Genomic DNA, 72089 nt, shown 5'->3' on the forward strand with positions numbered 1-72089 from the left:
GGAGGCAGAGAGGGTAGAAGTCCAAGAAATGTGATAAAGGGAAGAAAAAGAGAGATGAAATAGTAGCTGAGGGTTGAGAAAAGACATTTTTATGATTTGGACCTTTGTATTGATAAATGGGTGGGGTGGGTGTGGGGCTGGAATAAAGGATGGCTCAACAGCTCGCAGAGGAAATGGAAAAACGTAGAATTGAAAACTACATAAAGGGAGATTTGCCTTTAGTAGGGGAAATTGTACTTCTTTTCCCAAGACAGGACATAGAAGAGGAGCATTTATCCTTCACCATTATGGGAACAACCATGTGTTCACATAGTCTGTATTTGGGCCACACTCACAGTGACAAAATATCACATTAGGTGATCAGAAACAAGACTAAGGGCAAACAAGGCTGTTGCAGGGAGGTAGACATTCTGTTGAGTGGCTTTCATGTCATTTGCCAGGAAGTGAACTGTCCATTCCCTGCCCCACCCTTTACCTCCTTTCTTTCTGCCTTTGCACAGAAGTTGATGGTGTTCTGTAAGGACAGCCTGGGGAATTGATGGGCCCCTCAAAAGGAGGGCTGCTTTGATTTCTGCTCAACCCTGATCTCTTGGGTCATCTCTCTCTCTCTCTCTCTCTCTCTCTCTCTCTCTCTCTTTTTGGTCAGGGGAAAGGCTGTGTCTCTTTTTGTGGATTCCCAGTTCATGGTGTGCCTGGATAAGGAAGAAAGGCTGTCCCTGTACTTTCGACTGTGCAGTGCTTGGCTGCATGTCCCAGTTCAGATTCCAACACACCCTATATTCAAGAGGAAGCTTTCAAGCCTGAACTTTGGGCAACAGAGAATGAAAGCATTTTCCTTCTGAACTGTCTGTGCTTTACAAACACCTCAAGGGAAGTACTTCTAATACTGGGGCCCTAATAAAGAACATAAGAAAAAAAAATTATTTTACCTTTCTGACCCTTTGTCCTTCTCCTGCACTCACCCAACAAATCCTAAACCCTAGATCAATCCAATATCTGACTAGACATTGTTATCATTTTGCTTTAAACATGTGCTACTATGTCTAGGTGTGTTCCTTATAAGATACCTGTGGTTGCATTTTGTTTTGTTTTTAATCCAATCTGAGAATACCTGTTAAAAAATTTTAAAAAATGTTTTATTTATTTATTTATTTATTTATTTATTTATTTATTTATTTTTTCAACGTTTATTTATTTTCTTTGGGACAGACAGAGACAGAGCATGAACGGGGGAGGGGCAGAGAGAGAGGGAGACACAGAATCGGAAACAGGCTCCAGGCTCTGAGCCATCAGCCCAGAGCCTGACGCGGGGCTCGAACTCACGGACCGCGAGATCGTGACCTGGCTGAAGTCGGACGCTTAACCGACTGTGCCACCCAGGCGCCCCCAAAATGTTTTATTTATTTTTGAGAGAGAGAGAGAGACAGAGTACGTGTGGGGGAGGGGCAAAGAGAGGAGATACAGAATCCGAAGCAGGCTCCAGGCTCCAAGCTGTCAGTGCAGAGCCCAACTCAGGGCTCGAACTCATGAACCACGGGTTCATGACCTGAGGCAGTCTGATGCTTAACACACTGAGCCATACAGGTGCCCTGAGAATACCTATTTAAAAAAAAATTTTTTTTAATGTTTATTATTGAGAGACAGAGAGAGACAGAGCATGAAGGTGGGAGGGGCAGAGAGAGGGGGAGACACAGAACCCGAAGCAGGCTCCGGGCTCTGAGCTGTCAGCACAGAGCTCGACATGGGGCTTGAACTCACAAACTACAAGATCATGACCTGAGCTGAAGTCAGACACATAACCAACTGAGCCACCCAGGCACCCCAAGAATACCTTTTTTTTTTTTTTTTTTTTTTTTTTTTTTTTTTTTTTTTTTATATGACTGTATTTATTTTTGGGACAGAGAAAGACAGAGCATGAACGGGGGAGGGGCAGAGAGAGAGGGAGACACAGAATCGGAAACAGGCTCCAGGCTCTGAGCCATCAGCCCAGAGCCCGACGCGGGGCTCGAACTCCCGGACCGGGAGATCGTGACCTGGCTGAAGTCGGACGCTTAACCGACTGCGCCACCCAGGCGCCCCAAGAATACCTATTTTTAAATTGGGGAGTGTAACTTGTTTATGTTTACTGTGATTACTGACCTATTTGAGCATATTTATATCACCTTTTGGGGAGATTTTATAATACTTTTTCCCCCCACTTTTTTAGCATCAATTAATTTTTCTTTAGAAGAATCTATATATATCTATTTTCTTTAGAAGAAATATATATTTCGCATTTTTTAATGGTTACTTTTACATTTTTAACACATCTACGTTAACTCAACGAGGTCTAGCATTAATAAACATTTCTATTTTCTCTCAGAACAATATAATATAGCATGTTTAAAATCTGACAACCCCATCCCTTATTTCATGTATTGGTTTCTAGAATTTTAGTTCAACTTTGTTTTTATTTCCTGCGAAACGATAACTTTACAACTTGATACATTTTCACAAAGGGAATTAACTCATGTCACAACCCCCCAGATCAAGAAAGAGAATATTACTAGAAATCTAGTAGCCCTATTTGTGCCTCTTCTCAGTCACTACCCCTCTGAAAAGTAATCACTATCCTAATTTCTATCATCATTAGTTTCATTTGTTTTAAATTTTACACGGACTCTTGGCTTCTTTCTTTGAATATTATTTTTATGAGATTCATCCATGTTATCGGGTGTGGTAGTAGTTTGTTCCCATTGCTGTAAAATATTCCATCGTATGAATACACATATCTTATTTGTCTAGTCTTCTGTTGATGGACATTTAGGTTGTCTTTAGTTTGTCTAGTCCACTATGGGGGCAACTGGGTGGTTTGGTTGGTTAGGGGCCCAGCTCTTGAATTCTGCTCAGGTCATGATCTCACGGTTGGCGAGATCAAGCCCTGCGCTGGGCTCCATCCTGACAGCGCAGAGCCTGCTTGGGATTTTCTCTCCCTCTCTCTCTGCCCTTCCCCCCTTCTCAAAATAAATTTAAAAAACTTAAAAAACACACAAATAGTTCACTATGAACATCTTGTATATTTCTTTTACATCTGTTTCTGGCTACATGCTCTGAGTATATGTTCATAGGTGCCCATTTCTGCTGCACACGAGGAGAGATGTCATCAAATATGCAATTCATACTTTCACCAATAATATGTGAGACTTCTAGTTGCTTCACTTTCTCACCAATACTTGGTACTGTTAGTCTTCTAAATTTTAGCCATTCTGGAGTCTGTGTAATTTATTTTCATTTATTAGTTATTTCTTGATGATTAATGAGGCTGATCACCTTTTCTTTCGTTTATTGATCATTTGGATATATGTTAAAATTCTTTCTGAGGTTTGTACCTGATTATGAGCTCATTTCTAGGTCAGATTTGCTTTTTCACTGTGGAGCCCTATGTGATTTAGGTCGTGAATGTGCACTCTAGAGTGTCTTGTGGATGTGTGTTACTGAGATGTTCTGTACTTGATTCCGGTGGGACTCTGTTCGACTTTTGGCTTGGGATTCTAGCACGTGTGGGTAGTACGAATTTGAACCTCTCACCCGGAAGGGGAATATGCTTGGTGTATCAATTTCTTATAAGGAGAGTTTTTCTGTTTGCATCCCAAGATTGAGATAAACAGCACGTTTTATCGCTCCTTCGGAACGCTAGCCAGAGATTTTCTAGATTAGCACTGTCTAAAAGGACATCCAGTGATGATGGAAGTGTTCTATATTCCATGCCTTCCAACATGTTAGCCACTGGCCATAGGCAGTTATTAAGTACTTGAAATGTGTGACCTAGGAATTAAAATTTGAATATTTATTTATTTATTTTTAAATGTTTGTTTATTTTTTAGAGAAAGAGGCACAAAGAGAGGGAGATGGAGAATCTGAAGCAGGCTCTGCACTGTCAGTGCACAGCCTGACTCAGGGCTTGAAACCATGAACTGTGAGATCATGACCTGAACTGAAGTCAGACACTTAACCAACTGAGCCCCCCAGGCACCCCAAGTTTTATTTAATTTAAATTTAATAGTCGCATTCAGTTAATAGCTACCATACTCGATAGTGTGATTCTAGACCAATTTTCATAGACTGAGCCACCCATTAAGGATCTTGGATATATGCAGTGTCTCTGTCAACTCCCCTCCGTGTGTGGGCTTTAGACCATGTCTCCTGTCCTCACTCTGCCGAACCTGGTCCCAGCATTTACGCTCTGAACGCTTGGACTGTAGTGGCATCAGTTGGAGTTGTCTTTACTTTCCTTCTCTGACTAAGCACAACTATGTACAGTATTACGTATTTTTGCAACATTGTATTTGAGTGTTCATAATGGAGAAGGGATAAATGTTAACTCAGTCTGAAGCTCTGGTTCTCATGTAACTTCTCAAGCTATTTATCTTCTGTTACCATCACCCTATGGAAACTTTCACTGCTAATAGCACTCCACAGCATTATATTTAATGGTTTAATCCTATCCTACATGCCCTGAGGAAAGCTTTGGCTTTGTTAACCACTGATTTCTTAAAGCAATCTCTTCTCTGGCTTCTCCCAAAGCACCACAGTTTTCTTTATACCTGTATTGGTTCTCCTTTTCAGGCTCCTAGGATTTCTCTTCTTCTACTTTCTAAATTGAAATATAACTGACATACAGTGTTGTCTTAGTTTCAGGTGTATAAGATAATGATTCAACAATTTTATACATTACTCAGTGTAGGACTTCTCTTCTTATGCTTACCTCCTTCCTATTACCTAGAGGAATCAGTCCCCAGTCTTACTTCTTTTCTTGTCTTTTCTTTCTTTCTTTCTTTCTTTCTTTCTTTCTTTCTTTCTTTCTTTCTTTCTTCTTTCTTTCTTTCTTTCTCTTTCCTATACACATCTTCCCATGATGACTTCTTTCAAATTTATGGCTTCAATAATATTTTATAAGCTTATGACTCCCAAATTTATTGCCATTTTTGAAATATTAGCTGCTGTATCTCAGTTTTTCCTTTTCCCCACTGATTTACCACTCATCCTTGCAAAAACAAAAACAAATCCAAAATGTAGTAGATTTTTCTAGGCTCACAAGGCCCAAGAGGAAGTGACAAGACTCCAGTGAAGACGTAGCTGCACAGTGTATATAGGCAGACATGACTGGGACCTTTGACTCAGCGTTCCCCTGATTTGTCACCAATATAATTGTAAGGGCTTATAGAATTATGGGAGCCTGGCATTACGAGGAATCGTAGAGATCTTCTTTGGTTTATTTTTCAGGTGAGTAGTAAGTGGCACCCAGGTCATCCAGAGATGCTCTACCTGAAGTTATCTTAGGACCAATGAAGTGCTACTCCTTCCCTCAGTTTGAGTAAGTTTAACTTAAGGAAACTAGGAGAAATCCCTGTTTCTAGATGGCGTAATAACCGGTAGGAAGTTCAGCAGATTCTAGTTATATCAGTTGTTACAAATGGTATTGTGTAACAATCTTATGTTACAAATAAAATGGCAGAAAACATACTTAAAAATATACACTTATATACTTAAAAATCCTCAATATTTTCTTTTAGTAATCATTTAAGTGTGTGTGTGTGTGTGTGTGTGTGTGTGTGTGCATGCGTGTGTGTGTGTGTGTGTGTGTGTGTGTGTGTGAAAGTTACTACAAAGAGAAACTTTGAAATTTCTTTTCTCTAATCACGTGTCTACTTCAGCCAATGTTTACGGCGGCAACATTATTCCTCATTATTCCTCCTCTTTTCCTGTTTCCTCCAAGGGTCATGTGAAAAACTGTATATAATTCAAAAGAGATATTTCTATAGTGAGAAAAAAACCCTCATATTTAAATCAATTCAAGCCTCTTCCTGACATCTAGGCTGTATCTAGGACACATCTGGACATTGAAAACATCCAAATTTGACTGAGTTTTCCAATTTTCAGCAGAACATTTGGTAAATAAAAGAATAAGAAACTTATAATAACATTTTAAAAAAGGCAACGGCATTTCAGTGGGGCTTATTTCCCTATAGTACAGCCTTTATCTCTCGTCCTTTGTCAGACTTGCCCCACATTGGTGGAGAAGGCTCACATTCACAGGGTGTGGTTTTTGAGGTTGCCACATGGCCTTGCCATGACTTAAAATATCTCTCTCTGGCTGCCACATGGCCTAGGGAAGCACCAAACACAAGACTCATTGACCTCAGAACTTGGTGCCTTATGACTGAAGGCTTTTCTAAGTTTCTATTTCTAAGTATCTGGAGCACTTCAAGCCTTAAACCATCATCTTGATCGTCTCTTCCTCCCTTTAGTAAAGCTGAGGGTAAAAATTAATTTTGGGCACAGAAGGTGAATGCTGATGTTCCTTGTTCCCCTGCGAACACTAATCCTTACTCTCCAGAAGAAAGTATCCTGTCTTCAGCCTAATCCTTTGGAAATTATTTGAATAAGAGGTAGGAGAAACCCATGGGGAAGCTATTCTGGGGAAGCTATTCTACATATAGTCCCAGTCCTTGGGGTACCTGCAGTGTACAATTCAGGTCCAATTCTCTACTGTGTGGATGCATAGAGGGCAATTTACTTCAAGTTATTAAATGATATGTGTTTAAAATTTTGGAAGAACAATCATCTTGAAGGAAAAGGCAAAGAACATTCTTTCTTAAATTTTTTTTTTCAACGTTTATTTATTTTTGGGACAGAGAGAGACAGAGCATGAACGGGGGAGGGGCAGAGAGAGAGGGAGACACAGAATCGGAAACAGGCTCCAGGCTCTGAGCCATCAGCCCAGAGCCTGACGCGGGCCTCGAACTCACGGACCACGAGATCGTGACCTGGCTGAAGTCGGACGCTTAACCGACTGCACCACCCAGGCGCCCCAAGGCAAAGAACATTCTTAAGGGAAAGGAATTGTTTTTTCTCTATATGGAAATGAAAAATGAGATAAATTGGTTTAAAAAGAGAAAAATAAATATATTGCAAGGGAAACTTTTTTCATCAAACATTTTTGAGTGCCTATTATATGCCAGAGATAGTTCTAGGCTCTAGAGATATAATAGTCAGGGGACTATACAGACATCTACTTTGGCCTCACGGACTACCTGCTGCAATGGAAGTGTGTGGCAGGAGATGTATCCTAGTGTGTGTGTGTGTGAAGAGGGGTCAGAGGAGATTTCTCTCAAGACCTGAAGCCAAGACCTGAAAGGAGTTAGATGGACAAAGTCTCCAATTTAGTTTGGTTTCATTTTCAACAATCCTGTTACAAAACAAAACAAAACAAAACTTCAGTTCAAATTTATTTTTTTCTACCCTTCATGGTTGCCTGATGGAGATACAATTTTGATTTCAATAGGAGAAATTGGATTGCTACCTCTCTCTCTTCCCCTTTCAGGGATATATATTATTTCTTACATCTCACTGTACTGTATCATTAACTGTTTTACAGGTTGGTCTCCCCTTCTGAATTGTGAGTCTCTTAGGGTCAGGGACTATGTCTTAATAGTCTCTGTTTGGGCACAAAACAGTTCTATGATGAGCAAATAAAGAAATTAAGGGGCACCTGTTTGGCTCCATCGGTTAAGCAGCTGATTCTTGATTTCGGCTTGGGGCATGATTTCACGGTTTGTGAGTTCAAGCCCTGTGTCCGGCTCTACGCTGACAGCATGAAGCCTGCTTGGGCTTCACTCTCTTTCTCCCTCTCTCTCTGCCTTTCCCCCCACTCATGCTCACTCTCTCTCAAAAATAAATAAACACTAAAAAAAGCAATCAAGATGGATGAATAAAAAAACAGGTGTGGTTGCAGCATCATTTTGCATGGAAAAAAAATATATCAACATGTCCTTTGTCCTATCCAATTTATTCACCCCTCAACAAATTTACTGACCATCTCTATGTGCAGGCCCTATGTTTGTCATAGGAACGTGAGCAAAACAGATATGGTGTTGGTTCTTGTGGGGTGTACGGTCTGACGGAGGAAAACAGCCTTCATATACATTCTCACTCAAGTATCTAATTCCTAACTCTACCAAAGGGGACAAAGTAGGTAGAAATACTGAAATAAAAGATTTTAGCACAAAATAGCAGGAAAATTTAAAGTGTTGTTAGAGTTTTGGATATCTGTAAGAAATGTAACTCCTATTTTCTTCCTCTCTCCCCTTCTATATTCCTGTAATAACGAAGTTTGTAAACTCAAGATGCATAATTTCTATATAGGGAAAAGGGCATACATTAATACTTATTCTAGATATTTCCGCTGCTTGGCTTGGTTCTGTTGCTAATGGCAAAAACCAACTTTTGGTAAACACCAGTCTGACTTTCCCTGAAGTTGTTTCCCAATGGTCTTGATATTTAGTGAGTCAGAACCTTGTTTTGCATGGAAGTTTTGGAGCTCAAAAAATTACCAACCTCTAAATCAGGGTGTACATTCTTCCATATTGAGCTTATGAAAGGATAAATAGTTACAGAGATAGACAAGAAGAGCAGTAGTCATTTGTACTGCTCTCCAAATGTCAGGAAGACTACTCTTAGAAGCTTAAGAAATAATTATACATGACACAGCATATTTTTATTTCTGGCTTCAGATCTAAGAAAATAACTTAAAATAACTTCAGTATTAGAAGGTGAACATTGGAGGAGCAGAGTGACCTCTTTAATATAGTAGGACAACACGCTACTATTAAGTTGATGTTTCATAGCTCCTTGTGAAAATTGTGGATATGAATTAGGGGAAAAAATCAGCATTCTTTTCTTTTCAGTTTTTTTCTAGTTTGCCTTTTTTTCTTCCCTTTTCTCCCCCTGAATGCTATCATGTAGACCTCCGAGTTGTGTTGCTAATATTAATACTGCTTGCACATATGCTTTTGCCAGTGAATAGATATGGAGCTGAAAAGGCACATGTAGTGGTATGATAATACTGGAGAATATTTTTCACAGGTATTTTATTTCTCCCGTAAAGGCAACTGATAATAATTTGAAAAGGAAAGGCTTATTTGATACTGTTGTTTAATATTGTACTATTCTTTTTTAAATGTTTATTTATTTTTGGGAGAGAGAGAGAAAGAGAGTGAGCGAGCAGGGGAAGAGCAGAGAAAGAGGGGGACCGAGGATCTGAAGCAGGCTCTGCATTGACAGCAGCGAGCCCAATGTAGGGCTCGAACTCATGAACTGCGAGATCATGACCTGAGTCAAAGTTGGATGCCCAACTGATTGGACACTCAACCAGGTGCCCCAATATTATACTACTCTTGATGAAAATACAAACTTTAGTTTAGCCTGGTATCGAATTACTTAGGATTTTAATAAAAATATGAGAGTTGAATTGGTAGAATAAGGATAGCCAATTCAGAAAGATGGAATAAAAGAAAAACATAAAAGCGTGAAACACCACTGACAGCACCACAGCTAAAGCAGTCCACTTCCCCAAACCCATAAGCCCTGTGTTCACCTTGTCAGCCACAGAGAACAGACAATCAAGGATTGTGTAACAGAAGCAGAGAGTAGAATGGGGGTTACCAGGGTGGGGAGGTGGGGGAAGTGGGGAGATGTTGGTCAAAGGGTACAAAGTTGCAGTTATGTGGGATGACTAAGTCTAGAGATGCAATGTATAACATTATGACTATAGTTAATAATACTATATTGGATACTGAAATTTTGATATGAGAATAGATTTCAGGTGCTCTGGAAACACACAAAGAAGGTGGATGATATGTTAATTAGCTTGACAGAAGCGATAATTTCACTATGTGTATGTATGTCAACTCATTATGCTGTACACCTTAAATGTATACAATTTTTATTTAAAAATGTATATATATATAGGATGCACTTCATATGTGCTAAATCATGCAGTTTCAACAGTGTGATAACTTTCCCAAGGAGGTGACAACTGGTTCTTGTGTGTGTGTGTGTGTGTGTGTGTAGAATAGTAGTCTTTAGAGGATAAGCATATGCACAGTATATAAAAAGACATAAAGTATATCTATGATACTAATTCTCATATGGTAGGGAGTAAATAGAAAAAATGTCTAAAAATGTTCCGTAGGGGGAGGATGATAATGAGAATAAATGGTTGAGAAATTGCCCTTAATGTTATCTTCATGATGTGTAGAGGAGATAATTTACTTCTATGTGAAACTACTTAAAGAATTTGATATTTATGTTAGCGCATTAACTAGGAAACGGCCACGATGGGATGAAGCCTGAATGGTAGCATGTTTAATAAATGATGGAAGAGCCTGAGGCAAACTGATAGGCTTCTCAATAGCCTTATTATAAATCTAACAAACCTGGGCTCAAATATACTCTGTTTTGGAAATAATGAAGTGGTAGGAAGTAAATCCCCTTTTGCTTATTTGTAGAATCTTATGGACAGAATCTATAGTTTCCACGTGTACTTGTACAGTAGACATTGTCTTATCTGACCTCCACTAAATTTACTTGCCAGATTAACAGAGGTTCTCCATACTCTCTGTAATAATCTCTGGCTGAGGTCCATGGCCCAGGATAAAAGGCTACTCACTATTATATCCCACACTTCTGTTCTCCCCAGCTGATTATATGCTCACTAAGAGTCAGCTTGGTTCATTCCCAAACCTGCTAATACCATTTGTGTTTATTACTATATTTAGTTTCTATTTAATGAAATAGCAGGTAAGCCTATGAAAGCAAAAAGAAAGAGGATTATTGTTTGCACAAACACCAAGTTGAATACTTTAGAAAGAGCCAATAAAGGGAGTCTCAAATTTAAATTGAGAACAGTCAAAGTGGTTGTGTGCTTGATCCCAGCCATGTTCAAGCACAAGTACAGAAAATGTAGAGCTTTGGATTGAATTAGACTTGGGGTTTTTCCAGAGGAATATAAAGGAGGGAGAGAAGGCAGGTCTAGGGAGTTAGTGAGTTAGTGAGTATAGGAATGGATCTTGTCTTTAAGCTGGATAAGGAGGAAAAGGAGAACACAGAGGGAGGAGAAAAAGGATGGCAGTCCTGGTCGACTGGAGGGGTTTGAGGTAATGGAATCATCCGAAATATTGGAGATTGTAATTGATTGGAGAATATAATGCTTGAAGTTGAGATCACGAGGGATACAGTCAACGGTAATGACAAGATAGGATTGGTGGATGAAGTGTTGTAGAGGGCAACTCAATAGGAGTGAATAAAAAGGTTATGGGACATCACATTATATTGGAAGGATGTTGAAATCACCAAGAATGACTTCAGGAATAAGGCTGGGGAGAGACAGTGAAATGGCTCGAGCAATAAAGAAGAAACATGCAATTCAGTAAGCGGCAAGTCAATAAGTGCCAGAGGTGCTCAGAGAACAGAGAACACCGTGGTCTGCTATGCTGGGCAAAGTGTTGTGGAGCAATGGGGTTAACCTGGGTGTTGACGGTTGAAAAGTCAGGTTGGGGTAGACAGAGAGGACCGGAAGGTCTTTCAGGTGTGGGTCATAGAATGAGCAAAGGACAAATGGCGGGAAAGAGCCTGGTGTATTTTTGAGGTCAGTGAGTTTACCGGGTGTGGTGGCTTCGGACTCAGAAAGTTTGGAATGCCGGACTGAGGATTTTTGTTTTTGTGCTTTTTGCTTTTTCTGCAGAAAAGTAATTATTGGTTGGCTATTGTCTTCTCTCTGAGTTCTGATCTTGACGGATGCTATCTTGTGAGCCAGAATTCATTCTTGCATTGAAGTTTAAGGTGGTGAGAAATTGCCTACGCTTGTAAACACAGGTGAATAGGCAAACATATTGAAACATAAAAGGGCAAATGGAAATAAGTTAGAGAGTTAGAAAACAAAAATTGAGCCTATGCCCAAGTTTACGTAGAGGCTACATTTGCAGAAGCTTGTGCCTTGTAAACCTCAGATTCTTTATCTTTGAACCCTGATCTTAGAGTTCTTTATCTTACAATGTCACTTCTTCACTTTTGTGATTTTTTTCCATAGAACTAAAAGTAAACTAAGTTAATTCTACCACCCCCACTTCCCTTTGACTTTCCATTCACTATTTTTATGAAGCACAATAACAATCTACTGATTTGAGAGGAGATATTATACCATACAGAGAATGTGTATGTGGAGACCGTCTGACCAGGGTCTTCTCTTCCTTTAGCTAGAACAACATTTAAAGCTAAGTTATCAGAAAGTTTCTAGGTGATATAAAATCAGAATAAGGTAATTTTTTTTAGTGACATCAGGCTACGCAATGCCCAATGATTTCTGTTACTCTTCATCACTTATTCCAATCGGGGTCCTGGGGGCAAAGAGATCGTGTACTCAAAGGTTTCGTTGAAGAGACTTTAACGAAGGGATTCTTTACAGGGGTGCAGGCAGCATAAAGGGTACTAACAAAGATGATGAGGCACCCAGGGAACTAGCAATGTTGGGGTTCTGTTACTGTTCCTAGGCCTGAAGGGACACAGAGAGCAAGTGGTATTAGAGAACCCAGCACAAGTGTAGCCACAGGAAGGGTGGCCAACAAGAGCTGTGGCCACAAGCAGAGGATTGCAGCCCCTGCCCAAACGTCACCAGTTGGGGAAAGAGCAGACAGAATAAACACTCTGGTCTCACTTTCCGCACCCTCAGGCTTCTCCAATATCTGGAACCCAAGTGGAATCCAGAAGGCAAGGGAGTTCAGATGATGCAGCCAAAGTGGCTAGCCTCTCAAGGTCCAGCAAAGAAGAGAAAAGTCAAGACTAGCTCTGGAGAGGAAAAAAGAAGAACAACCAGCACTCTACTCTTTCAACTCTTCAATTCTCCAGAGTTTCATGTGTTTTCAGTTTCTCCCAAGAGCAACACTTTAAGATTCTGAAAAATTAGGGGCACCTGAGTGGCTTAGTCGGTTGAGCATCGGGCTCTTGACTTCAGCTCAGGTCATGATCTCACAGTTTGTGAATTCGAGCCCCGCATTGGGCTCTGCGCTGACAGTGCAGAGCCTGCTTGGGATTCTCTCTCTCTCTCTTTCTGTCCCGTCCCTGCTTGCATACTTTCTGTAAATAAATAAACTAAAAAAAAAGATTCTGAAAAATTAAAAATATGAAAAAATTATTTTTGTCATTAAACTAGGTTTAGGGTTTTAAAGAGGGATCAGTAAATAGAACATATTAGGAAATAGTCCAAGTGAATGGCAGGTGGAAGCCAAAATACCATGTTTGTGATTGCTTAAGTTATGTTGGAGGGAACAGCTTAGTGTGAGGACCCGTGAATCTACCAAGTGAGCCCAAAATTCATTGGTCTTCTCTGGCACCAAACCCTGTGGGGGAAAACCTGTTTCTGGAGGAAAGCAGAGAATGCCAGCTTCGTGTGGGCAATCTGCCTCCCTTTCCCAAAGGAAGAAGAGGAGGAAAGAGTAGGTCTACCCACCAGGGCAGCTGGAGGCTTCAAGTCCAGCATGTGCCCTTTTTTTTTTTTTCAACCTTTTTTTTAAATTTATTTTTGGGACAGAGAGAGACAGAGCATGAACGGGGGAGGGGCAGAGAGAGAGGGAGACACAGAATCGGAAACAGGCTCCAGGCTCCGAGCCATCAGCCCAGAGCCTGACGCGGGGCTCGAACTCATGGACCGCGAGATTGTGACCTGGCTGAAGTCGGACGCTTAACCGACTGCGCCACCCAGGCGCCCCTCAGCATGTGCCTCTTGAGGCCAGCTCCTTCTCAAGAGGAAGATGGATGAGACTAGGCTGCACATGCCTACTTATTGTCCCCAAATTTACCAGGCAGAGAATTTTCTCCACTGCCTGCCAGCAGGGTGAGTTAAGAATGTTGGAGGGAACTGCCTTTTGTTGACCACATTTTCTCATTAACCAGTTCATTCAACTTACACACAACTTTCAGGAACTGGGCACCCTAGAGATGCTGAGAATGCAAAGATGAATAGGATGTGATTTATCCCTGGATGGTAATCAGAAGAGCAGCTAGCAGTTATTGAAGATGTACCTTAAGGCGGGATGTGTTTTTCATTCATTTGTCGTGAAAGATTCATGGCCATCGTATCAGACTGACACCATTGCTAAATTTATTTTATAGATGAAGAAACGGAGGCATGGCAAGTTTCAGGGACTTGTTCCAAGTCACAGAAATTAGTAGAAGAGCTGGGATTCAAATATAGGCCATTTGGTCCCAGAGCTAGTGTTCTTAACTCCTTTCCATGTCACAGGCCAGTGCTGGAGACAGGCCTGTGCACAACTAGTCACAGTGTCACGAATGAGGTAAGTGCTACTGGAGGGATGTACAATGTGCTAAGAGAGCAGAGGAAGGAGTGACTAAACAGGCCTGAGTGCATGACACCTGTGCAGTTTCCCTTGTCCATTGCCAGAAATTGACATAGTGGAGTCTTTTTAGGGCATGCTTTATTATTACTATCCATGGATTCAGATACAGAGCTCAATTTATGTTGTCCTTCTGCTTCTCCCAAGCACAACAGCACTTAAAATAATTTCTTCCTGACATCTTGGATCCCTTCCAAGGTTCTGTTCCAACTTTTGGACAAGGCAGAAACAGGAAGAGGATGTCCTAATGTTCCCTGACTAGAGATTTGAGTTGGAATTTGGAATAGTTTTGTGATTAAAATCATTGCTAAGACTCTATTGTCCTGCACTATACATATGTGTGCATGTATACACACACATAGTTTATATATAAACTATATATAGTTTATAAATCACTAAAATCTTCTGTAAGTTTGAATTTCTATACCTTTGTGTGTATCAACTATATTATATACAGTTTATAAATCACTAAAATCTTCTGTAAGATTGAATTTCTATACCTTTATACTTTATAAGTCTTATGTTACATGATGATGATTTTTTTTTATAAGGTGGGATTTTCTCACCTCAAACACTTTTTTTGGCTATGACTTTATCATAAGTTTGTAGTAACATATCACAAACTCTCCTAACAACACAAAACAAATTCACTTTTCTATATCATCACTCTAGGTAGGAATTATTTCAATTTGGTCCCCTTTAATGAATCATTTCACAGATTATCTTTAAGATATTGAACATCCATATCTTTGGTTTTTTAATCATTTGATACTAGAGTAAATATCATTAAGTTTATATGACCACACCGCACACTATAAACTGGTGCTGTTGTCTGCCTCTAAGAGATGGTCCATTCATGTCAGGATATTAAGTACATCCTGCATTTTGGTGTAAACACCAGGTGGGATTCTAATCCATTCAGCACAGAGCCCCTCACTCTTTCCTTCTTGATGAATGAAAATCTCTGGGAAGTCCCTGCTCAGGAATTCTCTATACCTTTTGAAGTCCATAATCTCACTCCAAAATGACTCAAGAAGAGGGCTGGGTCAATTCCTCCCAGGCCTCCTTTATTCACAGCCTATTTCTTGGGGCAACCTCAGAAACTCACAGAAAAAAGCCCAGGTTAACATGTATCCCTTCTTGTACTAGGTTACTTTTTCAGGGTTGCAAGGTAGGAGAAATCCTCCCTCCTGTCCAAAGTTAAAATCGCCTGGGAGCTTTGTGCCCCTGACTCATTCTTACCTTATTTTCCTTCTAGGGCCGTCGAGAAGCCATTGTGAGACAAAGTGATCCTCACAACCATGGGATAACCTTTGGGTGAAAGTAGTCTTTGGTTTATAGAATAAATGATGACAATACTCAGAACCAAGTAGAGCAGAGGAGTTTCCCAGGTGGGGGTACAGCCCTGCTTTCTGATCTGGCCGGATATCACCACACAAAGCGCACAGGTGCTGGGGCTCTACTCTCATGGCCTTTCCTTCCTTACTACTGGTGTACCATGCTGGCATGGGTGGTCTGACAAATGGGCCAGTTCTGGAGGGGGGGGGCACAGTACAGTAGCTTTGCAGAAAAAGAGGCTGTGTCTTGTGATGATTTAACCATCACCAAAGGAGTAATATGAAAATTGACAATTGTAGAAAACCACAGGCTGCCTGTTGGTATTGATTCTTCCCTTCCCCTCCCCCCCCCCCCCCCCCCCCCATAGTAACAGAATCCCTAACACTGGGATTCTGGGAACAGCCTTGAAAGCTCTGCTGCTCATATGACTAAGTTTTGGCCAATGGGATATAAGTGGAAGTGGTGTTATTTCTGGGTTATGCCCATTATGGGGAGGGGCAGGCCCTCTCTTTCTTCGACCTACTTTCTGGTTGGCTGGGATGTTGGTGTGAAGGTATCCATCCTGGACCACGTGGGTTCAAGGATGCAGAACTACACAATAGAAGGCATCTGGGCCTCTGAGCTTTGAGCTGCCATACCAGTCCTGGACTGCTTACTCCCAGACCATTAGCTGAGAGAGGAAAAACCATCGATTGTGTTTAAACCACTATTATTTTGTGTCTCTGTCAAAGCAGTCAAGACTTGATCCTAAATCAGTGTGACTTTGGATTTCAGTAGAATAGAGTCAGTTTTAGTTGAGAACATTGCTTTGTTATTGCAATTCATCTGTTTCAACAGGTAGCGTGACTCCTCTCAGAGCTCTATAGCTTTCATGTAGGGTGTTGCCTTTTGGGGTGTACATAGAAAAAGAAAGCCCTGTGAAATTGGGCCTCTGCTAAAATAGAGTAGAGATCTGGAATTTTTATTTAGACTCAGAACTCCTGCCCAGAACTGTCACTTACTCCAAACGCTGCCATATTTCTCTGGCACTCCCCATGATTGATGTCTATAAGAGCAGGAGTACTTTCTCAGACACAACTATAGTGTTTAAATTTGTTGCTAGGACATCCATGGAATTTCCATATTCTATCCCAGGAAAGAAATCTAATTTTTCTTTGATGCTACATTCTTCTTTAGCCAGAAATACAAGGCAACCGCTGTTTGCTGTAGTGTTTTGGCAGAACTCTGAAGCGTGGCCTGGATCTGGGAACCCACGATCCAAGAATAAGGCACCATTTACGTACAAAATTATTGAATTTGGGTAGAAACTAGGCTCAGCTATGCTTGTGAAGCCACTGTCTTGCAGGGTCAAAAAGAGCTTATTTTTCAAGTAAGTGTGTTTCGCTGTTTACTGGCGACTACCAAAATAATTATTTCCTGTGTGGGTCACTGGGAGTGAGGTAATTCCAAAGAAAATGTTCCATTGTGCTTACTGGGCTGGGCAGTGCTACAACTCCAGACATTCCCTTAAAGCAGCAGTAACCATGTTGAATGATAAAGTCTTGTTCATATACCCCTAGGAGGGAGATTCATTTTCTAATTAATATTTGCAGGACCTTGAAAGAGATGGCAAGTATAAATGTACACACACACACACACACACACACACACACAAGAACATAGCTCTGGTGCCCTTATGCTGATTCATTTAAGTAGTTTTATAGATGTTTTACAAAGAGAATGTCTATATGAACCAAGATAATGCTCTCTACTCCTTTCTTTTTTTAAAATTTATTTTTTATTTTTGAGAGAGAGAGAGCATAAGTAGGGGAGGGGAAGAGAGAGAGGCACAGAGGATCGATCCCATGTAGGCTCCACTGATAGCAGAGAGCCTGACACGGGGCTTGAACCCGTGAACCATGAGATCATGACCTGAGACGAAGTCAGATGCTCAACTGACAGAGCCACCCATGTGGCCCATCTGCTCCTTTCTATGTAAAAGTTGAAACTTACTTTGTAAAGTAGTTAATGGTTTACATGTCTTGAGGGCATGCTTCATTTGCCTGTGTCTTCCTAGCCCACATTAACAGGCCCATCACTGAGTGCAATGCTCATTAGTCATCTGTGGATGAACGTATGGCTTGTAAAGGAAGTGAATTTCAGGGAGGGGACTACTATTCTAAAACTGATGTCCCTGGAACTATGACACTGAGATAAGAGAGTTTTTCAGAAGGAGTTCCTGGCCAGCTAGAATTGGCGTATTCCTAAGGCACCAAAATCTATGGTTCCAGAGATTAAACAATTCTGTACTTCCTACTACCATATTCCCCAGGTTGAGAGAAGTAAGGCACGGAATTATCCACACCAGTTGTTAGATACTGGCATAGCAGGTACAGTGAACTGTGGCAGCCAGATCAATAGGTGATAGACAATCGAACTAGGCTGGATGGACTACTACTAAATTTTTTGTTGAGTTCCTATTATGTGCTGAGATACAGAGGTGAAGAAGCCAGATGTGGTCCTTGCCCTTAAGAAGTTTAGCTTCTAATGGAAGAGATGGACAAAAGTACAAATATATAAAATAACTATAAACTGTGGGCATTTAAAAAAGTAAGCTGGATATTGAGGTAGGGAAAAAAAGAAGTACCTAATTTAAATATGGCAGCCAGAAATGACTGTCAGGAGGAGAAGCAAGCCTCCAGAAGAGCCAAGGGGAAGAAGATTCTAGGAGAAAGCTCAAGTGAAGTCCTGCTGCCTAGAAGAAACTGGTGTTTCAGAGGATTAAAAACAACACTCTTGGGTCTGCAGCAGAGGGAGGGAGGGAGGGAGGGAGGGAGGGAGGGAGGGAGTGTGCTCTAACTGACAGAAATTCTCCAAGAATTTTTTGATTTACTGTCAAGGACAGACTATCAAAATGGAAGATGTGGAGTGCTTGCAGTGGTCAGGGGGCTTGATGTTATCATGCAGAGCAGGAGGTCTGAGCCTGAGTGTGGTCCTTTCACTGTATATTGAAAGTCTCAGCACTGTATGTCTCACCCTGTTGAGGGACAGTGAGTAGAATGGAATGTTGGAATTCATCTAAAATGCAGGAGAAAAACAAGCACAGGTGGAACGGTCGAGCTTGTGATTCTGGCCCAGTATCAGGCCCACATGAGAAAACCATGGTTGGGAGTGGCCATCTGTGCCTGGTCAGGCATGGAATTGGAGGCTGAAGAGCATACTGATACTGAGCTTTCTAATGTTATTCACACTTTCTGCTCCTTGACCTTTCAGGATATAAGACATCTGGGATGTGTCCTTTATGAATATCATTAAGATGCTGCCAGATTCCAGCTGAGGCTGAAGAGCATGTGTGTGTGTGTGTGTGTGTGTGTGCACTTGTGTGCACCCCACAGGTTGGTAGATGGGCTGCTGACGGCAGCCAGATGCACTGGCTTGTTCTGGGATTGTTAACCAGGAGTCTGATGTAATCTTGGGCAGGAGAGAAATTACATCTTCGTTTTCACTAACCCCTGGAACTTAGCATTGCAACAATATACTTAGGCCACAAATCACAGTAATTTTAGCAGTACTCATGACTTTGTCATCAGTAGAAATCACATGATTATGAGAGGGGTTTTTAGGCTTTCGGACCACCAATGGGTCCTTGACACAAAAAAGTTAAGAACTGTCAGATGTCATGGACACAGACAGTCTCGACAGTTGGATGTAATAGGAATGTTGGGGACAGAATGTCCACACGTCCTCTTGCATATCAAGCCATGTGAAGTAAGTACTGAGGCAAGACTTACTCATCAACCCCATGTTTGTGCAAATGCATTTTTTATTCAGCTTGTGGATCAATTCAGAGACTGAGTTTCTGAGAAATAAAAAGAGAGGGATTGATCAAGGGAGACTTAGAGAGAGAGAAAGAGAGAGGAGGGAAAGTGCCCACAATCTTGGGTACAAAGACTGCATTTCCATCAACGTTTCTTTTTTTTTTTTTTAATTTTTTTTCAATGTTTTTATTTATTTTTGGGACAGAGAGAGACAGAGCATGAATGGGGGAGGGGCAGAGAGAGAGGGAGACACAGAATCGGAAACAGGCTCCAGGCTCTGAGCCATCAGCCCAGAGCCCGACGCGGGGCTCGAACTCACGGACCGCGAGATCATGACCTGGCTGAAGTCGGACGCTTAACCGACTGCGCCACCCAGGCGCCCCTCCATCAACGTTTCTTAAGTAGACGGCTGGAAAAAAGCAGACGTAATCTTGCAACTCCGACCTCCTGGAGGAAGGCCATTCAGTCAGCCTGAGTCTTCCCCATTTCCTCAGGCTGTAGACCCAGGGTCCTCAGAGGTGACACCGCAAGAGTGCACAATGCAGATTGTTAGCCAGTCTGCCACCTCCCCCGGCTTAGCCGCTCAACAGGTGCTATTTTTAGGAAGTCTAAAATCTCAGCAGGGACATAACACAAAAGCCCTGAGAAGTCAGCCTGGTTTCCCAAAAGTCTGAGGTGGCACCCAGAGAGAAGAAATCCTTTTATGCCCCTCTGCTGAAATTAAAATATTTCTTTTTTTTTTTTTAATTAAAAAAATTTTTTTAACGTTTATTTATTTTGGGGACAGAGAGAGACAGAGCATGAACAGGGGAGGGGCAGAGAGAGAGGGAGACACAGAATCGGAAGCAGGCTCCAGGCTCTGAGCCATCAGCCCAGAGCCCAACGCAGGGCTCGAACTCACGGACCGCGAGATCATGACCTGAGCCGAAGTCGGACGCTTAACCTACTGAGCCACCCAGGCGCCCCGAAATTAAAATATTTCTATCTCTGCACCCTGAGGCGATGGAGACAAAAAGGAAAAGGAGATGTTTGTTCACTTTTTCAGAGATTTCAGAAACCAGATTTAAAGCTTACGAGGCCATTCACTCGCTCCCAGCCTCCGCCCTCCACCCCACAAACTGAATGATGGTTTCTGAACGTGCCTCTTCTGTTGATTCGTGGTCTGGTGGAAGCTCTTTCTAAAGGGACGGTTTAATGAGATGATGGTTTAATTGAGAAGAGCAAGGAATCAGAGAATTCAACTCTCCCAGGATCGGTCTCAGAGCAGCAACAGAGCGGTTCGGTTCTTTTCTGCTACTAGTAGTCTTCTCATCTGTAAAATGAACCAGTAGCCAGGGCTCCTCCCCATGGCTTCTATGAGATAATGTGTGTGAATTGAAAGGTGCCTGGTCAATGGTCATTAATCTGGAACTGCTTTCACTTCCGTTTCCCTAGATGAATGTGCCAATCTCAAAGAAGTGCCCTCCTTTTTAATTAATGCTAGGTATTAGATTATGATCTAGGCCTATTTCCTATCACCTCTTTCCTTTTCGCCCTACAAATAATCCCATCTTACCTCTTCAGTCTTTCTGCAGTATCTTCCTTGCTGGATCATGAAAACATGCTTACCTCTCTGTATCTTCTACCTTCAACAGACCCTCCTCCTGACCTCACATCTCCCTCTGGCTCCTGCTGCCTCCTGTCCGCATGACTGGGACCCATCTGCCTGCAGAGAACAGTGTTCTGCTCTGGCCCCAGTGGTAGCTTAGTGGTAAGGACTCTGCTCCTGTAGGTGGGGTCTCTGGTTTTCTAGCAATGACCTAACTTGGTGGGGTGGGGGTGGGGGGGGTAAGTCTGCCTAATTCTGGGGAGCCTGTTGTGGCTGCCCATCTTAGCCACATTCTCTGGTAGTACTCTTCCCAGTGATATTTGCGTCTTCACCAAAGCCTGACTCCTTTGTCTTTTTCAGTCTTACTTGATTTAAAACCGTATTAGCAAGTAGAAGGGAATAATTTGTTAACCTCCTCCAACCCCAGCAATGTAAAAATGCCAAGATTTAAGGGACAGATGGGGGAAGAGTAACCTGCAATCTGATCTGTGTTCATGGCTTTACTATAATCCCAGTCAGGGAGCCACAGAGAGCCATTCCTCTCCTTCCCCTGGCCCTTCCCATGCTCCTACTGAAATCCTGGTCACCACCGTGATTCAGGCAGCTGATATCAATCATTTGGAACTGATGTAAGAAATTAAACCTATCTGACAGCCTGGATCTAGCATGCTTATGTTCCTAAACCTGTGTCAGCAGCCCAGACCTGCATGCTGACCCATATTGTTCTCAGTGCAAAGAGCAAACTTCTTACCATGGCATGACTGCCCTGAATGCCTGTCACCTCCCTTGCCTTTCCACAGTGTTCTTTCTGCTCCAGCCACACTGAGCTTCTTATGGTTCCTTAAACAAGCCATGAACTTTTAGGGTTTTTCCTAGGAGGAAGTTCCCATTCTTCCCCATTGCTGATTGGGCCCATTTTGCTTATCCTCCAAACTGTAGCATCCCTGCCCAGAGAAGTTTCTCTAAGCAAGTTAGGGGCTTCTTCTTCAGTGTTTCTTCCAGACTTGAGTCTCGCCTGGACTCTCAGCACATAGAATAAGGCCTTCTCTATTGTGGGCACCAAACATGGGTTTATTGGGTGAACACGTGCCTTTTCAAGGTCACTACAGACTTCCTAGTGTTGTTTGTTCTGTTTTGAAGCCCACTAAATAGTTCCCATTTCTCTACAAAAGTCCTATTTGGCATAGCAAAGCTGGATAAACTTCACACAATGAACAACAGCATGAGAAATCAGAATCGTTTAGGTTCTTGACATGGATGAGATTTCCCTGTGTTTCCAATATTGATTCTGGCCCCTCAATGAAGAGAATGATGAGTTAGCTTTTAGTCACTTCAAATCTGAGCAGCCTAATATATCTATGTATCTATATCATCTATATCTATATCTAATCACCTATCATATAACAGAAACTAAACAAACCAGTTTAGTCTGAAATTTTCCTCAAGACCGTGTATGAAAGACATACATACTATGGTGTAAATGGATGTTTCTGGATGGATTCTTCCTTTTTTTTTTAAGTTTATTTACTTATTTATTTTGAGAGAGAGAAAGTGTGAGTTGGGGAGGGGCAGGGAGAGAGAATCCCAAGCAGGCTCTGCACTGAGTGCAGAGCCCGATGTGGGGCTTGAATTCCTGAACCGTGAGATCATGACCCAAGTTGAAGTCGGACGCTTAACTGACCGAGCCACCCAGGTGACTTGGATGGATTCATAAATACTACATTTGTCTGGACCTTGCCTCAGACCATAGCCTTGCTCTCAACAATTCTATATATTAGTGCTACCAAGAGAAGTGTAGTCACCATCTGTCACCATATAACATTCTTGATCCCTCACTGTTGGGCTTCTTGTTATAGTCTTTTCTTCTCATGTTTCCTTTTTTCCCTTCCATAATTTCCAGGAGAAAACATAAAATCTTCATTTTTATCATCAGTACATATGGAAGGTTAGTAAATGTGTGTGAGTGTATAAGATGTGGGGGTATAGTGACTTAGAAGGGAAAATCCTGCTTTTTCTAAAACTTAAAGGAAAAAATAGAACTTAAAAACTTGGAGTTCTTTTAGCTTATTTCTATATCTGGCACATAGGAAATACTTAATAAACATTTGCTACAATTGTTCTTTTAATTTTAATATTATTAGTATAATAGGATCCAGTACTTGAAAGCAGGTTGTTTTTACACCAAAGCATGTGTAGGGAATATACTCTCCTGGCCCTACACTCTCCATAGGAAGTAGAGATTGTATATATTCTCTGGAGTTCATCCAAGCTACTTTTGGGACAAACAGGATCATGTATTTGGAACAGAGGTCAACAGCTGCTACTCCTCTGTGGCATTCCGGAGATGTGGACAGATGTATTCAGATTGACCTTCCCTACTCTGTGAGTGTGGGAACCAGTGGGAAGGGGTAGGGGGAGGGGAGATACTGTAGCAGGGAAGGTGGGAAGGTTCCCTTGGGGCCCAGTAATATGAGAGACCACTGAAAATAATGTTGAAGTGAATAGCTCTGTTTCCTGGAGGTTCTGGGCTAAAAACATGTTAGGGGGATGAAGGCCCTTAAATTTTTTCTAAAATGAGGAAAACCAGGCATGACAGTTTTCCCAAGGCCAGGACAAGAGTGCACTTCCTGAAGAGGTCAGAGGTTTCCTCCTTACCATTCCACTGATTGCACAGTAGGGAATAGGAGAGGGTCAAAACAGGTTTAATACAAGATGTGGAGTGAAATACATTCCTTACTTTGCTCTCCCAACCCCAGTCATATTTAATTAACATTCCTGTTACCAGGAAATATCCAAATATCCCAGTGGCTTCAAAAACTTAAAAATTCAGCCTGACTCAAGGTCCTTGGTACCTTTGTGTAATGCCAGAAATAAGGCAGACAGCTGGTCTTCTATAAGACTGAAAGAATGTGGCTCCATGAGGCTGTTAGATTTTCTGAATAATAGGATTTGAGAAAAGCACAGTAGACTTCCCTCCTAATAATACCTTTAGGTCCTAAAACCTGTAAATTTACATGGTCTTAATGGGTTAGCCAGAATCTGGTTGTTGGTAATCTTTCTCAATCGTTCATGATGGTGATCGATATTTCCTGTACTCGCCACTCTTCTTTTTCCCCCAGATTACCAAATGAATGAACCTGTTTTCATGAAAACACCTTTTCCTAAAGCTGAGATTAGCATTTCCTAAACTCACCATGTATCTTTGTGATGGGACACAGATTCCTGGTCTCGTCAGGGTGGATTCCTTTACTGACGATGTCAAAACTCTACACATATTATTTCTTCCTCTCGACTGGGTCAGCAGAAAAGTAATGAGAACCACACACTCCTGATTGAAGAAAGACTTTGCAAGTCACAGAGAATTGTCACTGAATCTTTTTTTTTTTAGGTATAATTAACATACAATGTTATATTAGTTTCAGGTGTACAATATACTGATTCAACAATTTTATGTATTAGTGCTACCAAGCTAAGTGTAGTCACCATTGTCACCATATAACATCATTATTGTACTATTGACTATATTCTTTATGCTGTGCTTTTCATCTCTGTGACTTATTTATTTTATAACTGGAAGTTTGTACATCTTAATCTCCTTTATCTATTCATTCATCTCCATTCACCTCCCTTTGGGCAATTACCAGTTTGTTCTTCCTGTTTAAGAGTCTTTTTGTCTGTTTCTTTGCTTCTTTATGAAGTTGGTGCTAAAGGTCAGATGTGCCTATAAAAAGATACATTTCTCTCTAAAATCCTTGCTCCTAAACACTGCACTATCAATTACATATTCAAGCTGCTGTTGAGCAGGGTTATGTCTGCTTCTACCATGATGTACGGATCCAGACCAAATGGAGCTTATCCCTGGTTTGCTACTTACTGTGTGATTGTGGGTAAATTACTTAAATTCTCTAAGTTTCTGCAACCTTATCTATAAAATGGAGATATTAATAGTACCCACCTACTAGGGTTTTGTGGAGATTAGATGAGATAATGTATGTGTAATGCTTAGCTGCTAGCAGGAAGTCTCCAGGAAATGTTAGCTCCAGCTTCTTTAATTTTTTTTATTTTTTAAATGTTTATTTATTTTTGAAAGAGAGAGAGAGAGAGAGAAAGAGAGAGAGGGAGAGAGAGAGGGAGAGAGAGAAAGCTGGTGAGGGGCAGAGAAAGGGAAACAAGGAATCCAAAGCAGGCTCCAGGCTCTGAGCTGTCAGCACAGAGCCCGATGCAGGGCTTCAACTCACGGACCATGAGATCATGACCTGAACTGAAGTCGGATGCTCAACTGAGTCACCCAGGCACCCCTGTTAGCTCCAGCTTTTACCACTTGGAGTGGTAGACCTGCCTCTCTAAGTGCTCAAAAGGTTTTTAGGTAGTTGTTTTTGGCTATTTTTTACCATATTTTTCATGTAATCCTTGATAAAACCTCCTAGATGGTTCTTGCAAAAAGATCTTTTTGTATTAGCTGTTTACTCAGTGGGATTAGTCAACAAATATGGCAGTTATTTTTTTGTTTTTCCTTTTTTTAGGCGTAATGTTTTTCAAGATTTGGTCCTGCTGGCTTGTGCTAACATGCATGACTTTCTTAATGTCATTGTTGTCTATTTTTTTTTAAAGTTTTTCATACCAACAGCTGAGGTGATAGTACACAGATCAGAGAGAAAATCTCAGGCTTCATTATTTTCCCACAATCACCATGTGAGCATTTGAACCTCTGTAAGTCAGAGTTTTGGGGAGAATTAGAAACTAAAATGAAAGGCAAGTTTCTTGCTGGAATTTAGATCAAAGAAGATAATATCCTGGTAGGCTTGCTCTATACGAGTTAGAGAGAGCCACAGGACTTCTCATCGTTGTTTGGGTTGACAACTATAATTCTTTATATTCTTCAGTAATACTTTGTAGTTTATACTGGTGTATGTTACTATTAAAGCATTGTGCATCAAGGAGGAATACTATGCTAGTTTCTTTTTTTAAACATTATTATTTTTTTAATTATTTTTTTTTGAGAGAGAGAGAGAGAGACAATGAGAGAGAGAGAGAGAGAGAGAGGGAAGGGGAGACAAAGGATCTGAAGCACTGGCCCTACGCTGAGAGCATAGAGCCTGATGTGGGGCTTGGGCTCATGAACCCTGAGATTATGACCTAATCGTGACCAAATCGTGACCTGAGCTGGAGTCGGAGGCTTAACCACTAAACCACCCAGGCGCCCCTATGCTAATTTCTAAAATAAGAGTTCTGGTGGCGCTCACGCTATGAAGTAAAATCAATCCACATAAATATACCGAACATACATTCAATGATCCATTTTGGTTGATCCAACAAACATCTATTCAGCCTATTATAAATGTGGTGAAATGGAGATTCATGAAATCTGATTTCTATCCTGATGGTGGGAAGAGTTACACATTATGTGAGATATAAACAGCTTATTGAGTGAGGTATTTTCATCTCCATTTTACACATGAAGAATTCAGACTGTGAATTTCTAGGATCATGTAGCTACAAAGTGGCCCAACTGAGGTATCTGACCCCTAAACTCACAGGACTTCAAATCTTAGCCATTGGAATTCAAGATGTGTGATTTTCTCCCTATTCCTACCATTTCTCCAATACCAGCTGGATGTCCTACAGTTCAATTCAGTTCTGACACTGTTTAGTTAGTGTCAGATCCTACAAATTAAGGACTCAGTCCCAGGAGACTTCCTTCACTTCAGATGCCAATTCTAAGTCTCAAGTTGTCCATTTGTACTTCTGTCTGGCTTGCCTATAAACTGGGTTTCTACGACTCCTTACTTAGGGTCAATAATTTGCTAGAACAGCTCACAGAACTCAGGAAAACACTTACTTACCAGTTTATTATGTAATAAAGGATATGACAGAGGATGCAAATGAATAGCCAGATGAAGAGATATATAAGGTGAGGCCTGGATTCTAAGTTCTGGAGATTCTGTCTCTGTGGATTTAGGGTGCATCACCCTCCTTGCTTGTGATATGTTTACCAGCTCCGAAGCTCCTTGAACCCTGAATTTCAGGGATATTTACAAAGGCTTCATCATATATGCATAACCAATCATTAACTCAATCTCTAACTGTTCTTCCCTCCCCAGAGGATAGGGGCTAAGCTTCTAATCATAGCTTGATCTTTCTGGTGAACTGCCCCCATCCTAAAACTATCCAGGAACCTACCAAAAGTTGCCTCCTTAGAATATAAGATGCTCCTATCACCCAGGAAATTCCACAGGATTTAAGAGCTGTGTGTCAGAAACTAGGGTCAACAACCCAAATATTAAAACAGAAGATGCTCCTAGCAACTTCATTGATTAGGAAATCACAAGAGTTTTAGGAGCTATTGCCAGGAGCCAAGGACAAAGACCAAAATATATATTACATCACAATCTTACATGCTTTGAGATTCTTTTCTTCCCCTCAGGCTCTTACCCCTAGCCTTAGTTCCTACTAGGTTTCAAATAGCCTATAGAATTTGGACACTTGTATTATATTTTTTTCTGACAAGCCATGTAGTTGGGACTTCAGTATACTTGTTGATTGAGTAAGGTCATTTGTTTCATCATGTTGCATATGCCCTTGCATTTCAAGAGCCTGTGCGAATTTAAGGAATCTGGAGTTTCTCCAGAAAAGTACATGTGCTGTTTTATGAAACACAGTTGGATTTATATATCCCCAGTGCCGTCTTGGCCCACTAGCTCCTTTCCTCTCCATACTCCAGTCACACAGGCTCTAATAAGACATCTTAAATATGCCTTGCAATGGAAACATAACACGCATTCCCTATTCTTTGGTCCTGAAGGAATATACAACACTGGGGAGGGTTGAAAGCAGGGAGTCAGTAAAGTGCCGTGGTTAAGGAAAAGCGGTTCAAGTTTGAAAGATCTAGGTTCGAATCCTGGCTGCACTGCTTCCTGACACTTCCTAACCCTTTCTCAGGGTCAGTCTTCTCATCTGTGTAATGGGGATAATAATAGCCTCTTCCTTATAGTTTGTGTGAGTATTGAATGAGATCAGGCATGTAAGCTGCTTGGTACATTAGTGCTTGCTACTGTTATTGGAAATGAGCTAGAGTCTCAGTACTGTACCCATGTACTGACATTGGGTCCCTTATTTGACCTCTATCATTTCTACTTCTTAGTATATGTGAATGCTTTTGAATTTCAGGAGGAAATGTAAAAGGATTCTAATAAAATGAGTTACTTTTTTTGTGTGATACATGTTAAAAAAAAGAAGTCAAAGTTTGTGTTTCTTTTTATTCTAAAGAATGAAAACCAAATAAATTTGGTCAAGTAATAAAATCAAGTACATTTAATTACTTGATTAAGTCATCTATCCTCTCTGGGCTTTAGTCTCCTTTTCAAAATAAAGGCATTAGACCAGATAACTGCACTATTTCTTTCCACCTAATTTGATTCTATTAAACACTACCGTAGATACAATATTAACTAGATGCTATACCGTCATCCTTGGTAACTTGAAGATAGTTATTAACTCACATCTTAGCCTTTGTTATCAGTCACTGGAAAGTTTGGGTGGTCTTCGTTTCTACTATACATATTTTTAACCCTGGTAATGAGTTTCAGAGCCTCCAATTCTAGATCTGTGTAGTCTGGTGGCTCCAGAATAGGGGTTATCCTTTAGAGAAGGGTACCTTGCCTTCTATCACTGCTCCTGGAAAGATATCAGGCCCTAGGTAAGATCTAGAGGGTCAGAGCCAGGAATACTGGGTCAAATTCTGGAAGTGAATTTTCTCCAGGACTGGGGACACGACTTCATCATTTACTTTTAGTTCAGAAGTGTAAGTGAACCACTGCCAAATTGCTCCAAAGTGCAGAGAAATATGTCAGTACAAAAGGGTCACCAAGATCTGTTTGTGAGAAAATTGAAATGAGGACAAAGAGGGTCTGTCCGGAGACAAAATACTTTTGATCTGTCATTTACCAGATGAGGAGGAAGAGACATGAAGACTTTTTCCACTTGTAGCTAGATCATCAAAGATGTTCACAGTAGCATTTCAAAATAGCAAAAAGTTGGTAAGAACATTAAGGGATTTTTTTTAATGTTCATTTATTTTTGAGAGACTGAGAGAGACAGAGCCTGAGCAGGGGAGGGGCAGAGAAAGAAGGAGACACAGAATCTGAAGCAGGCTCCAGGCCCTGAGCTGTCAGCACATGGCCCGATGCAGGGCTTGAACCCACGAACGGTGAGATCATGACCTGAGCAGAAGTTGGACACTTAACCGATGGAGCCACCCAGGCATCCCGAACGTTAAGGGATTTTTAAATAATTTATGATATAATTATAGGACGGGATATTATATATCAATTAAAAATGATGTTTATAAAGAATACTTACATGTCATGGGAAAATGATTACGGTATAACAGATAATAGTATATATCTGTTGAAAATATAAATAAAACATAATATTAAGTACATGAAACTCTTAATAGAAAAACCTATGGAAGGCAGTGGACCAGAATATTAACAGTGTTTATATCAGGGTGGTAAGATTATGGATGAGTTTTGTTTTAATAATTATTTTTAGTAATTAAAAAGGTAAAATGAATCTTTTAATAAATTTTATATATGAAATATGTCCTTTCACAGTCAGAATAAAAAGCAGGACAGGTTATCTTAAAAAAATACATAACACCCCAAATTAGGGTAGTCATATAAAGCTTAGATTATCAGGAAAGGAGGAGAAAAATTACGAGAAAGGTCTTGAGAAAGCCAGTGAGTGCAAGATCTTGGCCTGGATGGCCAGATGAGGAGAGCAGTGTTGGCTCCACCAGTGGGCTGGCCGTATATGCAGAAGGCCTGGCCAGCAGCAGAGGGTTGTGGAAGCATGGTGACTGGTCTTGGGGAGCCTTCTAGAGAGCCTGTGTTCATGCGTCTTACTTAACCTTGAATGGTTCCTTGAGGAACCTAGGGAGATACAAAGGGGCTTTTGGTTACACTAGTGTCATATGTGAAACTTTTTGACTTTCCCGCTGCTCAGGGAACCCTTTCCAGATATTCACTGGGCTGGCACCTGCGTGTGGGGTGTGTTCCTCAAAGTTCCTGGAAGGGGGTTGGGGGAGGCTTGGTATAAACTAAGGCTTATGTGCTGAATGCTCCACAGAGCTACCTATGTCTAACACAAAAGTTCAATTCCTAATATTTATAACTCCTCCCAACACTGATAGGGATGTTTCCCAAACCCTGTAATTCTTGTTGTTGTCTTTTGGACACAATCTCTACTCATGCTATAAAAAAATCTCTCTGCTGCGGTTGGTTCTCTTCCTCTTTTGAGAATACTTTGTTTGTCATCCCTTCAATTCTTGGTGGGTTTCAAGCACCTATTCCACAAGCTCTGATACCTGTGTACAGAAAATAATTCTCATCAGCCCATCATAGAGTAACTGACATTCTTTTTCAATGACAAGAAAAGCTTGTCTTTAAAAGAAGAGGAAAAGTCTAAAGTCATCAAAACAATGTAATATCCTGTGTGAAATGTTGCAGTCATGATGCCTTGTGGTTTAAGTCCCTTGATCATGTGCCCTGAGTTGGTGGTGGCTGTGGATGACGGAGACACTCAGACTGTGGCAGGTGCATCTTCAGCTGCCCTCACACTTTGGGCTCCTCGGGGAGGAGGGGCTGGAGCCCTGGCCCACCGTTAGCACAATGATCCTCAGGCTGCTTCTGGCTCTCAACTTCTTCCCCTCAATTCAAGTAACAGGTAAAGAATTTTGATTTCTTTCCTCCTCTCAGTTTTTCTTTTGAAGTTTTCGATTGGCTTGGCTCATCTTAAATTTCAGACAACTTATGAAATGTAGTTTTTCAACTATTTGAAATGTAGTTTTGCTCTAATATGGCAACCTGTTATTTAGGAACTCATTGATTCTCAGTCTACAGTATAAAATTTTAAGAAACATTCTTCAGAATTAAGTAAGATTTATTTAGCTAGTAGTTGACAATGTTTCAGGGAGCTCTAAAAATTATGCTTTGAAAAAAAATTAAGGCAATTACTATAAGAGGGTTGGTTCTGAAAGCTCTGGATTTAGACTGCTAGGGTTCATATCACAGATCCATTTCTTACTAGCTGAGCTTAGGCTAGTATGTAAACTTTATGAGTCTCAGTTTTCATGTCTATAAAATGGGGATACTAACAACCTCATCTCAAGGGCACTGTGGGGATAAAATGAAAAAAATCTGTGTGAAATTCTTAGCACAGTCAGTGCTTGGCTTGCAAGATGAATGTTAGTCGTAGTTCCTATGTCTACTCAAATTGAATTCAGTGTGTCAGAATGAATTCTGGCGTCATTGCAGAAGGTGGCACAATCCAAAATCCAAATGCTAATGGAGAATTAGTTTCTTTTACAATTGGCTGAAATCTGTTACCTTAGATTAAAATCCTTTAAATTCCCAATGATGATGATGAAGATGATACACTTAGTGCTATTATAATGGAACTCCTTTTCAGATGAAGAGATCATGGGGTAGGGATGTTAATTTGTCCGAGTATATACAGATATGAGTTGTTGGTTCAGGATCTGAACCACCTTAATCTGACTCTTCAGCTCTTGACGATTATACTATTCTGACTGATGTGATGTGGTTTACGATTTCATAGCTCCAGATATATCCAGGGTTAAATTATCTTTGAAAATCACAATTCCAAACAGAAAGAGCTTGTTGCTTTGGTGGGCTGGGGACGGGTATTCGAATCGTCCTCAGAATTTGAAAAATGTCCCGCTTGGCTCAGGATTTGTACTGATTAGTGAGCACATCTAAATAGGATAATTATTTTTCCTTTAAGGTATGTTGACTAGCCAGTATCTTCAATGTTCTTTCTCATTTATTTTGGTGGTGTGGAGACTGCATTATTTGATGTTGTTCTTAACATCATGTGCATGAACTCCAAAGGGTATAATTTCCCAACCTGCACAAGTGAAATAGTTACATATACACCCATCTATTCCATTGCCTTTTGTGCCAGTGAGCACATTTACAAACTGTGTGTATTTATAAAACGTGCCGATACAACGAAAGACATAAGCTGGTGATGCCCCAGGTTATGCCCCAGTATCTGGTGCCAAGCATTTAAAACTACCAAATATATTTTAAAAGAATTTAAAAAATTTCTTTTAGAAAAAGGTCTTTAAACTATTTTTAAGGGATCTTTAAAATTTATTTTTAAAGATATTTAAAATTTCTCAATTTGTTACACAGTCAAGGATAGACAGAAAGGAAAGACAAGCCTCATTCTCACCGAAACTATTCAAGTATTTGTACACAAAATACTCTCCTGATGTGCTTTGTGGACAACCATCTGTCATCAACTCACTGAATCTCTTTTGAAGGTATTTTCTGTAAGATGCAAAGCTTTATATTTTTCCTTTAGAACATTTATTGATAGAGGAGTAGCTAAAACTGTCATTAAGGATATACACATGTGGGACCTCTGTTTTCTACTTGGAGATATATCTGCATTTCAAATGCCAACTCACCCCCGTAATAACTTTTAAGATTTGATACTGAGTGGCTGTCTAATGAAGTAGGGGTAGAAATGCTTTTAAATGCTTCTTCCAGTAAGAAAACTTATGAGAAAAAATACAACATAAAAAGATGCATGATCCATTCTAATCAATGATGCAAAACCTGCCATATACTTTTTGCTTCTCTGTATTTGCCTTCCATAAAGAAATTATAGATAAAATAATTCTCTTGTCACACTGTAACTGTCCTCCCTAGGATTGAGAGAGATTACTGGTATGTCTGTGTTGAAGCATGTGTGTGTGTGTGTGTGTGTGTGTGTGTGTGTGTGTGTGTGTGTGTGAAGAACTGTTCTTTTCCACTATTTAAAAAATTTGAACTCACTGGCTCACAGCATAGCTTAAAATGTTTATTCTATGAAGGTTAAACCTAACCTGATTCTTCATGATTTTAATGACACTGTAGAAAGATCTTTACAGCTAATTTAAAAAAAATATAATTTAGGAAGCATGAGGAAACCTTAATTTAGACAAATCCTTTAAGAAAGTTACATGTTTCCTACCAGATTTGGGCAACTGTGCAGTTGAGATCTACAAATTGAGAGGATTTTGTTGGACTTTCAAATAGAGTCCAACTTAGAATTGCAGTCCTTGAAAGGGAATCAAGTTGTGATTGATGGTAGAAGGAATGTGCATATCGTAGATGGCATTGATCATAGATTTTTCAGCCAGTATTGGTTATTTTTCACTAAGGCTAATCATCCAGCATGAAGATAAAAATCAGGAAAACACCACTTATTTTTGTATGTGAGGATTTCTTTTCATTTTTCCCCAAACCTCCACAAATAAACTGTCCAAATGTCCAGTTTGAACACAGAGGATTTCTCCAATGCTTTTGCATTTCCCTTGGCACTTCTTTTTATGAGAGAGGCATAGAAGGCAGGAGGAAGATGATTTTTTTTTTAAAAAAATCATCAGTGAAGCAAGGTAATTAAAGACTTCATTTTTAGTTCAGCAAATGACCCCTCTGAGGTCGTTGTCCACAACAAGAAGTAATTGACCTCTCACAGGAAAGTGTTGCTGTGAGGCTGGGCTTAGGAAAGATAAGATAGAGAGATGAGCATTGAAAATGCTATATAATCGGCAGATTGCTGTATCTCATGACATCCACTATACTGTAGCCCGTTTTTCTGACTGTTAAAGAATCTACTGGGTGTTTTGTCATCTCAAGTAAATTTGATGGACATTTCAAATGTACAGACATTGCTTAAGAATTTATTTTACTCTACTCCCACACATATGATAGGATTATTACTTTTTATTTTTTTAAAGACAACCATCCAGACAGGACTTTTATAGCAAGGACCATAAAACCAATATCAATATATCAATACCAAGGAATAGAATGAGTCATTTTCACAGACTGATTAGAAAGAGAAATCAATCTGTGATTGTAACTCTGAAGCTCTCACATTAAAACCCTTTTTATGGATGGGAGGTGGGGATCTTGCTGTCTCTTCTTTAGACTTAGACTGTCTTCCCTTTTAATGTCTTCATTTTATTTTCCTGAGTGGAGAAATGCCACACGATTACCATTCAGCTTTTACAACATGTGGTTATTTTCCTCCAAGTAGTTCCTGTATGCAGTGTGCTGACGTTTACAAAATGAAAATTTTTATGCCACCAATATCCTAGAAGACAATTCCATTGTGGTTTATCATCTCTAAAACAATAGCTCTTTATTAACTAGTACGGGCATTGATAAGGATACACGATTGCAAATTTTCTCATCTACAAATTGGAGGGCGGGCAATCTTTCGAAGCAGTTATTTTACAGCAGGTCACTTAAAAGGATAAAATCTTTCATTTTTCCCTTTCATCTTGGTTAAAGTTTTGCTTGCCTTTTTCTTCAAGAAATTTGTTACTTATGTAACTTCATAGAGGCTGGTACTTTTCTCCTTAGTAGATGGTTTAGCTGAACTCTTGGAAAAAATGACATCTGGGTGGTTTTGTGACTAACTGAAGGGGTCTCTGGTTTTTGAAGACGTGTTAAGGAATCTATGTCTCTTTTATGGTCATTTCTTGACTCTTTTGGTCTTAACATGGTGTTGTCATAAAAAAAAAAAAGGTACCCAGAGCTTTCAGTCTGAGAATCGTTGCGTAAGAATTGGTCCGTGAAGCCGGAAAGAAGGCAACCCAGGCCCCAGGGAGAAGTGATTGCAAAGTAGGGGTCAAACTTCTTGCTTGCCACTCTCATTTTGATGATTCTGAACATTAGAAGAGAGGAACACTGGATGGAGTCAAGGGCTCCTTGGTCACTTGTTAGAGGATGTGAAAAAGAGAGTTTAGACTTCTTTGGCCTAGTGTTTCAATACTCACATCAGAGGCATCTTGATTTAGTCTGTGTGTCACCATACATGTTACGTGTGTTTATATTTTCATTGCTGGATGCACTGTGGTGGAGAATTTCTTAACTATGAGCTGCAACTTTATCTGTGCATCGCCATTACCGTCATCTTGTTCATTTGTCATCATCTTCATTATCTGTGGGACTTCAGCTGTCAAGGTAACTGGGTTAATGGTTCCTGATGGTGTCATAAATGTCACCCACTCATAATTCACTCTGACCTCTGATCTAATCAGGACCCCTTTTCTGCAGTATCTAAGTCAACTTTGTGGCTCATGATTCACCATGTAATGTATTGATTATAGCAGGAACTCCTATTCACCCACTCATTCACACAAGAATCTGAATTATTGACATATCTTGCATTTTAACAGTGACATAGATTCCCTTGTTAGGAACTGAGGTGGGTGGGTCTTTTCTTTTCTTTTCTTTTTTCTTTTTTGTTGTTTTTACTTGCTGAGATGGTAGAGGTTGTAGTCTTCATTGTTTAATTAAGAACACTTGTCAGATGCTGAAGTGGCAGAATATCACTGTCGCTAGATCTGCAGCTTTCATGTGATGTGATGACTTTCTTTGATATTGAACACTACTAAAAAAGAGGGTACATAATTTAAGACCAGCTTTAGGAACATCGGGTCCAGGAGGGTTCTGTTTCTGATCCACAGACTCTGTCCCATAGAAACTGGGAGAGAATGGGCACGTATAAGAAGACTGTTTCCTTTCACGTTGGAGCTCCTGGGAGGACTAAAACCAGGCTGTTACTAGGTTTCTGTTCTGTAAAGTGCCTGCTTTTTCTTGTGGTTTAGCAAGACAGGTCTTCATTCATGTACTCATTCTATAGGTATTTATTAATATCTTCTATGTGCTATTCTAGGCTCTGTGACTGATATAAAAATCCAGTTTGAGTTTCAATGAAGTACAAATGAGAATTGTGAAATCTTTCTAGAATTTTTTTCTTTCAATTTAGTATCATTGAGAATAATTTTCTGTTCACAGTAATTTATTTTATGCCAAACAGTTACAAACAGAATTCTCCATGCAAGTGGTGGATTCAACCACAGATACTTAGAGATGGGCAAGAACTTAGACATCTCTCCAGCTATAGAAAAGCAAGTTGTGTTGATGGTTCCTAGACGATGCTCATAGAAAGGTGACTTTGCAACATGTCCTGGCATTTTTGGATGATCTTAGACCGGATCCATCTCACTTATCCAGTCTATTTTCTTTCATTCCCTAATATAGAATCCTCAAACCTAATATTGCAGCTTTCTTCATAGTCGCACCTACCTGAACTCTGTGTTTGTGCCCTTTCTGATGCTGCATCCCTCCTGGAACTCTTTCTCTCTTTCCATCCACCCAACTCCTACTCATCTTTCACTTTAGAATATAGTGCAAGATTCACCTCCTTTGAGGAAGTTCTCTTTGGGCATCCAGCCTGTGTTATGGACTTGTAAGAAGAGTCCCAATGGGAACGTAACTCTAACAACTATTTAGTAAACCTCTGTTATTTTTTCAATCTCTGTTGGGGTCTGAAGGAATATAAAAAGAGGAAAAGCATTATAAAGACTTACTTAGCACACAAAAGCTGCTTGTGTAATTAACCAAGTTCTCTCTGACTTTATGATCCAGTTGAGAAGACTATACATGACAGGATATGGCAGCTGGAAACAGATAACTAACTCGGGGCAACTTCCTCATGCTGTTTGGTGCCTTAATGACTTTGCATATATTATTCTTGTAATCTGAAGTGTCCCTTACACCTCTCACCTGAAGAAGCCTTCTCTGAGACCCTAAATGGCAAAGTGAGGGACTTCTTTCCTTCTCAGGTTTCCCAAAACTGTTATTATGCATTTATACATCTTTTTATCTGTTTTTTTCCCCTAGACTGTGAGCTCTTTGCAGGAAGAATCATGTCTTATTCATCCTGATAACTTAACAACACACTGAAGTTATAACTTATTTCAGCACAGTGCTGGAAGCATTATAGGTGTTCAACAAATACCTGAAGAAGGAAATGAATGAGTTACTACTAAAATGAAGAAGCATAACATAAATATGCTAGTAAGATTAATGCAGAATATAAGCATTTATGGAGAGGTGGGAATTGAAGTGGATGTTAAAAAATAGGATTTGAATGGATGATGTTATTAATAAAATTGCTAGCTAATACTTATTCAGCACTTATAATGTGCCAGACACTGCTCTACCCGGTTTTCCCTATATTAAATCACTTATTCTTCCTTGAAATCCTTTGAAACAGTTACTATGATTATCTTATCTATAAGATGGGGACACTGAAGCATGGAGCAAATAGAGTGATTTGCCTGTGCTCACACAGCTAATACGTGAGTAAATCCAGACACTCTTGCTCCAGGCTTCATATTCTTTTTTTTTTTTTTTAATTTTTTTTTCAACGTTTATTTTTGGGACAGAGAGAGACAGAGCATGAATGGGGGAGGGGCAGAGAGAGAGGGAGACACAGAATTGGAAACAGGCTCCAGGCTCCGAGCCATCAGCCCAGAGCCTGACGCGGGGCTCGAACTCACGGACCGCGAGATCGTGACCCGGCTGAAGTCGGACGCTTAACCGACTGCACCACCCAGGCGCCCCTCCAGGCTTCATATTCTTACCAATTCCATGTTACTTCAGGAGGGAGAAGCAATACAAATAAAGAAATTAAACAAGGCATACTGTTCCGTGTTCTTGGAACAAAGGGCCAGTCTGAATGTGTGGAGGCTTGGAAAGTTAGGGTAGAATCAGGTCAAACCAAGGATTGAATACAGATAACCCAAGTTCAGACTTCATTTTCAAGGCCTTGTGAAGCAGCTGGAAAGTTTTTGGAAGCAGGATGGTCTAGAATGCCTAGAGATTAATGGTAAGGAGATCATGTTGTAACACTCTGCACTTTGCCAGGAGAAGGGGTAGATTAGAATTTGGGTAGCAAAGGTAGGAACAGAAAGAAACAACTATTCTGAGAAATGATTGAAAAGTAGAAACTCCAGGATTTAGTGCCTGAAAGAGAGGGAGGGATTAAGAGTGATGCCAAGGTTTTTGGTTTAACAGGGGAATGGTGGTATCACTACCTGAGATGAAGGTGTTGCTGTGCAGCTGAGTTTGGGAGCCAAATAGTGTTCAGTTTAGACACACTGAGTTTGAAGTAAGGGCCTGAGATGGCAGAAAAGTGTCCAGTACAAACCTGAAGCTATGGGAGTTGGGTAAGAAGAAAACATCTAGGAATCCTCATCTTTGGAGTAAAGCTGATGTCATGAGAATGGATGGCCACTAGAAAGGAGAGAGTATAACTATAGAAAAGCAGAGTTGAATCTTACCTGGAAAACAGCTCTGGTTAGGAGTTGGCTAACAAAGATGACGAGCCAGTGAAGGAGACATAGAATGTGTTTGGAGAAATAAGAAAAGAATAAGGCTCGATAGAACACCACTAAAGCCAAAGGAGGAAAGAATTTCAAAAAGAGATAGTGCTTAATAGCATTAATTGTATAAGGGGAGAAGTGAATAGTGACTTGGGGAGGTATTGGTTTTGGCTCAAAGGAGGCGAGTTGGAATTTTGGAGCTTAGAATGGTGGGGAAGCAAGGTAACACTTCAAAAGGTCAAGAAAAAGTGGAGGGGAACAAAATAGAGATAGTGGAAAGAGGAAATTGCTAGATTAGAGACAATTGGGAGCTTATATCACCTATAATGTCTACCATTTTTTCATATATGGTAGGTATGTAATAAATGTTTGCAAACTGAATGACTTCATTACGTTTGACATGTGGAAGAAGCCAAATGCTGTTCTTGAGGGAGGGAGTGAATAAGTGAATGTGCAGTGTTGAAGGGGCGGAGGGGAAAGAAGACCACTGAGAAATAAAAGAGGAAGAGGGAGAAAAATAAAGGAGAATGGAAGCAGTTTTCTCCAGGAGATGAGGAGGGAGATTTGGGGCACCGAGGATGGGAGTATTAGAGAAAGGAGGATAAATGTCTAAGAGGAATGAGGAAGAAAAGAAGAGATTTATAGGGGCAGAGATATGTATGTTAGTATGGAGCTAGGGTAGATGAATGATTCCATGCTGGCATACCTGACATTAAAAACTTTTATTTAATGTGTGTGTGTGTGTGTGTGTGTGTGTGTGTGTGTGTATAATTCTTTCAGAACAGACCTTGGTGTTAAACCTGTATCAACAAGAGCTACTGGATAATACATACCTTGACTTTGAAGGCTTAGCCCATTTGTATTTTAAATTTGCTTGAGCCTTCAAAAATGAACAATATGGCTAGACTTGGCCTCAGCTCATGCCTGAGATAAGAGGGTCACAAGGTTCAGAACAACCTTGCCCAACATCATGGGCAGGGCTCCAATTTCCAGTCAGGGAAGTTAATCTCAGAATCTCCATGTGTTTTTCAGAACAAGGATGTAGCCGCTTGCCCTTGGCTTTGTGGAGGACATGTCTGTTATTCTACAACCCCCCTCCCCCCTTATTTTCCCCAAACTTAAAAGCTAAAGTCACTGATTTCTCAAGGAAAGGGGATGTGATTAGGAGTTTTAGTCTGTTGAATTGTGACAAAACTTTTCTAGGCCCTCATTTCCTTGTCTGATATGTGAGGAGGTTGGATTTGAAGACATCTCAGGTCTATTTCTGGTTTAAAAATGCTTCTTACATGGAATAAGAAATGCTGGTTTTTATCTGCCCTCATGAGGCAACTCAGCCACCCGCCCCTTTGTGGATGCTCTTATGATCTGAGAGAGAAAATACAAAGAATTGCAGAGCAGACATCTCTGAAATTGCTTGGAGAGACTGCAAGCCAGGACATTAAGTACTAAGACGCTTAGAAATTATGGCAGGACTTGGTCTTTGCTCCCTCTCTTCCACCTTCCTGTGTAATGTTAAGGTTCAACATAGTAATTATTTTCAAACTTCCAGGTCATGACATTTGCCTAGAAGATTGTGTATGTGCCAAGGTGGCCTCGAGGAGGCTCTTTGGAGATGTAAGATTGAATTATCATCATACTGTTTATGTAGAAAGCTGTGAAGTACTGGTTACCTACCATTTGGACTACAGGTAACTACTGTAGTAGTAGTAGGTAATTACTACTAGGGTAATAAAACTGGATATTTGGGAGTGGTCTTGCAGCTTTTGTATAAGTTAAGGTGCTCTTCCTGGTTGGCCTCTTAGATTTTCCTTCTAGCATTTGGAGCTGAGAGGACAATTGAGGACTTCTGAATTGTAGGGCTGGGTCACATCACACTCATTTATGTCACTTTGTGCTTAGGAAGCTTCAGTCCTGGAGCGCTCACACTCTGCACTCCTGGGCAGCGTCCGAATGGGGATGGATGATGGGGATGGATGATAGGGATGGCTACGACAGTGCAGGCAATGGCTTTCGGCAGCCTTAACATTAACTGTTATCTTCATACAGAGGACATCCTGATGTATGTGTTTATCTCTGACTTTCTTGAGCTCTGGTCCGGCACATCTAATTCCTGGACCTTTCTTTCAGGATGCCTTACCCACCTCTCAAACCCAGTGTATCTAAAACTGAACCCTATGGTTTTTTTTTCCAAACAAATTTCCGCTCTCCACTTACCAAATTTTGTTAACAATGCCTCCACTGCCACCCTCCCCCTCCCCACAAACTCTGTGTCCTTTCTGATTCTTGTTCACCATCAGTGAGCACAACCAAGCGCCAACTCCACGTCCATCCTTTCCATCCAGCCCCCTCCGCAGCTCTGGCCCCATGAGCTCACATCAGAGCTACTGCAACAGCCTCCTGATTGGTCTCTGCCTCCCCTCCACCCTCCTCCAGCTAGTGTACCCCGCACGGCAGCACTTAGCACACCGTTCTCAACTCAGCTGTCTTCAATACCTCCCGTTGCCTTTCTAGTAAAATCCAGATGCCTTTTCTTGGCATTGAAACCTCTCTATGATTGCTATCAGCCATCTTTACCTATTTCCCCTTTATGTAAAAGGAATGTTCTGCTGGTCACCAATGAACCTTTATGCTAAAAGTCACTCCCTTGATCTTAGTCGGTCTAAATTTGCCCCAGACTTCATGGCCCGGCTAAAGGTCAGTCTGTCTGCACAGAAGCCTCCAGAATCATCTCATCTGGAAATAAGGCCTTTTTCATGCGACTGTCCATGACAGGGCTCCTGCACCACACGCGCTTTGGAGTATAGCTAATTGTGCATTTGCCTTAGGATTTCACCTAGAAGAAAGAGGCTGAGTCTTTTACGTCTCCCAGGAACCTAGGACATTTTGTTCTATTACTTATTTGCTGAATAAATGCATGACTTTGTCATGGCAGAAGTCAGAATACCAAAGAACAATTTTCTGACACATTGAAATTTCTTTTCAGAAAGTACTCATTGATCGTTTTGATAATTTTTCTCTCTTCAGAATTAATGACTAGGTGCTCAGATGGGACTTTTTGCTACTGAACTACTTGACCTCTGAGTTACTTTCCGACAATTGCATGGAGCACAATAGTTTTTCAAAAGGACAAGAACAAATGTCCTCTATGCTAGAAGTGTCCAGCCTGTGTATAAAAAGATGAGGGTGAAACATGGAGCTTAGATTGGTGCTGGTTAACAGCAGCTTGTTGAGTAAATTTATTAATTAGGTTTCTATTTCTATTTTTATTGCTACCTATAATCATTGTACTTGTTTGAACTAAGGAATCTGGATTTTGTATACAAATCATCCTTTTGATACGAGTAAATATGCTTGACAGAACTGATGGTTGTACACACACAGTCTTGGGCAGGGCTGGTCCCGTGGCCGGTTTCTCTGAAAAAAGTCATTGCCTCTGTCATGGTGGCCTCCTCTTCATGATTCTCTTTCCTTCTGGTTCTGGTAGGCTTACCCTGCCCATGCCCTTTTAGACCTAAGGGTGGTCATAATTGCTGCCGTGAGCCAGTTTCTAGCATTTGCCTTGTGGTTCCACACTTTTGACAACAGTCCTTTTATAAATAAGCCTTCCTCCTATTGCCCAATTTTGATCGTGCCATTTGTTTTCCGCAGGGATCCTGAATGAGGCGCTCTCTCTCTCTCTCTCTCTCTCTCTCTCTCTCTCTCTCCATATACACATACATACATATGGCTGGCTTTGAAAATACAACATGCTTTTTCAAAGCTCTTTTTTTGGAGGAGCTTTCCTTAAATCTTTATTCCTTGTGAAAATGGGGAAATTTTCAAGACAACAGTCATTAGAAAACTAGATGGAACAACCACAACGTGATTTTGAAAATGTAATGTGTATTTTTTTTTTTTTCATTTTAACATGAATTTCAGAGAGTCTGGAGCCATTCAAGGTATGCTAGGTCATTCCTAACTTTGTTTTTAGCTCAAAGAAGATGGCAAAATTCTGATAAGTGTTTTGTAGTCCTCTTTCTCACATTTGTATGAGGCAAAGCCACCAGCTAGAGTTATCAGAGTCACAGACAGAGGAAAGAGCCACTTTCCTCCCAGAAAGCACAGTTTGTCTTACAGTTCCCTGAGCAAACACTGGATTGGCCTGTGAGCAAGCCTGCCCTTAATGGAGCCAAAAATGGAGCAAGTGGTCAGATGGCCACGTGTTAAAGAGTATCCTAGGCCTGAAGAGGAAATATACTCAGAGGAAAGTTACAGTAACTTCACCGGCTCTGTGGTCAGGAGGGAGGTGCCGTACCCCAAGGAAATCAGCGTCACCTTCATACTGCGTTCGCAAACACCACAGAGCAAGATAGTTGAAAATAGAAAGCTTTCATTTTCTTGGGTTCCTGCCTGACACGTTAAATTCTGTTCAGTCAGAATTTTAAAAAAGGAAACGACGTGATTAGGATCTTACGATCTGATTTTTAAGCTGAAAAAAAAAAAAAACCCTCTGATTGTGATGTGCAGAGATGGAACCCAATAAAGTTCTTGAGAGGTTCTGAAAGAAAATCACATTGCCAATTAAAGATGTATTATATTTCTACTTACTGCTTCCTTAACGTCTCAATGCAAATACCAGTCTTGAGTGCTGTCTACTCTACTCTCTAGTTCACTAGCCCTAGGTGCTATTCTGTTTCTCTGTGGTGCTATAAGGAAAAGGAAAGATGGCATATCATAAATTAAACATGATACATATATGTAATTCACAGGTGTACTGAAGAATTTGCCCAGTAAGGTTTGAACTGAAAAGTGACTATGTTTCAACTAATGTTCATGTTCAAAGTGTTTTGTGCAAGTGCATTACAGGTAAAGAAAGTTTGAAAACACACTTTTTCTAGGGGTGCCTGGGTGGCTCCGTCGGTTAAGTGCCTGGCTTCAGCTCAGGTCATGATCTCACAGTCTGTGAGTTTGAGCTTCCAGTAGGGCTCTGTGTTGACAGGTAAGCCTGGAGCCTGCTTTGGATTCTGTGTTTCCCTTTCTTTTTGTCCCTTCTCCACTCATGCTTTGTCTCTTTCTGTCTCTGAAAAAAGAATAAACCTTAAAAAAACCCCAAAAAACCAAACACACTTTTTCTAAATATGACCATGAATCACCAGAAATCACGTGAATCTGCTGAATGCACAAAGTTGGTTTTCTATTCATTCATGATTTAAAGCATTATTTCTAGAAACATAAATAAATAATCTTAGCTGTTCCACTATTTGTGTGACCTTGTTTAAAAAGTCACTTACTTTTTTCATTTTCAGTTATCTCTTCTATAAAATAAAGGGTTGGCTTGGATTATTTCCAACATTCCTTCCAGCTGAGCACTTTTTGCATGATGGTACTCCAGCAAAATGGTGGAGAAAATTGAATTTAATTTGGTTTTATCTTGATCTCACTCCATTTATTCCCCTACTCAATTGTGTTTTCCTCCCTAATTCTCACTTCTAGTACCATCCAACTATCCAGTCCTGCTTTCAGATGATCTAGGATCACTCACCGAAATTGTGTTGAAAGTTTTACACAACGCAACCCAGAGGGAAAAGAACAATACGTTACAAGTCATGAAGCATGAGCCACATCCTTAAGGTCACTTGTCCTAAAACTTGGGCAACTTATTTGGCCTCTTTAACCTCAGTTTCCCTATCTATAAAATGGGCATAAAAATGGCTGTCCTATATGTTTACTTCAGAGGTTTATATGGAGTTCATATGAGATAAAATAGGAAAAAGCATTTTGTAGTCCTATGACTGTAGGCCACAATTACTAATTGAAGTCAATATGTTCCCTACATGGCATTTTAGGATTCATCTGCTTTTGAAATCCAAGCATTAACTGAGCTGGTGAGAAGGGTCCTTCCGGGGTCAGGGTTCCTTCTCTGGTGCTTGGAACCACACCTTAGAGATGGTTATCCGGTTCACCTGTGCAGAGAGTTGACAGCTATTAATGTAGTAATTGACCCATTTACAATAGAGAAAAAGGGAAAGGTTTTTGTTTTTGCTTTTGTTTTGTTTTTTTTGTAACCAGTTCTCATGGAAGCACATGTAACTTCAAATTTTCCAAAAGTCAACTGTATCACAAGATTCACAGATTATCTATGGGAAATCTTTTAGTTCTCACTGCCTTGCTTATAAGGAACAGATAAGTACATTTTCTTCTCCAATCTTATTCTTCATGTTGCCTGTTGTTAAGGAGGAGTTGTGAGGGAGAGAGGTTTGAGGTTATAGCTTCCTGTCCCCACACCTTTAGCTGATTTAGCTGCTAGGAAAGGCTTTGAAAGCAAAGCACTAAATTCATCATCAAAACAACTTGTCAATTCAGTTAGAGAAATGTCAGTCAAGCGGATCTTTTGAAACCAGAAGCAAATACAATTGTTGAATTTACAGTATTTACTTTTAATGTAGTAGGTTTGACCTAGGTGGACCTTGCCTAAGCACTCGCAAGAAGGAAACCAAATATCCACAGGGAAAGGCTTGGTCTGCTAAGACCAAATTAACCTGACAAGGATGCTTTTCACTCCTAGCATGAACTAAAGAGCAAAAAGGAATCAAATAAATGTTAGTATGGGGAATCTAGATATTTCTCTAGTTTTTTTGTGAGTCTAGGTATGTTCTTAAATTTTACAATGTGTGTTTAAATTATTTGAAGTACTGTGTGGATTCCCTGAAACTCAGAGAACCAAAATACGTATCAAAGTCCAATGTCATTTGTTGTTTCCGTTATTGGTTGCTATGACTTATCCATGTTATTGCCCCACTCCCCTAGAGTAAGGGGTGTGCATTTTTACAGTGCTCCATTTTAAGAAAAAATAAGAGGAATCAGAATTAAGGTGTCTACTGTAAGTTGTAATGATCACATATATTCAATATCACTTAGAGGAATTGGTTATCTTTTTCTACCACCAAAAGTGAATTTCCTTCATTTAGTGTCTCTTTAAAGCAGATGTAGATTTTGAAGTCCTATGAGATGGTTTCACACTTAGGCTTCTCTGAATGATTGACATGAACCAAGGTGGAACAAAGGGCTATCAGGATATAAATGTTGAAAACAAGAAGTTCTATCAGCCAATTCTTAACTTGGGTTGAACCCTAAGCTAGAAACCATAGCCACATGCTCACACATATTTGGCAAACCACTTGAAGCATAGCACCTAATTTTAAAATTATGTGTTGACATGGAAGACAGAGAAAAGTAAACATTGACAAATACATTGGATGTCTCTTTCATCAAATGGCCACGTAATCAATATTTTTCAAGCTTTTTCCTGACACAGTATTAGTACAGGGAGTCACACACAAAAGGATTATTCCTTCCCTCTTGCAGTTGTTGGATGTGCCATCAACCGAGAGAATACCGAATATGTAACAGCCAGCCAAGACACTGGGATCTTGGATTGCTTTTCCCTGAGAAATTTCTCAATTTGTAGTGCTGAGGTAGAATATGTTCAGGAGATATCCCAGCAGTCTTAAACATGCTGAGGTTTGACTTTGGAGGCTCCACGATAAACAGAAGGAAAATATTATCACTATATTATGCTTTGTAAAGGAAAATCAGTTTCAGGAGAGGAAGACTACCACTTCTCCTTTGTGAAAACAGAAAACACCGAACAAAGTTCCAGGCAGTCAACTGTGTTCCCAGGAAGCTTGGAGGTAACTCACATTTTCTTTGCAGTGATCTCTTAGGCTGGAAGAACGTCTTTTCATAGCCCAGATGTATAAACTTTACCTCAGTTTCTGAGCATAATGAGTGAAGAAGAGATGTAGGCAAAACAGTATTACTTACTTGGTTGGTCTGTGGGCCTGAGGGCAATCATTTTTAACTCCTCCTTCTCCCTCACTCACCACATCTAAGCCAATGCTGAGTTCTGCCAATTTTTTTTTAACTGTTCCATCTTTATTAGAAAAGAAACCAGAAAAAGGGAGTGGGGCAAGCCCAACCCTAAATGACCCCTCCACTATGAGACAGGCAAAGCCCGGCTCATCCGGGCATCAAGGTGTGGACACAGCCACCTAGACTGGGTGTGGACATGGTTATACAAAGTCAACGTCTCATAGAAAAGGTTGAGTTCTGCCAATTTTAACCTGTAAATATTTGTTGAGTTCATCCACTTCTTTGTAATTGTAGTTCAGGCCCTTATCACCTCCTGCCTAGACTACTATGATTGTATCCTAATGGTCTCCATGTTTTCTTACTTGTGCCCTTCAAATTTACCTTCCGTATATATGTTTTTAATTTATTTTTGAGACAGAGAGAGACAGAGCATGAATGGGGGAGGGTCAGAGAGAGAGGCAGACACAGAATCTGAAACAGGCTCCAGGCTCTGAGCGGTCAGCACAGAGCCCCACGCGGGGCTCGAACTCACGGACCACGAGACCGTGACCTGAGCTGAAGTCAGCTGCTTAACCGACTGAGCCACCCAGGCGCCCCTCCATATTTTTAATAAAATGAAATCACCTTTCTGCTTACGATGCTTCAATAGGTCCTCGTCACCTGCAAGAGAGAGCCCAAGCTATGAACTCTGCTTGTTTGCCAATCTTGTCTTTTACAAGTCATGGTCCAGCAAAATTGAGGTAGCTATAATTCTCTACCTCTGTCATACTCTTTCTCACCTCCTTATCTCCTCTGCCTAGACTCTTCTTTTTATCTCTTTGTCTTATATTCCCTGCAGTCCACTACTTCATGCCCCATGTCCTACCACACAGTCTCCTACTTCACCCCACCCCTGACACAAAGGCTCATCTTAGCTAGGCTTTTACTTAATAAACTTGTTGAATAAGTGTATGCATATGTCAACACTTAGGTCAGCACTCACTTTCAGAAATCCTGAGCTGGTTCTCCAGTCACACCCAGAAACACTGTGCAGATCACTGTGCCAGTATTTTAAAAGTAGCCGTTTGTTTACGTATCTTTCTTTCCCATCAGGCTGTAAGCTGCCCAAGGATAGAAACTGCTCCCTGTTCATCTTTGGGAAATGAAATTTTCTCTTCTGTGTGCATCTTGGGAAGGTGTCATATTCTGAGTTACACAAGAATATTAAGCAAACTACTGGAGTATAAATGCTAGAGCTTCTCTTCCTTCTTCTGTCTCCCTTCCTCTCTCTACCTCACTGTGGGTGCTGGGAGAAGGAAGCCAAAGTGGCTAACCTTCCAGGGTTTCTCTCTAGATTTCCTTGGTTTATCTGCTTATTCTCCCTTTTATTACCTTGGCAAAGAAGTCCTGTTGTCATCTTTTTCCTTATAGCAGCTCTTGAAGGCAGAGCAGGAGGAATTTGACTGTCTCTTAAAACAGAATCCAAATAATTAGTAAGAGAAACAACCCCTGGAGGGCTCAGTAGGCGGAAATACCAATAGCTAACCTGTACTCCTTGAAAAGGAGGGGAGATGCTGGCATTTCTTGCTGGGTTTGGTTCTTCTAGTCAGAAATGGCTCAATGATTCTTTCTAGGTAAGCAAAGTCTAAAACCAAACAAAATAAAACAAAACAAAACACAAGTTGCATTTCCCTATCATAACAGGTTGAACTTTTTGATTCCTTACATGTGCTTTTCAGTGCTTTTAGGGAGTGTTTGAATGATTCATAAATGAAGCTCAGTTGTTGAGACACACATTTTGAATAAGGATTTAGTGAGATGGTAATCAGACCTAGCTGCTGATAACAATGATACAGTCAGATTACCATCTTTCACTTATTGATTATTTAATGAGATCCTATTATTCACGTGGTACCATACAAAGAAACATAAAAGGTTGTCCTTGCTCAAAGAAGACATGGAAACTAGAAGTCTAGAGGAAATACACACAAGTCAAAAGCTTGAAGCATATGAAACAGGAGGTGCTCAAAATGTAGAACCTGACCAAATGATACAGATGGTAATCGTTTTGAGACCTGAAAAGGGAGATATTCTAGGCCATGAAACTAGTTAACAAAGTATGGAGAGAGCAATGGTCACACAGTACGTTGCTGAGATGTTGACTTAAATAGTCTGGCTAATGGAGGCTTGGGTTTGAGGAAATGAGGTTGGAAAAGCCCGTGAAGGCCTATGAGTTGAGGATAAGAAATGAGTTTTCAACTGTAAGGTTCTGTAACCACTGAAAATTAGAATCTCCTGAGAAACTGAAAGTATTGATGTTTGGATCCTGTACACAGAGATTCTGATTGAACAGGCCTGGGAATCAAGGGTTTTTAAAATTTCAGGTGATTCTAATATGCTGTCAGCTTAAGAAATCTGTTACACGATAGTGATTTTCAACCCTAACTAAATATTAGAATCAAAGGGGGGAGTTTTTATGGCAATACTAAAGATGATCCATAGAATGGGAAAAATGTTTGCAAATCACATATCTGATAAGGAACTTGCATCAAAAATATGTAAAGAACTCTGATGATTCAACAATAAAAAGGCAACCCAGTTAAGTAGGCAAATAATCTGAATAAACATTTCTCTAAAAAGGATATACAAATGCTAATAAGCACATAAAAATGCTCAACGTCATAGTCATTTGAGAAATGCATATCAAACCACAATAAGATACGGTTTCATATCCACTAGAATGGCTACAATAAAAAAGATGAACAATAACAAATGTTGGCAAGAATGTGGAGAAATCAGAGCCCTCATACACTGCTGGTAGATATGTAAAATACTGCAGTTGCTTTGGAAAATATTTTGTCAGTTCCTCATAAAGTTAAACAGAGTTAAACCATATGACCTAGCAATTCCCCTCCTGGTATACACCCAAGAGAACTGAAAACATGTCCACACAAAAATGTGCACACAAACATTCACAGCAGCATTATTCATAATAATGAAGAAGTGAAAGCAAATGATGAATAGAAAAAAATTTGGTATATCCATACAGCAGGATATTATTTGGCCATGAAAAGGAATAAAGTTCTGATACATTTTACAACATAGATGAACCTTGAAAACATTATGCTAAATGAAAGAAACCAGAGAAAAAAGGCCACATATTGTATGATCCCATATATGTGAAATGCTCAGAATAAGCACATCCATGGAGATCGAAAACAGTTTAGTGATTGCCAGGGGCTAGAGGGAAGGAAGAATGGAGAGTCATTGCTAATGAGCATGGGATTTCTTTTTTGGGGTAAGAAAAATAGAATATTCTGGAATCAGATTGTGGCAATCCATTCATGATTTGTGAGTATAGTAAAAAAACCACTGCCAAAGGGAAAGGAGGTGGGGGTGGTGGGCAAAATGGGTGAAAGGGACTGGGAGATATGGCTTCCAACTGTGGAATGAGTAAGTCATGGGAATAAATGGTACAGCACAGGGAATACAGTCAATGATATTATAATATGGTTGTATGGTGACAAGATAATGGCTACACTTGTAGTGAGCATAGCATAAAGTATAAACTCATTGAATCGCTATGTTGCACAACTGAAACTAATGTAACGTTGTGTGTCAACTATAAACAAAGAAAACAAAATGAAACACAACCACTGAATTGTATACATTATATACTTTATTATAAAGTATATTATAATATACTTTATAAGTATAATTGTATACTTTTTTTTATAAAAAAAAAGAGTGGCTTTATGGTACATGACTTGTATACCAATAAGTTGTTTTAAAAAATGAAAATAGATGATACAAATCCCTTCTCCCATCCAGCATAGACAAATTTCATCAGAATTTCTGGAAATGGGAACTGGATAGGTTTTTGTTTTTGTTTTTTAAGTTCTTGGTGTACAACTAGTGTTTAGAACTATATAGATGATGAAAAGCTTTTAGTGATTTAGTTCTATGCATCTTCCTTCTTCCCAAAGCAAAAACAAAACACCTGAGCACTTGAATTCAAATCCAGGCTAAATTGTAGGTTTTATTTTAATAGATTTTTATTCTATTTGGCTCTTCAGTATGGGTGTGTGGGATGTTGCTTCAAATAACCTTAAAAAATATTTTTTTAATGTTTGTTTATTTTTGAGAGAGAGAGAACGAGCATGAACAGCAGAGGGGCAGAGAGAGAGAGAGGGAAACACGGAATCCAAAGCAGGCTTCAGGTTCTGGGCTATCAGCACAGACCCTGATGTCAGCCTTGAACTCATGGACCATGAGATCATGACCTGAGCCAAAGTCGGACGCTTAACCAACTGAGCCACCCAGGCACCCCTAACATTTTTTTTTAAAGAAAATGAAAATAGGTAGACAATTATTAGCATACCCCAAAATAATGGCAAAAATGTTTGGTTCTTATTAAAGTTTGAGTCAGAGACACAAAGCAATTCATTGTTTTAGAATAATGGAAAATTTAGAGAACTTTGCAAAGTTGATTCTTAATCCTTAAGTGTTCTATTTCTCAGGTTATTGTAGTTTACTTGGGTTTTTTAGTCTTAGCTTTGCTCATCATCTCTTTAGTGATTTAGACAAATCATCTATTATTTCTAGGCCTTAAACAGTCATTATATATATATATTGTTGTGTTCCAGGCAATGGGGATATAGTGGGAAGTAAGATGGGATGGATATGGTCTCTTCTACATGTAGGTTATAACACCTAGCTTCAGGTTCTTTGCTTTAAAAGTGAAAAGATTGAACTAGATGGTCTCCAGATTCTTTGATCATTTACTGGAATAGCATAAAGGTAGAAAAATGGCAAAGAGGGGGAACTCTTGTATATCTCTTCTATCTTCTGTGATTTAAGGGAACAAATATGTGAAGTTCTTGAGAAGGCTTCTCTCAGAATATGCTATGGAAGGTAAGTTAAACTCCTTGGGTTATGTTTTCTCTTACTCTTTATCCTACTTCATCCTTCTTACTCTTCATCCCAATAAAGTCAAATGGCTCAAAACATTTTAATTCCTTCACAAAAACCTGCATCACAACTTAAAGACAAATCTATTTGTGTATCTATGTCAGGTGTTACAAGCCATTTCTAACAAAATTAATAACAAAATTAATAACAAAATTAAACATGATTAACATCTTTGGAATCTTAGTCAAGATTCAAAAATTCCAAACGCATAGCTGTGGTGCTCAATGCCAAAAGGAGGCCACCTTCTGCCCTCCAAGTGAAAGCATTCTCCATTGTCCCATTCTAAGAAGGATGGAAATAATATAAAAATGTAAACTTTTAAACTCTCAGTGTATTGTCTTCCGAAGAGTTCCTGCATCTTCTTCTGCCAAGAGAAAGCCTTTGCTGGAGATCTGTTTATTTTGTTCATTAATATATCTTGATTTCAGGGGGATAAAAAAGTCCTCATGACCTTGTTCTAAGCAAATGATTTTTCCTCCTTCAGAAAACAAGATTTTGGTGAAGCAGTTGCCCAGGCTTGTGGTGTACAACAATGAGGTCAACCTTAGCTGCAAGTACACTCACAACCTCTTCTCAAAGGAGTTCCGGGCATCCCTTTATAAGGGAGTAGATAGTGCTGTGGAAGTCTGCGTTGTGAATGGAAATTACTCCCATCAGCCTCAGTTCTACTCAAGTACAGGATTCGACTGTGATGGGAAATTGGGCAATGAAACAGTGACATTCTACCTCCGAAATTTGTTTGTTAACCAAACGGATATTTACTTCTGCAAAATTGAAGTCATGTACCCACCTCCTTACATAGACAATGAGAAGAGCAATGGGACCATTATCCACGTGAAAGGTAACACGCAACTCTACCAGTGCACCACTCTAAAGTAATGGTTTTCAATGGCAGTCTTGAAAACTAGGTCATGATCAGTGACTTCCCTAAGAGGAAGTCTGCACATTCTAAGCTAGTGATATTTTGCATATTTTGATTCATCTCCCGTTCTTCCATAATGTTCAGAAGGAAGGAAATGTACTCAAGTGCCATTCCCATGTCATTTAACCCACTCTATTCTATTTTTCAGAGAAACATCTTTGTCCAGCTCAGCTGTCTCCTGAATCTTCCAAGCCATTTTGGGCACTGGTGGTGGTTGGTGGAATCCTAGGTTTCTACAGCTTGCTAGCAACAGTGGCTCTTGGTGCTTGCTGGGTAAGAGAAGCAACACTGCTTTTGTGTACCTTTTCCACTACACGTGTAATCTGAACATGTTCAAGAACTGTGCCTGTGTGGTTTATTTTCTGTTTAGCATGTGATTGTTACTATTATCATGTTACTATTAGCATGTGATTGTTACTATTTTTTCCCTGCTAGGTTTGAGTAGGCTCTCTTTTAGCTTTCAACTGTATTGGAGATGAAAACCTAATGTGAATTCTAGTTTTTAGAAGGCATTAATTAGGTGGCCAGGCAGAATAAGAGGCTAAATGGGTACATTGCGGGTGATGGTTGGGAGTCTTAGGGCCAGGTACTTTTCTTCTCCCCATTTTGCAATATCATTATGACACGTAAAATAGCTTTAATATACATATATGTATAAGAATCTAAGCAACTTGGGAATCTAGGCAATGAAACCAATGAACAATTCTGGTTCAGGGTCAAAAATTGTGAGAAATTTGGCTACTGAAATTATGCATTCTGCATTCAAACCTAGCAAAGAAACTAGGTCTGTTTATCTGAGTCATATTTTTATCTCCTCTGAAGCAGTTGAATTTTGTGAGGCCAAGTATGGTTGCTGTCATTATGAAACTATAATGGGAGTTAGACTTTTCTGAGCTCTCAGCACTGAATTAGAGTTTACCAACTTGTGCAAATGTTCAAGTAACAAACTTGGCATATTTTTCTTTACCTTCTTCAAAATTGAAGTTTTGAACATATCTTGATGACTGTATCTACTGTTAAATTGGGACTCCCTTACCAAAGGGTCTTTCCCCTTACTCAGAAACCTCCCATTCTCATGTACATGGTGTGGGACAGAGTATCTCCTGCTTTGATTCCATGTTGTCTTTGAATTTTTTTCTGTAAGTCAGACGCATGTATGAGTCATGTCTTCAATAAGAAATGTTACTCCTCAAGGACAAAGGACTATTTCTCTTGATATTCACCATCCATCTGGTATTAAGCATATTTAATGCTTAATGAGTGCTTGTCAGATTGTTGAGTTGATAACCCCCATAAAGGTCTTTAAGGCATATTCCACACATTTAACTAATCTACACATGGGTCAGTGAAAACCATGACAAGTGGAATCATCCTATTTGCTATAGCATTGTTATAGTGCTGGGGTGGTGGTGGTAGGTGGAGGTGAGGAGGGCATCCCCGGGTTCATGGTCATGTCAATGATAGATGCAGCCCGAGATCCTTTTAAACTTCGTTGGCCTATTACCAAAGTTTGCCTCTCCATCCTTCCCATTCCCCACATGCATTGTGAGAGATTCTAAGGGCAGATGGACATTTGCTAAGCTGCCTGTTGCCTAATCTGTACCTTCTGCAGGGTAGGGAACAAAGTGGCTACTTTTTTCTGGAAATCCTTTATACTAGATATCAAGTTGATATTTACCTGTCTTGCCTTCTCTAAGTTGCCCAACCCTGAGAGCTTTTTATGTAGAGAAAATTGCCTAAATTCTTCCTCTGATGTCAGTTGAGTCCCTCATCTTTCTGGATCTTGGTGTTTTCATACAAGGTACCTTCCCATTTTTGAACCTCTGTGGTACTTGCCAATGATTTAGAATGTAGAACCTTAGTCCTTATTTTTATCCCTTAGGAATTTCAATGTCTTAATCTAAAATATAGGTGCAGCGGCTTTTTGGGTACATCTCCAAGACAGGTGCTCCCCTGTAATATGCTGACTTAGGTCAATGTAATTTACCAGCTTCCCAGGAGGTAGTTTTGAGAATTACTTTAACTTTCAGTGGCCAGAAGGGTGCTGCTCATCATTTAAAACTTATCGTAAATACGCATTAGAATATCAGTTACTATTATCAGGCACTAATTCCAGGCTCAGTGACTGGGACTGCCCAGAGGAACAAAGCCTGCTTCTCCTTTTCAGTGAATTTAAACAGTTTACTTTCAAATTGGAAACATCATAGATGCTATGGGCTTTTCTTTAGTAGCACTACTTGCTTTGTCTTGATAAAACTTATTTTAGTCTTATTCTAGTTCATAGGTTCCCCGTGAATTAGGAAGAGCCAGTTGTTGGCATAATCTTACATCCTGTGGTCTCTTGTAGTCAGGTTGTCCAATAAGAACTCTTTATTTGCATCTCAACCTAGATCTTTATACTCTCTGACCAAAAGGGTGTGAAATAAATATATATGTATATTTTGTAGAATAATACAGCATTTTTACCTTTGGCTCATCTTTCTTGCTGCTGTTACTATCTAAGCAACCACCAACTTGCTAAGCTAGACAGGGCATTAGGGATCCCCAGAGTTCACCATTTCCTGGGTCCTATTCTGGGATCCTATTTTTGACTGGTCTACATTGTGCCTTGGTGTAGCTGCTGTTTTCCCGGAACTTCCTGAGTGCTTGTGATGTGCTACCGTAGGCAGTTGTAGGTTGAGTGGGTTTCTGGGAGCAGCTGCACATTCTATCTCTGTTCTTGACCTGTTGCTGACATTTGAATAAATAAAGAGCTATCCTCTGCCAGGCTGCTGCAGAACAGCACCTGTTACTGTCACTCAATCCACCATTCACTCAGCTGAATGGTAAAACCTATTCTCTTTCTTAAAGGAGCCTTTTAAAAAACATGGTCTTCTCCACTATCAATCACAATGTAGGGAACGTAGATAGTATGTGGATAGGTAGTATCTGCCTTTAAATTCAGTGTGTTCTTGAAGACTGTGTCTTTAAGCGAACTGTCTTTTGTCTTGCTGTTGTTTTGAGGAAATAAGGAGGTAAGAGTGGGAGTGGAGGAAGGGCAAGGGAAGATAGATTGTGAAGTCACACATCTTTAGCAGACACAGTGGATTGGTGAAGGGGCAGAATAGATGACCCAGTCACACAGACACATAAGGCAAATACTCCCCACACATATAGACATGTGCTAGATGCAGCTGGACACTACGGGTTCTGTATGGTGTTCCCAGCCATGCACCTGTCATTTCCATCCCACTTTTATGTTTATGGCTAAGTGGACTAAGTCCACTATATGATAACAGCATGAGGGTAAGCATGGGAGCCAATTGAGCAGATCTTTCATAGTCTTTGTGCAACCTGGAGATCCTCAGACTCAAGATATCTTCATTATTGGGGCCAGCTATAGTTTTATTTGGGTGTCTGAAGGCAAAGGCTGCCATTGGGAGTCTGTCAAGGGAAGTCCTCAGAGGTGCAGTAAGAGCTAAAATTCTTGCCAGGGTATCATTAGCAGCCTTCCACATTTATTTGGGGGCAGACGTTTCCTTGCCCTTACTCCTGCCGTGTCATAACCTTGTGCCCAAGAGAACTCTAGTCTTTCATTTATACAAAGGATGTAGAGCCAAGATGTTTGAAGAGCAACTTCCCTCACCCACTTGGTTTCCATGGCTACTTCTCTTGAATGAATCTCCCAATTATGTCTGTTTAATGTTATGGTCTTCTTAGTTTCAGCTGGCTCATTCATCCATCATTCAAATCCCAAATCACCAAAGCTGAATTTGTAACCTTCTCTTACAAATCTACTTCTCCTACTGTCTTGTCTTATATCTATGGATGGAGCAGCATCCTTCCAGGCTCCTAGGCTCAAATCATCAGTCATCTCTGGGTATGAGCAAAAAGGAAGGGACAAGCAATCCAATAATATTCATTCTAAATTTGGTCACATATTTTGTATCCATTACTTCCCTTTCACTCCATTCATTTTCATGATCAGACTCCTTCGATCATGATTTATCAGTCTTGGCACTACTGACATTTTGGGCTGGATAATTCTTTGTTGTAGGGGGCTGCCCTGTGCATCAGAGGGTATTCAGCAGCATCTCTGGCCTCTACCCACTAGGTGCCATAGCATTCTTCCTAGATGTGACAACCCAAAATATCTTCAGACATTGTCAAATGTCCCCTGGAACAGGGGATAGGGAGCTGGTTGTGTCAAGAATGAGGCTTAGGTCGTCTGGTTTGGGCAACCGTATATATGGTAATATCACCCGCTGAGATCAGAAACAATGAGAGAGGACCAGACTTTAGGGGAGGCTCTTGAGTTTCCTTTTGGACATGTTGAGTTTTAAGTGCCTTTGAGGTCTAGGTCAGAGATATAAATTTGGGTGAATAGTTGCAAATGGGGATGAGATTGCCTAGAGAGAGAGAGGAAGGAGTGAGTAGAAGTCTATGGGGAACTCACATTGAATGACTACTTAAAGAAGGATGAGCTTGCAAGGGAGGCAGGCAAGGAGTAGCCAGACAGGTAGGATGAAAACCAGGATGGTACCATCTTCCAGAAGGCAAATGGAAGAGTGTTTCAAAAAGGAGAGAATAATCATTAGTGTAGAATGTGGCTGAGAATTCAAATGGTGAGAACTGAAAACATGTTAGCTGTATTTGGTAATGTGGGAGTCAGTATTTTTCCAACCTTCAACACTTGCTCCTGCCCATTTGACAACGAAGGTATGAATGGTTCCTGGAGGAGTGCATGGAAATAGGCCAGGGCAGAAGTCACTTGCTTACGTATTTATTCAAGTGTTCATTCCATTCACATGCAATATATCTACTTATGCACCAGGCCTAGGTGCCAAGAAATAGACATTTTGTTTTTTCATAATAGAGAATTCTGCATTCAGAAATCTGGGTAGCTTTCTATTTCTAGAATTCTTATGGGACTTTTATCAAATATGTAAATTTTACCATCACGCTGGTTCAGAAAAGATGCTCCTAATGCCCAATCAAAACTTTGCTGAGATTTATGGCAAGTATGCTCTTGCTCTGGGTTTAGGATTGCCCCTACTTTCTTCCCTTACCCCTGATAGAAAGGGGAAGAAGGAGCAGAGTCTGAGGAACAGAGATGAAGGACACTATTGTCTTTACAGAAATGTACGTGCATATAAAAGAATAGGAATGTAAGTAGTTGTCTAGAACCATAACTCTCCACTAATTTGGACTCCACTGCTATGAATTTTATGATCATTTCAGAATCTAAGGTCCTCTTGGATTACTTAAGGAAAAACAGCTTGTTAACCAAATGACTAACGTAAGAAGATTGCAGTGGAGAAGCTCAACCTTTTCACAGGAGGAAGGGCCTTAAAGAGTATTTACATATCAACAAAGGATACGTTAATTAGATATGCTTTTGGAATTCAGATCAAATGATTGTATTAAGAGTAACATGGGTACATTTATCTAAAATACGTTGTTTGATTCCGATTTCGCAAGTTAATTTGGAAGAGTCCAAAGTAATTAGGTTTGATTAGTCACTATCCAGGTCCAAGGCGCTCAATGAAGTCAGGTGTATTCAGCTTCATTTGACAGTCTATGTTCTGAATAGTTGCTCCCAAGTCTTAGAGCTCCTCCCATGACGTCTCTTTCTGTGCCCCCGCCCCCTTCACAGTGATGTTTCTCTTTTCTGCAGATGAAGACCAAGAGGAGTAGGATCCTTCAGAGTGACTATATGAACATGACCCCCCGGAGGCCAGGGCCCACCCGAAGGCACTACCAACCCTACGCCCCAGCACGCGACTTTGCGGCATACCGTTCCTGACATGGACGCCTATCCAGATGCAAGCCGGCTGGCAGCGCTTCACCTGCTCAACACAACTGCTCTGGATAGGAAAAAACTGCCTCGTCTTCAGCCGGCCACCAGCTCCCATTAGGGGCTCCTATTAGGCCAACGATGCCAATGTTTCTTGAATGACTAGACCAAATAACATTATTTTGAGGCTCTGAAATGAAGTTAAAGAATATTGCTGTGGCAGGCTCTATCTTGTAGTGCCATGACCCAAATTTCAACTTACCATGTATTTATTGACTTGATCAAGAGGTTACAGTAGAGAACAAAAAGCCAGTGGATTCTGTTAGCCTTGAAATCTGTTTTCCATTTCAATTCTTTTTCATCTCACTCACCTGAACACTGTGGCCAAGTGGAGTGTGATATGGAAGGACTTTTTAGATGGAGAAGAAAGGTTACAAAACCATTCCTTTTGGTTAAAGGGGGGTTTAGGGTGGGGGTAGGTAAGGGTGGGGGAGGGGGGAGACTTCATATTTTTAAAATCATTAAAACACTGTCTCTCATTCATGAAATGAGCCACTAGTTCCTATTTAATACTTTTGGTTAAGAAAGATATAGACATTGTGTTTTTTGTTTTTTTGTTTTTTTGTTTTTTTGAATTCTGGTCATATTTAGTCCTTTGGACCAGTGGAATACCTTCAAAGCAATTTGAAGCAGTCTTGCTCTTCTTACTCCCTGCAATGGGAATTCAATGTAGTATTGACAATATGATTTGAAAAGAATAAAGCAGTCCCCCCAAACCACAGAAGAATGTGTCAGGAAATGAAACCACCCGATGTCAAAATTATTTGAATACTATGAAGTGTTATTTCTTTAGCAGATCATTCCAGTCACATCATAGAGGGGGCTTTTCTGTTCCATATATTTCAGATTTGCTGGGTTGGTCTCTTTGTTATCTGTGCAGAAGTCTAAAGTGGGATGCTGAAAGTGTATCCAGAGCAGCAATGATACTGTGAAAAAGGGGTGTTAGTACTCATTAGGGTATATGGAGGATGAGTCCCAAGATGCTTCTTCTAAAGGAGGAGAATAGAAGGGAATGATGGGACTCTTGCCAGTGTGCTCAGGGAGTGGCTGGCATCTGGTGGAAGATTTCCAGAAGACAACAGGCAAAAGGAAATGTGGCAAGAACTCCTTTACAGAGACTTTATGTGCTTTAGGGCTCAGCGCTCCAGAACTCTGTGGGTTCAGCTGTGTGTTTACCCTGGAGGTCCAATGACATGGAAAAGTATTTTGGAGTATGTCTTTTGAGTCCACATCAAAGTTCTCAAGATACTCAACAAAGCCTGACCCTGTAAAGCCTGACCTTGTAATGAGCACAGATATTTTTCTGCCTCCTGTTTGGGTCAAATGGAGTATGCCTGGGGACCTTGAAGAAGAGCTTTACTGCTGCCTTTACAATTTGTTCAGTGCCTCGATTTATTCAGACGTTAGAGGAGTCTAGGTTGTAGAAGCAGATGAAATAGATCTTGTCCAAGTCCCATTACTAGTTGGCCTCAGGCAAGTTGCTGACTTTCTAAGACTCTGGCTTTTCAACTATAAAATGGAGGTAATGATCATAATGTACTGGACCAGTGATGTACTGCTCTGTCCCTATACTATAATCTCCATCAGGGCATGGCCCAAATTTGTCCTTTTTTCATGCTTGTCCCTGATGCTTAGTATCATACCTGACAAATAATGTTAGCTATTATTATTATTGCCATATAAATTATGTATAAAGATTAAACTGAGAAATGCCCCGAGAAGGGGAAGAATATTGTAACACAAATTTAAACCCACTACCCAGGGATAAGGTGCTATAAAATTTGAGAATCTCTTAACTTCTGCCATTTTCCTGTTTTGGAATATTTTAGCTTGTAATGAAATGTACAGCATTCTGCCCCCCACTTTTATGTATAGAAAGAAGTCTTCTTTAATTTTTTTTGTGTGTGTGTGATGTGGGGAGGGATAGGAATCCTATGATTCCAGACAGAAAACATTGTACTTCAGTTGACTTTGAAATGGGCTTCCATTCCATGAATATAATTAACCCAAAGAAGGTCAAACTCGCTAGTACTCGGGTGACAAAAACTCCTGAATTTTTACTGGCATGTGTGCTGCATTGCCAGCCTCTTGGCAGAGTTCTTTAATCCAAGGGACTGGATTGGATTTGAAAATGATAGAGCTAGAGAATTTTTAGAAAGGGCAACGTCAAAACATAAATTTCAAAAATGGAAAGATTTGATCTTTGGTAAAAAAAAAATGGTTTTATTTTCTGATGGGAAAAATAGGTCTACTAAAGATGAATCACACTTTAGATTTCTCTTACTCACTCTGAACAGAGCCAAAGTAGAAATGTTAACAGGGAAGTCCATTTTCATTATTAGTATGAGCCAAGAAATGGTTTAAAAACAGTGGTTGGAGCAATGCTTTTACAGTTTCACATAAGGTAATTATGAAGAAAATAATGCCATTTGCTGCTATTATTGTAAGAGTCTCATAGTTAACAGTATTTCTATAATTTTTGATTGTGAACTCACTTATGTTGGACTAAGCATGCCAGTTTAAAGAGACCAAGTGTACATTATGTTCTGTGTACTCAGTGGTAAAATTACTGAACTGTCACGTACCTGTTTTTAAATTTATGCTTTAGTATTTGTCTTTCAAAGCAGGTATGCTTCAGTTTTGGCCATGAATCTGGAGAAAACTTGCTATTTAAAAATGGTGTGGGATAAATGTTTTAAAGTAAATCTCCAGTTTAGCTTTTTAAAAAAAACCCAAACTTTCAGATAGCAGTTTTATTTCAAGCAAGGTACACTCCTGGTTTGTTTACTTGGCTTTAGTCACAATTTCTCATCAGACCAATGGTTTAGATCTTTGAGATGTCAGGCTTTGCATTTTGTGTGATGTGAATGTTCTACGAGAGACATCAAACTTTAGTCTTGACCCCATCAGTCCCTTGGGTTAACTAACGGATCCACTAGTTATCATGGCTAATTTAATGGAGATGTTGATGGTTAAATGGATGTTAGATCCCTCATTTCAGCTTTTTGCTCTGCTGGATAAGAGCCACAGCCCACCTGGGGACTGACCCCAAAGTGTTAAACTCAAATACATTCTGGAGGTTAGAGATGGTGGCAGTGATGGACCCAGAACTAGGGTCATCACTGCTGTAGACCTGTAATTGACCCAAGTCAAGGACAGTGGCAAGGATTTTCTCAAGTCCTGGGCTGAGTGACTTCCCACTCTAAGCACATTTGAGGCTCAGGAAATCTCTCCTAGAGGTATATGCATACTTTCCAACATATTTCTCCTCAAACATCACAGGCATGTTTCCATCTCGGGGCTTTTACACATACTGTTTCCTTTGTCTGGAATGTTCTCTTCTGGGTATCTATCTGGCTTGCTCCCTCATTTCCTTCAGGCCTCTGCTCAAATGTTACTTTCTGCCCTAGTTAATACCCCCACTTGCCCCACCAACCCTATATACTTTCCTTGCTTGCCTTGTTACCATAGCATTTCACCATCTCTTATGCAAGATTTTTAAAAACTTATTTATTTGTTTATTGTTTGTTTCCCCAAAGTAGAATGTAAGCTTCATGAGGGTTGGAACTTTGTCTGCTTTGTTTATTGCCATATCCCCAGTGCCTAGAATAGTACCTGGCATGAAATGTATATTTATTGATTAAATGAATGAACTGCATACAACTTATGTATTAATGGTCAGCTTAAATGTACTAATCATACTCTGAGAAGGAGAGTCAGCTCTGTTTTCTACTTTTCTATTAATAAGTTCAAAAATCCATTTTATCAGTGAAACAGGAGGTAAAACATATATAATACACAGCCGAACTTGATGAAAGAAAACCTGATAGATAGAAGTTCATTCACATTTTAGAAATTTTTGTGCAGTGATGAAAACCAATACTGTTAGAATCATCTTAAAAGGTCATGCTAAATAAGCCACAGACAAGAGTAAGTTGCTTTTCCATTGAAGTTCCCAAATTTACTCTGAACAGAGTATCGACCATGTTTTAAACATGACTTTAGACTGAGACTTCTAACACTGTTGCCTTGGTAGTTAAAATCCCATCTCACTATGAACTGCTACTCATTTCTCTCTCTCTCTTTTTTTTTTTTTTTGACCCCAGCAAATTCTATAAATGCCTTGCCTGGCTATGATTCAAAAAGAGCTCACAGATGAGAATGCTGGGGATAGATAATTTCAGCTTCTTTATCTGTCATGCTCATAACTGAACACTCTAATGGCTTGTAACAGTTTAAAAATAAAAGACCAACAACAAACAAAATTGTGGCACTTTTAGTAAATTGAAAATTCAAATCAGATATGTTAATCACCACACGCACACACGCACACACACACACACACACACACACACACACACACACGGCTATCATCTTGCAGGTAGGGGAAGGCCCTTGAAAAAGAGACACAGAACTTGTCTGATAATTTACATAGCGGCTCCTATTTATTTCATTGCAAACTCTTCTTTGAAGGTGGCCTGAAGTCAGATAGGTGTACCATGAGTTCTTCTCCAAAGTGACTCTTCTTTGTTGAAATGGAGCTCATTAAATTTAATAAAGGTAAACTTGAAAAAGATGAGTTTATATGCATCCTCCTACTCCAAAAAACCCTGAACTTAGCTAATCACTCATGAATTCAATTGGACAAACCAATTCAATCAGAAAGGGACAAGACTGGTAAAAATCAGCCATTAAATGAATCTGCTCAATAAATGCTCCTTTATTGGGCTAATAAAAATAGTGTAACCTAGTTATGTAAAAAGGTTCTAGCACCTTGAAACCCAAGTTCGAAGTGAAATCAAATGCAAACTTAATAACTTTACCTAACAGATCTCCCACCATGTTCTAACTACATAACTATTGAATGATATAATTGCTCACAGCCCTGAATTACCTTTTTTTCTCTAGTCTGATAAAAAATATGGATTTTTTTTAAGGAGTACCCTTTCTCCTCTCTCATCTTGCCTGTAACAGAGATAATGGATGAGTGAGAAAAATCAAAGAAACTTCTAGATCCATCATAATGGAGGCCAAACCACCACACCAGCAGCAGCAACTGGAATGGTCTGAGAGTCATTACCAGACCCTTGTTTGGTAACTTATTTGTGTCTCCTAAGTTGAGGCACTGCCTCACTCTTGACTTTTCGTCAGTGGTACTCAGAAGTTTGGTTCTTAAGGAACAAATCTGCATGGGTGGATCTCTCCACTTTCTCTGATGGCATCCCAAATGAATGGATGCTTTCCCTTCGAAGATTCACAGGCTCTCACAACTTAGAAACCCAGACCACTGTCCTTAGCAGAATGTAGTACACTTCCGCGGTATTTCTTTTGTTCTTTTCAGGGTGTGTGGACACTTGGGCTCCATACTTGAAAAATGCTTGGGATGAAATACAGGTGATCCAAGAATATTTTGTCTTTTCTAAGCTGACCTCATTATTGAGGCTACTCAAAAGGCCAGAATGTATGCTTTCGAAAGCCCAGCTTCGTATCCTGTTTGCTTGATTAAATTTTGAAAGGTGTTGGAGTGCCAGGAATTCAAGGGGACGGAAAGTCACAGAAGGGTGAATTTATCCTAGAGTAGGGGTGGACTAGATTCTCCTTACATTGCATCTTGATAGTGCTGTCTTGATGATAGATTTAAACACTCCTCTGGCTCCAAAGAACAAGTTGTGAGAGCTGGGTGGAAATGTCAGTTGAAACAGAAGAGCAGCAAACAGCTTTGTTTTCCTATAGTTGTGGTTTTACTTGGTGATGATGACACATGAAGATGAAAATGTGCAGCATGAACTCCAGTTGTTATCTGAGTGAGCATCTCTGCCAACACTGAAGGATATGTGTGGGTGTCACCTGCAAGCAAAGAGAGAGAGAAAGAAAAAGAGGCCCTGTTTCGGAAAGAAGAGCCAGTTAATCAAAGATCAACAAGTGGTGATGTTTATTTCACGAGCTTTATCTTTGATTTCCTTCCCCTCGTTAATCTTCAAGTCTCAATTTTGTCTCTGGACTAAATATATAAGTGTCTGGTGATTGAGGAAGGGGTGGAAAGGTGGGCTTGAATGGGGATCATGGCCATTACTATAGTCATTTGGTCATTTTTTCGTCTCCTGGGCACAGATTAACAATTGATATGTTAATTTCTAAATGGTATGTTAGCTTCTAACTTTTGAGAACCTGTGGCATATTATGCAAGGATAGACAAACTTGAGATTGCTGTTGGGGACCCTTTTTCACTCCCAACCCTGTGCAACTCTTGTTTCACTTGTTTTATGCTTCTTCCTCCTTCCTTCCTATTCATTCGTTCAATAACTATTCAACGAGCACCTGCTCAGCTCTAAGAAATGAGGTAGATACTGGGTATGTGGCAGTGAGGAACACGGACATTATTATCTCCACACTTACTAAATGTAAAAGGTAGACTTTATATAGTCCTTTTCCTTCTTCTTTAAATACGCTCCTCCTCTTGGTAACCATTTAGTCTTAATTATGGGCTCAGACCTTCATGTGGCTGTTTGATAACCTCTGTTCTGTTGGTTTGCCTGAAATCTATCTCTTTGAGATGTTCTTATTCTCTAGCACCTTTAATGTCTTAGATGAGGTATTGATAAACTTTTTCTGGAAAGGGCCAGATAGTAAATATTTTAGGCTTTGCAACCACATGGTCTCTTGCAGCTATTCAACTCTGCCACTGTAGTGCAAAAGCAGCCATAGACAATATGTAAACAAATGAGCATGTCTGCATTCCAATAAACCTTTATTTGTAGACATTGATACTTGAATATCATGTAACTTTCATATGTTACACAATATGAGTATTCTTTTGATTTTTTTTCCCAACCACTTATACATGTAAAATCCATTCTTAGCTCATGGGCTGTTCAAAAGCAGGCTGTGGGCTGCATTTGGCCTGCAGGCTGCAGTTTGCTGACTTAGACCCACGCCACAATTTTAGTTACAATTATGTCTTTGAGTTCCAGTCACCATCTGCATTTTTAGGGCTGGAAGCAATCAGTTTGGATGTGTAAAAAGGCTTCTTGGAAGTGGTGAATGTTAAGCATCTGCTTTGAAAGAAGGACATGGATCATGCAAGAAGGAAGAAGAAACTTCGTCTGAGGGAAAGTCATTTTAGGTAGAAGAAATGGGAAATTAAAAGTAAAGATGAGGAGAAGCTGTTTGAATGATGATGCAGTCCCCTGTACATTATTGCTAAAAGCCCAAAAATCTTGGGAATTGTGGTTACTCTTCTCTCAAGTCCAGTTTGCCTTTTCTCCTCTTTTCTAAGCATCAAATCCTTTTAATCTCCAAAGAAACAAAGCAAATTTTGAGTCACAGCAGGTAGGGCCAAAAAATATGGCCTTGTTTAGTGTAATGAACAGGACCACTTTCACGGTGAACTCTTCCACACGTAGCACAATCCAGTCCAACATGGGGTAGGTGCAACAGAGATCAGAAGCAGCTGTCTCAGAATTGGCCCCCTACTTTCTGCCCATCATCCATGATTTCAATCTGCACTTGGCTGCCATTTTTATAGGTGACCAAGAGTGACCACCTCTGGAATCCAAACTTTCACAGGGAAGTGGTAAAATCAGTTTTACTTACATAAGAAGGACACTGACCTGGCCCTTACCATTCTCTCATCTCCATTCATGTCTCGTCTACAGCTGCTGGTTACACCCAAGGTACGAACAGTCTCTGGAAGCAGTCCAGCATATGTGGGCACCCCAAGTCATACACCCATCTGGGCAATTTAAAAATAGAGCCAAATGTAGCATTTAGTCTGATCTGTCCAGCCAAGATGAGGAAATTGCCTCTAAAAGGTCAGATGATTAAGATCATTGTGCCAATAGTCTAGGATGTCAGTAATGAATAAAGATTCTGGCAGAATGAATTTATCCTGACTTTGTATATGGCATTCATGAACAGCCTCAGGAATTCCAAGATTTTTCTTTTCCGTCATGTAGGCCCACTGTGTATATTTATGTGTTGTGTGCCCTGCACAGGGCCCCTAGCCAAAGGGGGTGGAGGGGGCTGAAATCCCTTTGGATCCCCTTAAGCTACTCACCTGCAAGAGCTATGTCCACCTGCAGAGAGTGCCTTTCTCTACTGCCCACACATATGGACTGCTGAGGTCCTGACAGAATGCTTGCCTTTCTGCTACTTGGTGACTGCATTCCTTATAGAATAAATTAGGTCCTCATTCTCAAAACAGGAATTATCTAGGATGAGCAAGAGTTAACAATCAACCAAAAAAGTGGAATTGTTCTTAATGCCATAAAAATTTCTCTCTTGGGTGCCTTCTTTATTCTTTCCTGCACTATTTATTTATTTACTTATTTATTTATTTTTCTGCACAATTTAATTCAGTTGGGTGGTTTTCTCTGAAATACTTCTTGGTGGAGGGAGGGTGGTTTAGGAGTAATGTGAGAAGAAACTTCCTGGCTCAGATCTCAGAGGAAAAAAACCTGTGCCCTGGAGAACACCAGGTTTGGAGTTCTTTCCTGGGCTGTCCTTGGAACTTTTCTGTTAATGGCAGAATGTATTCTTATTTTGTAGTTCTCAGTACATGAGGGGCTTGGACCAAATAACTTCAAGTCTGATATCTATAATAGGTATGGTATAATCATATTCCCGATTATAACTCTGCCAAAATAATCATCCCCAAATAAATTCATTGCTTTGGGTTTTTGCCCATCACCACATTCCTATTTTGTAGCTATAAATATTTTATGTTTGATATTTTTCAGTAAGGATTATTTGAATAAATCTATAATTTCCTATAACTCTTAAATTCAATAATTTATCATAAAGGTTTCCATTACTTTCTCTTAAGAAAATCATGAATTTTATTCATACACTTTAGGTCAGAAATCTTGAAAAATTTTTGGAACTTATGGATTTCTTGTGTGAATTTAATCTTAAAAGCACCTTCATGTTATAGCACAAGAAACTATTACATCATTTTTAGAGTTTATCATTTTCCAAATAATAAACTTCTTGATGACATAAAGTTTACATTATTTAGTCTTCCATGGTGAACTATTATCTTGAATATGATACGTGCTCAGCACATCTTTTTTTGTTGTTGTTAACATTTTGTTTTAATTTAATTTAATTTAATTTTAATTTAATTTAATTTAATTTAATTTAATTTAATTTAATTTAATTTTAAAGAGAGAGAGCGAGTGAGAGCGAGTGAGAGCATGCCTGTGCAGCAGATGGCCGGGTAGGGCGGTGGGGGGGGGGGGGGGGGGAGAGAGAGAGAGAGAGAGAGAGAGAGAGAGAGAGAGAGAGAGAATCCCAAGTAGGCTCAGCGCTATCAGCACAGAGCCCAATGTGGGGCTTAAACTCACAAACCATGAAATCATGACCTGAGCCAAAAGCAAGAGTCAGATGCTTAACTGACTGAACCACATAGGTACCCCACTCAGCACATCTTAATTGGATGAATAAATGGATGGATGAATGAACATCTGTCATTTGATAAATATCTGCAAGTTGTTTTGGCCTTTGACAGATTAGATGAACTAGCTACTGTGAAAAGACTTGGGAAAATTGAGGACTACTGATAAAGATTTAGAATTTCATAAATTGTCGAAATGTATTCTATTAATATATACATTTTCAGACATTGTTTAGACATTCAGAAGCGAAACCCATTTCCCCTTCCTTGGCAACAAACAGAACTCTAATTGTGTTCATGTATCTACCCCCATTGTGCTTCTGGGGCGTTCCAGGGAGTGGGTAATAATTGGTTTAAGCCGGAATAGTGGTCCTATCTTCTCATTAGTGACTGCTTTAAGCATGGACATGTGACAACATTCTGAACTAGAGCCAAGGCAGTTTGTTCTAAGAGGTCTCTGGGAAATTTTTTCCTGGCTCTTTAAAAGAAGTCGGTGGAAATAAACAGTCTCTTTCCTGCTACAGAATGTTGTGTCTGTAAGTGGCATCTGGAACAGTCATTTTAGGACTGTGAGGAGAGGAGAGTTAACCCAAAAAGAACACGCAGAGATACACAGAGCGGGAAGAGAGGAGGAACCTGTGTTCTGATGACATCGTTGGGCTGTAGAATGAACCAACACTGAAGCTGTTCTTCCTTCAACTTCTCATCATGTGAAACAATAAATAACTTTATCATTTAAGGCATTTGAGTTGGCTTTTCTGTTGCATGAAGCTTAAAGCATTTAACTAGTAACTCCTTTATGCTTATTGATGTTCATAAACACTCAGATTATATTACTTGGTATACACAGAACTTGACTCACTAGTATCTTGTCTCGTTGAGTTGCTCAGTAATTAGTCTCTGGTAACTGTGAATAACTAAATGTTATGCTAGATGTATACTTACGACAGTATTCATACCCGCTGACGTGGGAAACTTGGGAAACTTGCTGCCTTGAACACACTGCCTATTGGGGTGTTGTAGATTGCAGAATAGCTGAAGCTACAAGAAACTCACAAGAGATCAGTAAGACTTAACTGATAAGAAGGAGCACCTCCTACAAGGAGTCTGGGGAACTTATAGTCATATATTTTTATTTTTATTTTATTTTATTTTATTTTATTTTATTTTATTTTATTTTACTTTTTTAATCTATTCCCAAATTAGTTAGCATATAGTGCAACAATGATTTCAGGAGTAGATTCCTTAATGCCCCCTACCCATTTAGCCCATCACCCCTCTCACAACCCCTCCAGTAACCCTGTATGTTCTCCATATTTAAAAGTCTCTTATATTTTGTCCCCCTCCCTGTTTTTATATTATTTTTGCTTGAATTAAATATATATGTGAAATACAAGAACACTGGTTTGCTTCCTTATAGTGTAGGGACACTACACACCAGTAAAATCTAGCTGACTAGTCTCTTTTTATCCCTGTGTTTGTTTGTTTGTTTCTCTTTTTTACCTGTTTATGCCTTTATTGTCAATAATTGTTTTCTGTTACATAAACATGCCAAAAACTGAAGTTTCTGACATGTTCTCTTTTTTAATTTTTTTAATATTTATTCATTTTTGAGAGACAGAGCATGAGCGAGGGAGGGGCAGAGAGAGAGGGAGACACAGAATCCAAAGCAGGCTCCAGATTCCGAGCTGTAAGCACAGAGCCCAGTACGGGACTCAAACTCACAGACCGGAAGATCATGACCTGAGCTGAAGTCAGATGCTTAACCGACTGAGCCACCCAGGTCCCCCTACTCTCTCTTTCTTTCTTTCTTTCTTTCTTTCTTTCTTTCTTTCTTTCTTTCTTTCTTTCTTTCTTTCTTTCTTCTTTCTTTCTTTCTTTCTTTCTTCTTTCTTTCTTTCTTTCTTTCTTTCTTTCTTTCTCTTTCTTTCTTTTCTTTCTCTTTCTTTCTTTCTATATAATTTATTGTCAAGTTAGCTAACATACAGTGTATACAGTGTGCTCTTGGCTTTGCGAATAGATTCCTATGATTCATCACTTATATACAATACCCAGTGCTCATCCCAACAAATGCCCTCCTCAATGCCCATCACCCATTTTCTCCTCCTCCCCACCCCCCATCAACCCTCAGTTTGTTCTCTTTATCTAAGAGTCTCTTATGTTTTGTCTCCCTCTCTGTTTGAAACTATTTTTAATGCTCCTTAAACTCCGGGGACCAATAAGAGAGAGAGGTCATAGTAGGTGTAAAACAATAAATATTTAAAAATATCTTAAATTTAAAAATTCAAAATGTACTTTATTAAAAATATAATTAAAAAATTACATTGTTGATTTAGACCAGCAGCTTAAAATTAAAAAACAAAACAAAACAAAAACCTCTCCCATTTTTCTTCTACTGAAATCCTACCAAAAGGTCAAAGTAGGTTTGCTTAGTAGGCTTAGCCCCGATTACTTCAGTATCTCTTAGTTTCTGCAGTGGCTACTCAGGTAACACCAATCTTCCTTGGGATGACACATTAACTTCTAGAGTAGCTTTGGGATTTCCTGGAGGAAGCCTTGTGTCATGTGAAGAGAATGCAAACAGCACACATATGCTCAGTATAGTGATAGACACTGAGAAGGACAGAGAGGTTTAACACATAGTCCTGATCTCAGAAATTTACTATCTGGTTGGGTAAATAGAAGAGATTTACATAAACAGTATATGCTAAGCTCCAACTAAATGTTATACAATTCAAATTCAGAGGTGAAAGATCATGGTGGACTGGAATTTCAGATCTGGCTCTGGACTGGAATGAATGTTACTGTATATATATCTTTTCAAACTTGTGTGAAGTAGAATTGCTTTGAGGGGGAGTATTTGCACTTTCAATTTTTAGAAATATTGTCAATTTGCTTTGCATAGAGATCATACTGATATATATTCCCATCAGCCTTGTACGAGAGAGCCTGTTATCCTATTTATTACCAATAACACAGTTTTATCACAGTTTGATCTTTGCCAATTTGGTAGCTTAAAATGGTATCTCATCACTGAGTTAATTTGCATTTCCTTTTTTGTGAATCAGATTCAGTATCTTTTCATATGGTTAAGAGTCATTCATATCTCATTTTTTGTGAACTATCTACGCACATTTTTTGTCCATTTTGTTTTCAGCTGTACTATTGCCTTTTAATGTAGGACCTCTTTAAGGAAAGTAGCTTTTTGCTTGTAACTCCTTCATTTTAGTGATGAGCAGATGCAAGCTCCTCATCAATATCTGTGAAATACTCATTCTGCGCCTGCACTGAACTTGGCACCGAAGTTAGATATAGCCCCTGTCCTCAGGAAGCTTCCGGGTTGTGGGAGACACAGTACCAGTCCCATATTTTTTTGGTCTATTATAAATAAGGCATAGGGAGTTATTGGAGCTCAAGGGTGTGGCACCACCTATGCATGGGAGGAGTTGGGGAGACTCAGGGAAGTATTCGTGGAACACGTGACACCAGCTGAATCTTAAAGGACAAGGGAGACTTAACCAGATCACAGAGAAGAGATTTACATTTCAGGTAGAGAGACCAGCTTGTGCAAAAACACAAGCATGGTGCCTTTGAGGAGTTCAGCATATGATTTCAGAGTGGCTGGAGAGCAGGTTGATATGGGAGAATGTAAGAGATGAGACTAGCAGTGTGGCTGACTTCATATTATGACAGACCCATGCCAAGAAATTTGGAGTTTATCCCAAGGGCATTGGAAAGCTAATAAAATATATATATATTTTTAAATCTTCATTTTAAATTATTATAATTTATGATTAATAACCTTACCTTATGGAAAGCCACACAATAAACACTAAAAGTCTTCCTCATCCTTGTTCCCTCTGCTACAGTACTAGTCTTCATTTTTTTACAGTTTCTATTTATTTTCATAACCCTAAATATGTGTATATTCATATTTCTCGATTTATTAAACTTAACGGTACTTAAATACTTTCCACAGTGAAAGATGAAGATCTAGCTCATTTACACTAACTCCTACCCTCCCAACTTTCTGGAAGAGTTTTAAGCACAGGGGACCCAATTAGATTTGCATTTTAGAAAGGTAATTTTGCTAGTGTGTGAAGGGTGGTTTGGTAGCTGCTATAGTAAGTGGAACAAGAATGTGGGATGGAGGGAGGGGTTAGTGGAAGGTGCTTGGGAAGGTTAAGATGGTGGCTGACTAGGAGTTTTTGGAGGGAGGGAGAGAGTTGCTCTCTGGGTGCTGACTGGTTCTACAGCAGGTGGTACTTGCAATCTAAGACACGGATGTAGGAGGAGACAGTGATTTTTAGCAGGGAAGGAAGATGATGAATTTCACTTTGGATATGTTGAGTTGGACATGTTTCTGGGAATCCAGGAAGAGATGCCTTCTGAGGCAGCTGGCCATAGAATTGTGGCACTCAAGAGTCAGACCTGGGCTAGTAGATAGATTATTGAGTCAGGCATCCATCCACAGTTTATTAATTTTCTCATTTGTTCCTTCAACACATATTTGTTGAGTGTCTTCTATGAGCTACACGCTGGGTATAAAATAATGACAGCAGACAAATTTCCTCCTCCTGGAACTTTCAAAAAGGTGGAGGATAAACAATAACACATAAACTTACAAAAATATGCATACAGTCTGAGGTAGGTGCTACGAAGAAAAGAATAAGGCTTATGAGCTAGAATAACAGCATAAAACAAATTTAGACTGGGGGGACAAGGGGAGAAATTATGCATAGGTAAGTCATCTCTATACCTAGACCTGGAGAGTGCCAAGCATTAAGGAGGTCTTGAACAGAGGGCCTTTTAAAGTTGAAGTCATGGGCAGGCCAAGCCCTAATCTTCGTGGAGCTCAAGATAAAGTACTAAATACCTAAACGTCATAAATTAAGGCAACAAAATGTCAATAAATATGTTCTATTCCC

At 39.9% G+C, this 72089-nt stretch overlaps 1 protein-coding gene across 1 annotated transcript; it reads left to right on the forward strand.

Annotated features, from left to right (window-relative positions):
• Positions 1-30552: 30552 nt before the first annotated feature.
• CD28 (CD28 molecule) lies at positions 30553-58487 on the forward strand. Its single transcript, NM_001009844.1, is given in 4 exon segments — positions 30553-30674; positions 51494-51850; positions 52080-52204; positions 57588-58487. Coding segments are annotated over 4 exon segments (666 nt in total). The 5' UTR covers positions 30553-30619; the 3' UTR covers positions 57717-58487.
• The last annotated feature ends 13602 nt before the right edge of the window (positions 58488-72089 follow it).

Source organism: Felis catus, chromosome C1 (assembly GCF_018350175.1).
Source record: "Felis catus isolate Fca126 chromosome C1, F.catus_Fca126_mat1.0, whole genome shotgun sequence".
NCBI lineage: Eukaryota > Metazoa > Chordata > Mammalia > Carnivora > Felidae > Felis > Felis catus.